Below are 72,089 nucleotides of genomic sequence, written 5' to 3' on the forward strand. Positions count from 1 at the left end.
TCCTCTCTCAAGGAGTGTGGTTCCAGAGCCCAAGCCGTGCGTAGAGGTGATCCCGACTACCTCTAGTCGGAACCTCTCAACCTCACGCACCATCTCAGGCTCCTTCCCCGCCAGCGAGGTGACATTCCACGTCCCTAGAGCTAGTTTCCGTGTCCGGGGATCGGGTTGTCTAGGCCCCCGCCTTCGACTGCCGCCCGATCCTCTCTGCACCGGCCCCTTATGGTCCCTCCTGTGGGTGGTGAGCCCACGGGAGGGCGGCCCCATGTCGCTCGTTCGGGCTTGGCCCGGCCGGGCCCCATGGGGAAAGGCCCGGCCACCAGGCGCTCGCGAACGAGCCCCAACCCCGGGCCTGGCTCCAGGGTGGGGCCCCGGCTGCGCCATGCCGGGCGACGTCACAGGACACACAATTTTCTTCTTCATTAAGGGGTTTTTGAACCGCTCTTAGTCTGACCCATCGCCTAGGACCTGTTTGCCTTGGGAGACCCTACCAGGGGCATATAGCCCCAGACAACATAGCTCCTAGGGTCACTCGGGTACTCAAACCCCTCCACCACGTTAAGGTGGCAGTTCAAGGAGAACCAAACATTCTATTAAATCCATTTTCATGTCACGTTGTAATGCAATAAAACATGAAATGGTCCAAGGGCTGAATCATTTTGAAAGCCACTGTACCATATGACTCGTTAAAATTCGTCAACCCACCCTCAACAGATGCCAACAAAATAAAATGTGAGGGACTAGGCACTGACATTTCCATGGACAAACGTTGGAATGTATCGTACCTGTACAAGCATCTGCAGATGTTGTCTTATACACAGCTTTGCCCTGTGCTCTAACCTGCACTATTACAGTATCTTTGGAATCCTCTCGGACATCCTGGGAACTCTACCCGACCCAGAACATCTTGGCAATCTTGGCAGTTACTCTCAACAAATAACCCAAGCCCCAACAACAACTTATTTCTCATTTTGGCAAAAACATTTATCTAAATGTTTTGAAAAGAGAATGATGTTCACTGAAATTACGGCTAAGTGAAATGGAAATCTCCCTACATTTAGAATAATATTTAATATTCTGAGAATCAATCCAAATTGGATAAGAACTGTCTCTTCTATTCAGACCATTCAGCACAGTAATATGCCACATTGAAAAAGATTCCTTGGTGCTCTCATATTCTGTCAAGCAATCTGAGGCTGTTTGTGGCTTTACTTTTGCCTGAGCAGAGGAAGAGAGGAATTGTGGGGTAATTCTTTTTTGGGGGTGGTGGATGTGAAAAAATATGCGTGCTTGAGGTTGGTGTAGGGCAAATGCGGTTCCTTTTTTTCTTCCTTTTGTTCAAGAATGTTTATTTATTTCTACTCAGGTTGTATTTCACTCTCAAATTAAATGACCTAATGTACCTAATGTATGTGTACAAACTGTATACATGGCAACTTGTACAAATAAGGCACATTGGTGAGGATATACACACAAAGTTCAAATACTTGTTTCCATTGTGCTCCTCATTGAAATAGGCAGAAAGGAAGAAAAATAGGCATCAATCATCAAAACTATATCCCAATATATTATTCACCTCAAATAATACATACCAAGTGCTCTGTGGTTTACTTGATTAGCAAAGTAATGCGGAAATTCTTAAATCTATGATTGGCAGAAACTGTTTTGATAGAGCTTGTTCCACAGCAAAGTGGAACAATTTGACAAAATTAGACAAAAAGTCAGTAGCACTGCTACTTGTCACTTCAGTAAAAAAATTTATCGCTAAGTAACGTTGTGAGCAAATCCTAACTTAAGTTGAATTAAAATGTCAAATGATAACCACTGACATTCTCTGATTTGAGAAGGGCTAAGAGTCAGTACAGCCTTTACCATTTTATTCAGCACCATTTGCAGTTTGCTCTTGATAATCTTTGGGGAGCTACTGTACCAAGTAGTGCAAGCAAAATCATAGTGAGGCTGAACTAATGCCGTTGAAAGTATTAGGTTTTTTTGCCAATAAATGTGACTTTCTGTTTAACCTTTGCAGTAAATTTCTTTCCCATTCTCTCCCTGGTCAAAAACCTGTCCAGATCACAGCTTAAGTACTTAACAGAGGTCTTGGCTATAATTGGTGTCACCATCCATGACCTTGAAGTCTTTTGATCTTCCTAACCATACATTTAACGGTATATGGCAGTGCTGCCCAAACCTGTGTCTGGATCTCTACCATTTGTAGATTTCCTCTCCAACACCAATTCAGCTATCCTGATTCATGTTTTCATTAAGCAATTTTTAAGAATGAAGTGTGCTAATTTAGGGTTCTATAGTGAACCTAAGAGACGGTGACTCTCTTCTGGAACAGGGTTGGGCAGTATTGATTTACAGTAACATACATGCAATAGCCGACTTCAGAATGAACAAGTTTACAGTACTATACTAATGAATCATTATTGTTGTTTCTCACATAATAAAATATATTTGCAAATAAATATTAGGGTTTAACAACATTATATTTAAGTTATATAAATAAATACTTTGTTGTTATGGTAAAAGCCAAGCCCATAAGGTAAAGCAAAAAATTACACAATTGACACCTATTGAGTTTCTCAGCCAATTATAGCACAAGGGGTGAGTCAGACTGGCACCCTTCACAGGCAAGAAAAACCACACTGCACACAAACATTGAAAGACCCAAGGAAGAGGATTTTATATAGATATATATATTGTTCATTTTCCCAGACGAGTCACATTGGGATACAAATATCTTTCGCGGGACCCCTGGCAAAGAAGTAAGTGCTAGTCTGTGTATGGAACAGAATGTTTATGCAGTTCAGAATGTGTTTTTCTGTTATAATAGCTACTAGCTAGCCTGTGTTAGCCTTAATGGCTGTTTGTGTGGTCAATGGAACAGATGCAGCTTCTGCTCTACCAAAATAGATGCAGCTTTTATTATAATTTCTGTAAAGCTTCATGGTCTTTTACATAGACCTGTTCACTGTTCTTAAGAATTTTCTGTAAATGGTTGTAAATGCATCAAAAAGACATCACCGTTTATAGATTTAGCAAATGAAATATCTCTTTCACATGAATGCCTTTGATTCCGGGCAACACTAAAGTGCTGTCATACATGTAATGTGCTATATGTTTTTCTGTAAGGAGGTGGCATTATGTCAGACAGGGATGAGGGTACAGTGTATGACAGCTTCCAACTCCGGAACCAATGGGAGAACAGAGCTAAGCAGTTCAGTGAAAAAGAACAACAAGAGATGGCGAGACAAGGAAAGAGTGCCCTAAATGGGTAAGATTATAAAATTATACGTACAGGGACTTTTTATATGTCAACTGCATGATCCAATTCTTACATAATTTAAAAATAAAGACCTTAATCTTAATATGTTACATAATCTTAAGATACACTTTCTTTTCAGAGTCTCAATTTCCAATTGTAGATGTTCTATAGATATCAATACTATCAACTTGGAAAAACTATCTGTTGATACGCAACTACTTGCTAAGTTTAGGGTTCGGAAAAAGGTTAGGATAAGGGTTAGTGTTAATAGATAGCTAGTTAAAATGTTACTGATGGTAGATAATCTGTAGAGTATCTTCAGAAACACCTTTGGGACTCTTAAAATAAAGTGTTACCTAATCTTATATTGGCTTCATGACATTAGCAATTTATTATTTCCCAAAACATAATTCTGTAATAAGGCAATTTCGTCCTATCAAAATATGGCTACTACCTTAAAAAAGAAGTGCAAGTGTTCAGTTATTAATTTTATTTCTAACCTGCTGTGGTTTTGAGTCTTCCTCAGGCTTTACAAAAAATGGCAGTCTAGCCTGGCAAACAAAAATGGCACTAAAATAGCGGAGAAGAAAGGAAGTTGCAATGACATGTCTGACTTCCGAAAGGTTGTGGTGATTCCTGACACTGATGTTCACAACAATAAGGCAATGTTTAAAGTGATACCTCCTCCAAAGATACCCAAACCCCTTCCACCACCACCAACTAAAAAGATACCACCCAAGAGGGCGAAGCCTCAGGTCATCAAACCATCAGGGGGCTGGAATGAATCATGGAAGTGCCTAAAGCCCCCAGAGCAGGAAGTTCTGTCTCAGGAAAAACGGTGGAGGGATTTTAAGGGGGATAGATACCTACCTCTCAGCGACTGGGCAAGGCCCTTCAGGTGTCGACCACTGTTGTTTAGTAACATGCTTCACCAGCAAACAGAGTACTGGCAGCTGATATGGTCATCGTTCAGCCGGGAACAAAACAAAAAACTCTTGAAAGCTAAGCACTTGGTGGATGAAGTAAACCATCAAGGGTGGGAGAATGCTTGGAAGACATTCAAACCTTCATCAGAAAAGCTGATTGTTCCAGAAACTGTAAAGCTCAAAGTATTTTTGCCAGGGTGGGACGAATCTTGGAAAGTTGCATGTTTCACAGTCCAAAACAGTGTTCAATGTCTGAAGGAATGGCATGCATCCTGGAGATCCTGCCAAGAACACAACTGGGGCACTAGGGACTCCCAGTTGATGTCAAAATGGATGCTGTCCAGTGAGCTTTTGGGCTCTCAGCTAGATGAAGAGATTCCAATTTTATCAAAGTGGATGGTGTCGTGGAAATCTGTGAAACCTCAGCCCCAGTCCCAAGAGTCCCAGATGGACACCAAAGAGACTGAATCAGAGGTTCATTTTTCCAATGTGCCACTGCATCTCCAGTTCCACAAACTTAACACACCCTTCTCAAACTGGCACTTGTCTTGGAAAGTTTCAACTGTCGATAATGATGTAAATGGAGGAGGATGGAAGAGTTCCTGGAAGATATGTAGACATAATCTAAATATAAATGACACAAAATCCCAAAGAGATGTTGTGTGTTTCTCAACTAAGCATGAGATCCAAAGGTTCCTGGGTATTCACTGCATGATCTGGGGTGAATGGTCTGAAGGCTGGAAGACCATCAAGCCTCTCTGTTACACTGAGACAAAGGAGGAGGAAAATGAAAACCTAGAAGATAGCTATAATGATTTCTCTAAACATGTGTCATATCTTATAGAGGTTCCTTCAAATGATTGGGTAGAGTCATGGAGATTTAAGCCAGATAAACTGTGCACCACCTTGCCCAAGAGGGAACAGCCACTAGCCCAAAAACCAAAAGAGAATCTGCGAGTCAACACATCATCACCTCTTCAACTGTACAAAGACATTTTTATACAGGCAAGCTGGGGTGATTCCTGGAAGTGTCTAAAGCCCCCAAAGAAGGAAGTCCAATTTCAGAAGAACAATTTGAGAGGATTTAAGCAAGATAGAGACCTAACTCTCAATGAATGGGCAAAGCCCTTCAAGTGTCGACCACTAATGTTGAGTCACATGCTCCATAAACAAACAACTTTGTGGCATCAGAATTGGTCAACGTTCAACTGGAAACAAAGAAACATATTACTTAATGCAAAGCCATTGGGCAATGACACAAACCTTCCAGAGTGGAAGGATTGTTGGAAGACTAGCAAGCCTTTAATCAAGCAACACTCTAAGAAACAGATAATCACAGAAAAGGGAAAGCAAAACCCATTCATGCCAGGTTGGACAGAATCTTGGAAGATTGCAGGTGAAAATATCCAAATCAGTTCTCCATATCTGAAGGACTGGCATACATCCTGGAGTTTCTATCACAAACAACATTCATTCACAGCCTTTACAAACTCCCAGAATTATCTGCATCTACCAGTATCACCAAATTCCAAGCTTTCCAATGAGCTGTTATGCTTTCAGCTTGATAAAAATATTTCCTCCTTTCCAGAGTGGAGAGAGTCTTGGAAAACTGTGAAATCTCAACCTCATCTCCAGTCTGAGCCTAATAAGATGTCACATGCACCACTGCATCTCCAGTTCAATAAGATTAACAACACAACTTTCTCATCCTGGAGCAAGTCATGGAGAATTTTACCTACAGAAAGTGAAGATGAACAACAGAGAGAATGGAATGATTGCTGGAAGATATATATTCAAAATAGAAATGACACTGAAGACATTGTGTTTCTACCCAGTAAACATAAGACTCACAGGTTTCTGGGTGTTCAACATTTTAAAAACAGTGTGCCTCAGAATGATTGGTCTGAATCCTGGATGACAAAGCAGAAACAACAGCAGATGGAGGACTGGACAGGTTCATGGAGATTATGCGTTGACCCAAAGTCCAAAAACTTTATATCAATAACTCAGTGGAGAAACTCGTGGAAACTCTCAAACCCAAATTACCCACATCAATTTAACCAGGAAGCACACACACACAATGGTCCAAAATACCACAGGCACCTCGAAAAGGTTGAACTGAATAAGGCAGAATGGAGCAGCTCCTGGAAGTACTTCAAGTCAGATTATCTGGAATCCAATACATAGAGGAAATGGGGGAGAATTTACACAGATATAAAAACATCATAATATTTACATGAAATTATCAGATGTGTATATTTGATCCTATACCATAGCTAACCATCAATAACATAACATATTTTTGTTTACTGTCAATATTCATACATATAAAGTCTTATTACCAGACATATTGAAGAGTAAATGACTATTCATGACTGCACATGAAAGTGAGAAGATTGAGTGGAAGGAATGTGTCATGTGTTTTGCATAGCTGTGTGGAAAACTATACCTAGCCTTATCTTAACCTAATTGTCTTTCTCTTCTTAATTATATTTAATTGTTGTTGATTTTTCTACTGTACTGCTGTTTAGATGTTGTCTTGTCTAGTGAATAAACAAATGGTTGTTTGACAAACGTACATTATCCCTCTAAGTCTGTGTTTTCTCAAATTTCCAGAGGGATCTCCAGGCACAGACTGGGATCTGAAATCTGGATGGACATTTCTGAGACAAACAGTCAAATAATCCACATTCTGTAAACTCAAATTAAAACGGGCCTGCTAGCCCATATATGATGCAGCCTATGTGGAAATTACCCAAATGTCCCTATGGCCAGTACGTTTTGGTGTTCCACTTTTTAAATGTTTCTGTTCCAGGTTCATTATCTAACACATCTCTTGTATCAAGAAAACATTTCACGATCCCAGCTGGACGGTACTGCTCCGGTTCGTGTTTTCGGTGTGTTCTTGGTTTGTCATGTCCTTGTTTGGTCTTTCCTGTTCCCACCTCAGTTAATCAGTTTATTCCTTTCACCTGTGTTTAGCCCCCACCTGTTTCTGTTCTCCTTGTTAGTCTGTGTATTTAGTTCAGGCATTTTCTCCCTATCTTGGTCGATCATTTGTCACGTTTATGGTAAGGTGGAGGCAAATGCAGTTTCGAAGAAGGAGCTTTTAATAAGGACAAAAAGAAAACAAAACTGAGTGCCGTGCACTACAGCTACAAAAGGACTATACACCGAAAACACAGGACGGGAGAACGCAACAATACAACAATGATGAGGGCTAAACACAGGTGAAAGGAATAAACTGATTAACTGAAATGGGAACAGAAAAGACCAAAGAAGGACATGACAAACCAAGAACCCCCAGAAAACATGAGCTGGAACAGTCCTGTCCAGCTGGGATCATTCCAGTGTCATACATATACATGGAAACACAGGGAATATTGTCAATATATAAATAGAACACAGAGACATATATTATAATACAGTATATAGAAACATTTATGACCATTGGTTTTCACAGTGGGAAGATTACCCAAATCTTAATTTCAAAGTAAACTAAACCATTAACACAATTACTTACCATCAAGACATGAACTTCCAATATGGTTATTAACCTCACCTTGATGAGCTAGAGTTAAACAACAAAGTGAGGAATTTTATTCGACAAATGTCAAATTTGTATTATGGTTGCTTAATCTGCCTCTGAACACAAAAAGGCTTTTGCAATTGAAATATAATCAACATTTGTAGCGTGGGAAGCTCTAAGCCCATTAGAGGGACATGGAGGTGAGGAAAAACCAGATTGAGGTTGTTCTATAAACAAATAAATTAAATTTCACTCTTAAATAATGAAATGCCCTTGTTCTCAGCAAGTCTGTCAGTGAGTACCATTAAAAACTAAGTAAAACTTGTTTTATTAAGGTGGCTTCATTAGACTAGGTCTCCTTTAACCTGGTTCCCTCTAACCTGTCTTCTGGAAAGTAGAAAATAATATATATATTATACACAACATTTATTTATTTTTATATAATACTTTATTTATTTGTCAGCTTTTAAAACATTACAACAGAAAATTTGCCATAGCAATTCATGAAAGCAAATGAGGGGCTCTGTCTGCATAATTGTTTTTAAAGAAATTTTAAGTGTAACACCTGTCAGCCATATGCACAAAGCTTAGAAATTGAGTTTAGAATTCCACCTCTCAAAGCGCCTTCATCATTTTTTAATAAGCCCAGGTAATATAAAATCGGCAGCAGTATGACTTTGAAAATGAAAAAGATGTGCTCTTGAACTTTAAACTGACTGTAAGACTAAATGGAATCTTCATGTGCAGGAGGATTGTGGGGTGGAAATAGGTTAAGCACGCCTGAGAGAAGAACGGGGCCAACAAGTGAAACCAGATAAAGCATACAATATTTACCTCAGCCGCTATCCCTTTGCATATGTCACTGGAGCTTTCGTATAATGCACTTAGGGATTGTGGAGGCTCACTTGAAGAGAAGCCACATGAGCTTCCATATGCACACACTAATGCACAGAACTGTGTGTAGAGAGCTGGCCATGAAACAGACTGCTGATGGCTTTATAAAGCAATGAAAGACCCATGGAGGTAACGTTTAAGGGAGAAAAGCTGGGACATCATCCTATGAAGGCCAAATCTATAAATGTATACATCATATTTAAATTTATACAATATATTTGTTCCACAACTTCTTCTCTTGTTGCAAAATGCAGATGCTGTAAGTCATGCAGCACAATGTGAAACAAATGAATCTCACTTGAATATGAGGATAAACAAAGTGCCTTCCATAGGACTTGGGATTGTTAAATCAAAATGCCTTATATTGCTGTACACTCAAGGTATATGAACATGTGAAGAAAAGATTAATGAGGTAAGAGTGCAGACTGTCACCTTTTATTTCTGGCAGTTTTAAAGAACTAAGAATAACAACACTTAGTGTTCCAACCCCCCATTTTATGCAAAATAAAATAAGAACACATGAAGTATGACTTTCTGGCTTTATCATCCTTATCGAGAAGAACTACAACAAAACTTTTTGAATTTGCAATTGAAATATAAGAATACTGAATTTTAAATCCTGTTTGCAGTTTTAATTACAGAGTAAAATTGTACTGTACATTTAACAGGAAAGTAACAGCAATTAAGTTACCTGCAAAAGTCCTGTAAAAAGGGGTTTTAATGTAAATTAGATGCACTACTATATCTTACTGTTTACAAAAAAAAAAAAATTTTTTTTTTACTTTTATTGTACACCTTTTTAATCACAGTATATTATTGTAATGGTATTTTACAATCACCATTTGTAATTATTCATTTACAAGATTTACTTGGCAAATCAAATTGCCATTAAAGTACAATCATTTATTATTACTTTTTTTTTACTGTATAACTACAGTTACTTGATGAAAGTGCTTTTACAGCAGAATATAATTTTAAAGCTAAAATATACCAAAGTATTGTAAACTTTTAAATGACCAAAATAAGTAAACACAATACAAACAATATGTTCATAAGACTGCTTTATTCTTAACCAAACAAAAATTGTACATAAACACATTCAAAAAGCTGCCATGGTACAGGTTTACTGTTGCTCGGTAGGAAATTACTAACAGTAGCTTGCTTGTGCAAGCTGCTTTACAAACACCTCAATTACAATCCTTTACATATCTTCAAGCACCAATAAAGTAGTGTCCTTTTTTTGTTAAAAGAAGTGGTTGCATCTGAACGCACAATGGCCTTGTGACCAACTCTAATTTTCTTTTGTCACATACAATGTAGAATACTACAATACTCAGTGCAATAATCTTAAAAATCTATTAACGTCCTGAATAAGGTTTATAATCAACCAACCTTTCCAGCCTAGAATGTGAAATAATTGTAAAAAGGCAATGGTATACTATACATGTATATTAGCTTTTTTTTTTTAAATAGCCTTTGAGGTAACTACATTTCTGGCTGAGCTTATCACAGATGTGTCACAGATTGTATAGTTTTGTGAAGAGTAATTTAACTTTTTAATTAGATCAGGTCAGAAAAATCTCAATGTAAATGTTATAATATTCCCACATTACTGATTATGCCTTTTACAAAACAATATACTTGAGCATTATGTCTGGAGCCATACATATCCAAAATATACAGTTGTGCTCATTTGCATACTCTGGCAGAAATATTTTGAAAATATGAATGATCATGCAAACATTTTTTTATTTTATTTAAGGAAAGTGATCATATGAAACCATTTATTATCACATAGTTGTTTGGCTCCTTTTTAAATCATAATGATAACAGAAATCAGCCAAATGGCCCTGATCAAAAGTTTACATACCCTTGAATGTTTGGCCTTGTTACAGACACACAAGGTGACACACACAGGTGAAAATGGCAATTAACTGTGAATTTCCCACACATGTGGCTTTTTTAAATTGCAATTAGTGTCTGTATAAAAAGTAATTGAGTTTGTTAGCTCTCACGTTGATGCATTGAGAAGGCTAGATACTGAGCCATGCGGAGCAGAAAAGAACTGTCAAAAGACCTGCATAACAAGGTAATGGAACTTCATAAAGATGGAAAATGATATAAAAAGATATCCAAGCCCTGCAAATGCCAGTCAGTACTGTTCAATCACTTAAGAAGTGGAACATTCAGGGATCTCTTGATACCAAACCAAGGTCAGGTAGACCAAGAAAGAAATTTCAGCCGAAACTGCCAGAAACATAGTTGGGGATTCAGGAGAAATATAGGCTGCTCTGGAAAAAGACGGTGTGGTTGTTTCAAGGAGCACCATACAATGACACTTGAACAAAAATTAGCAGCATGGTCGAGTTGCCAAAAAGAAGCCTTTACTGCACTAATGCCACAAAAAAGCCTGGTTACAATATGCCCGACAACACCTTAACACGCCTCACAGCTTTTGGCACAATTTGCATTCTTCTGCATAAAAGGTGCACATAAGATGCTTTGGGACTTTCCAGCTTGACAATGACCCTAAGACCAAGTTGACCCTCCAGTGGTTACCGCAGAAAAAGGTGAAGGTACTGGAGTGGCCATTGACAACACATTGACATGCTGAGACCAAAATAGAGCTTTATGGTTTGGAGAGGGGTCAACAAGGCCTATAGTGAACAGAATACCATTCCCACCGTGAAGCATGGTGGTGGCTCACTGATGTTTTGGGTGGGTGTGAGCGCTAAAGGCACAGGGAATCTTTTGAAAATGTATGGCAAGATGAATGCAGCATGTTATCAGAAAATCCTGGCAGACAATTTGCATTATTTTGCACGAAAGCTGCGGATTGGATGCTCTTGGACTTTCCAGCATGACAATGACCCTAAGGCCAAGTTGACCCTCCAGTGGTTACAGCAGAAAAAGGTGAAGGTACTGGAGTGGCCATCAGTCTCCTGACCTTAACCCCCAGAGTACTATGCTTTACATTTTTGGGTTTCCCTACTTTTATATTTGGGCTTATAAACAATATGTAATGTAAATCGATCATTGTGTATTTGGCCACAAATTATTCCAAAGTACCTCAGCTAATATAAGCATGCATGTTAATATCATCGTGCCAGAACTAAGGGTATGCAGACTTTTGAACAGGTGTTAGTTCATTTCTTTCTTTGTTGCCATGTTTTGTTTTATGATTGTTCCATTCTGTTATGACCCACAGTTGAATGTGAATCCCATAAGAAATATAAGACATGTTTTGCCTGCTCACTCATGTCTTCTTTACAAATGGTACATATATTGCCAATTCTCCAAGGGTATGCAAACTTTTGAGCACAACTATACCTTTTGTTTCTACTATGTATTGTGTTAAGTTATGATCAGCCATATTGACCATAATCAAGTTTTTATTAAAACATATTTTAAATAAGTTTTTTAGCATGAAACCTCTGCTGGGCTTAATTAGTGTAATGAACACATACATGGAAAATGACTAATTAAAAATGTTTGCACAGGGAATCTTGTGAAAATTGATGCAATAAGGGGTTAGTGTGCTGTTGCTAGCCAAAGCCTCCTGGTCCTCTAAAGACATCACCATGCCAACCAGGATGCCTGCAGATCCCAGGTTCCCTTAGTTTTTAACAATGTCTGGTACAGGCAGGGAGGGTACCAATTGTTCTGGCCAGATTCAAGGAATCCTGCCATACCTGTAAACCTGCCATAGAGACAGTTGAAGATCCTCCTCTGTGGGTTCTCTGCACAGAGGGTTATAGTCATCAGCCATGTAAATCTCCACAGACTGCACGTTATTAAAAGTTAATGGCCTTTTCCATTCATAGTCCATGTCTGTTTGTTTCCTTTCTGTGTTCTCATCAACTAGTGACCCTTTCGAAGGGTCGGCAGGATAGATAGTAAAGCAAGGGTTGGACCCCATACCCTTGCTTATTGGTGAGTAAAGCAAGGGTTGGACCCCATACCCATGGGCCCCAAATCCTTGCATACCCTTGGTTATTGGTGATGATGTCTCACTCAGCCCCCTAACCTGCTCCAAATTGAGTCAAAATAGGCTCATTTGTTTTTGCTTCTTTTGTGCTGGTTTGTGCGGTTAAGAGTTTCGTTTGTACTGATGCAGCATTTTATATATTAGACATTTAATCACCAATATTCTAATATATAAAAAACTGAAGCAGCACAAACAAAGATTTTAACAGCACAAACTGGCAAACAAAGCACAAACAAACAATACTATTTTCATTGATTTCAGAGGATGTTGGGGGGCTGAGTGACCTCAGAATGACCTATAAAATATTCTTTAATATCTATAAAATGATAGCTGTACATACAAAAGTTTTAACAGCACAAACGGAGCATAAATGATTGAGCCTATTTTGCCGACGTTTTGCGTTGGGTGGGGGGCCAGCTTCACGCAGGTGGTGAGTTGACATGCCATTCTTTTAATTATAGAATACAATTAATTAATCTAAATGTATCTGATGTAGCATAAATAAGGAAACGTGAGAATACTAAATTGTTTACATAAGAAAGTTAACATTAGTTGACTAGATAAAGCTTGGTATAGTTTACTATGTATTTAACATAGCCTGTTAGTCTCATCAGGCATGGCGCCTTATAGAAATAATAAGCTAACAAGAAATTGCAGAATGCACTAGCTGAATAACATTGTTCTTGCTGGCAAGCTAACGTTAAAGCTGGTAGTAGCAACAAAAAAACTGCGAACAATGCCTACTGGTTAGATGTACAGTAACTATAGCCATAGTCTGCTCAGTCTGTCTGTATAGTTAACCACATTAATAAATAGGACAATTACTAACAACATTACTAATTGCCACATCAGCGTCGCAGTGTAATGCATTTTGTGCCACCCGTTGTGGATAGGCAGCTACACCGATGCAGCTACTCGTGTTTTCGAAAGGTGTCTACTGTATCTGTCTCTAATTTAGCAGATTCGCTTTTTTTTAACTACAACTTATTTTCTAAGGTACCGTTACGTTATGAACTTCTTCCTTTTTTTTTTTTTTTTTATAAAACTGGCTCGCTACTTTATCCACAAATTGAGAGTAGTCCCTTCCTTATTTTTGTCAGCCTCAGCTCTTTGTTTGATATGTCAAACACATCACTTTTTGCGCTGCAGGAAAACTTTTCCTGCCACTGCGCGAGCCAACCACTTTTTCCCTTAGCAGCAATACACGGTATACAGATATTTTTCAGATGAGGGCCTGGGAGAATCTGATATGGTAAGAATTCATCCATGATCCAGATGAATAGAATAGAGATGGTTAATAAAAAAATCTTACTTCAGCTTTATTAAAGCAAATGTAAGAAGTATAAAAGCTAATATATATTCACAAATCCCTTGCATGCAATAATAGCTGTGAGTCTGACCCACTGACATCACCAAACTAGGAAGAGTACTAAAATGCTTTGCCAAGCCTTTACTGTAACCATTTTGAGCTGTTGCTTGTTTTGGGGAGTTTCTGTTTTCAGTCTCCTCTTCAGCACATCAAATGCTTATTCAATCATCTTTAAATGATTGACTTGGCTAGTCAAAAACGTTCGGTTTTTGCCCCTTGATAAACACTGGTTGCGCTGGCAGTGTGTATTGGGTCATTGTGAAGGGCTGCCCAATGAGTCTGTTGGCATTTGGTAGCCATGTTGCCTACCTCCACCATGCTTCAGAGATCAGGTGGTATGGTTTGGATCATCTTCAGTTCAGTTTTTTTCTCCAAACTTTTGTCTTTCATCATTCTGATAAAGTGTGCTTTTGTCTCATCTGTTTGGCTGTGCTGTACTGGCTGATCTCTGTACCGCACACATTTTAATCTGGCTTTTCTATATTTGGTGATGATCAGAGGTTTGCATCTTGCAGTGTAGCCTTTGTAATTCTGCTGCCATAGTCTTCTGCGATCAGTAGATTGTGACACAGCTCTTTTTCTTGTGAATAATCAATGCAAAAGACAACACCCGATTAATTAGCTACCTGTGAGACAAATGTCACGATACATATGCTCACATAAAATGCGGAGATTACACTTGGTGTTGAAATTAACAGAAGTGAAAGGGGACATTCTATTATTTTGCCTCATTCATCTTTTAATTGTGTTTTCATATGCCTTGAGTGTAGAGCAAAAAATAAGTGTTGACCCAAAATAATAAACTTACTGTATGTTTGCCTATGGGCAAAAAGATAAAATCCCTGACAGTAACGCAGATGTTCACTATTACACAAACAACAAATACATTCATAAATCATTAATTCTGCATATAGAACATGATCCAGTGGGAGCTCTAATACCTGTTACAAAGTTTTAAGCTGCAATAATTGTCACTAAGCAGGGTGTGAACCTACAGCAATCGTTCATGTCCCATATTCCACCTGAGGCTAATGGCCTGGTCAGATCAAATGTCTGCCAGCTGGCTGAGAGCGAAAAACGTAGACATACAGAGATGGGTGGTGTGGGGGGGTTCGACTGAGAAGAGGATAAATGACGCCTTACTCAATTCTCTGCTCAACAATCTCTAGAGAGACTTTCCCAAGACACAGCAGTTTGATGAATATACAAGACTGCTGCCTGCCTGCTAACATGCACATTAACCCTATAGGATCTAGTGGCACCTAGATTCAGAGTTTCGTTCCAAATTATTTCCTATTCATTCTGTCATCTGAGTTCTAGACAGTATTGGAGTTGGTGCACTATATAGGAGTGTATATACAGTATATAAACACTGTCATCTGAAATCCTATTTTAATAGTTTTTTGGGGTACCTCCAGAGGCCCTAAAAGATCTTTTGTATCCCCATCTCCAAACATTTACCCATCTAAACCACAATTTAAGCAGACCTGGGCAAGATAAAACTTTAAAAATAATACAAAATAAAAATAATTGAAGAGCTCTGCAGATGACGTTACTTTATTTACTGCTGCTTATTTCTTTTATTTCAAATTAAAAGTCCCGTGGCACTTCAGAGTTAGGGAATAGCGGATTGCAAGTAATTTAAAACATCAGTAACTGTAATCTGTTGCGTTACCAACCAAAATATTCTAATCGGATTACAGATACTTTTGAAAAAAATTATGATTACTTTTGGATTACTTCAATTGAAAAAGATTAGGTGCGAGAAATAATTAGGACATGTTGCATGCTTGATTTTGTTTTTAAATGTTTTGAATGAAAATAACAACTGCGCCTCAGTGGCGCTGCTGGTCTTTCAAAGAGGGGAAGCTCATTTTCGGCCTACATTATAACCATCTGATGGTCTTCGTTTGTAGTGACACTCGGGGTCTTTGGGGTCTTTGGGACCCCAGACAATAACATTTAATTTTGTAACAGAACAATATATATATATATATCTTTTTTTACAAATATAATTTTACTCTGTTTATTAATAGCTTCACTAAAATCAGGTCAACAATATTAGCACTGTCTGCCATCGTGCGAAGTTTCACCCGCCTAGCCTAGCCTACAACTGCATATGAATGAATGAATGTATGAACAATCTAAAAAATATATATTCAACTTTGTAAAACTGAAACAAGGATTGTGGTGTAGCCTATAATTGTGTGAAATGTATGATGCAAATCGGCTAGCAATTTCGCCAAACAAATATCAAGAAATATTGCTGCAGTTTGTCTTTCGAATACACTTGAGAAATCCGCGATGGGACTGAGCGCGAAATAGCTTCAATGACTTCTTATAGTACAGAACGCTGTCAGTCAAAAGGAGATGCAGTTTGACAGGTCGTCAGATCCTCCAATCATCAAGCGGAAGCCCGGTGTCCGGGCCAGCCCACTCCTCATTCACCCCCAGAGACGCTGAGCGTCCTTGGGCGGGACAAAATCGCAGCATTTATCCAATCACCGTCTACTTTCGGAGCACTGAAAAAAACTGTTCTATGCTGCCCCATTGAAGTCAATGGGCATCATCAGGGAAATGCACTGTGACGCTGCGGGATTGTATGAGAAGAAAATCAAGTCAGCCAACCTGTAGCTGATTCTGAACTAACTAGTTTTAGAGATGAACGTGTTTTAATGCATTTCTTGTCAATAAAATGTTTACACAATAGTACATATTTGACCATTTTTTTTTTTTACATTATAGGTGAAGCCAAGCTTCCCTTGCAAATCCCCACTGAGAGTACAGTATATCTACGATAATATTAGTCGACCCATATAAAATGTGATTTAGTTATCTACTATCAACGCATCTTTTTGAGAACAATGATAGGCGACAAGCTTTTTTCAGGTTTATTGGTCAAATGCCCCGAACAGTGCCAGGAAGAGTTGCGAACAACTCAGACAGGAATTGTTTAGAAGATTAGGCAAATATTTTTTAGATAGCTGTAACACGATGCTGCCCTCAAGATGACTCAAGATATTTGAGGAGAAAAGATGTATTGGGATGCACTCTGCCAAAGGATGATTGCATTTGATGTAGCCAACTCGTCCATACAGGTAGGCCATGTGATTCTGCCTGCTTTGCATCCGTTAGCATTAGCTGCTGACGACTTTGAATTTAAGCTAAGAGTGCAGGTGTATAGTCACAATTGATTTCTTTCATTTACGTTTTGAAAATCCATTGCGGTAATATTTGCAAGTTACGCGTTAGAAAAACGTATTTGTTTGCGGGTGTTCACGATTGCAAACGCGTTTTCTATTGCCCCAATATGAAAGTAATCTAAAAGTAATTCAAAGTTTTGAGTAATCAAAAAATTACGTTAGTGATTACAAATGTGGACAGGTAACTTATAACTGTAACGGATTACATTTAAAAAGTAACCTACCCAACCCTGCATATTGTATGTTTTCAACACTTTTAAGTTGAAACAAGCTATTTGCGTTGCTATGATATGTAGATGGACCAGCATCACAATCCACGTGCGTAAATTATAATTTTTTCATACTATGCGCAATTGATGGCTACCAATATCTGAAAATGAGCCTGTCTAAGAAAAGGTGATAACGAAAGCAGGGTATTTAAAAAGAATGAACAGAAACATATTTACTTTCAGATGTCGCAGGTAACCCGCTTGCTTAATATGTAAAGCGAAGGTTGCAGTTTTTAAACAGTACACATTGCAGATGCACTTGTAGAGCAAGCATGCGGCCAAATACCAAAAACTGTCACCTGATGTTAAAATTCAAGTCCAAGCACAGATGCAGCCTCACTGATGAACATCTTGCAGGAGTACTGCACACTGCTTCAACAGAAATGACTCCAGACTTCACCTCACTTGTCAATGCCCATAAGAGGCTCTCCTGTTCATATTGTGTGAGTGGTCCTAAAAGTTGATTTATTGGGTCTGGGCTGCTGGAATAACTGCTGTTAAAAGCATGTAGTACAAAAGAATATACTTTATGAAGTTAGATAATGGCAATTATATCAATATTTGTATTGAGTGAAACTCTTCAAAAGGGATTTAATAGACTTATGGCTGCCCTAATAACTGTTGTTAATAATATACCTCATGTAATATAGCCTACTCAATTAAGTTGAAAGGTAAATTTTAAGGCAAATATGTGTTGCAACTTCTCTGTTGAGTAGGCTAATTAACTTGAAAATGTATTTCTTAGTTATTTGTCTGCCACAATAACAGTTGTTAACAGAGTATAATACAAAAACATTGTTTAAGTAAGTTAGCTATGCTGTGTGTCTTTTAAGCCTGTTGGTTAAAAAAGTAATCTGGCCCACAATGCTCTCTGGCATTTTCAGTGTGGCCCCCCATTGAAAAATATTGCCCATACCTGATTTAAGGAAATATAAGTGCATATACAGCACATTTTGGTGTTAAGTTATTATTCTCACAGTGTTGAGGGACATGTTGATGTGATCTTTACTTTATATACCAGACATGTCTCCTGCACAGTTGATGAACCAGGCAGCATGGTCCCTAAATTATAAACACTAAAATGTTGAAGCACAGTGGCTAGAAAACATTCCCTAGTATACAGGTGCTGGTCATAAAATTAGAATATCATCAAAAAGTTGATTTATTTCAGTAATTCCATTCAAAAAGTGAAACTTGTATAATGTATACATTCATTCCACACAGACTGATATATTTCAAGTGTTTATTTCTTTTAATTTTGATCATTATTACTGACAACTAATGAAAAACCCAGATTCAGTATCTCAGAAAATTTGAATATTGTGAAAAGGTTCAATATTGAAGACACCTGGTGCCACACTCTAATCAGCTAATTAACCCAAAACATCTGCAAAGGCCTTTAAATGGTCTCTCAGTCTATTTCTGTAGGCAACACAATCATGGGGAAGACTGCTGACTTGACAGCTGTCCAAAAGACGACCATTGACACCTTACACAAAAGGTCATAGCTAAAGAGGCCAAGCACATTAATAGAGAGGCGAAGGGAAGGAAAAGATGTGGTAGAAAAAAGTGTACAAGCAATAGGGATAACCGCACCCTGGAGAGGATTGTGAAACAAAACCCATTAAAAAATGTGGGGGAGATTCACAAAGACTGGACTGCAGCTGCAGTCAGTGCTTCAAGAACCACCACGCACAGACATATGCAAGACAGGTTTCAGCTGTCGCATTCCTTGTGCCAAGCCACTCTTGAACAAGACACAGCATCAGAACCATCTTGCCTGGGCTAAAGACAAAAAGGACTGGGCTTTTACAAAGTCAAGTACATTTTGCATTTCCTTTGGAAATCAAGGTCCCAGAGTCTGGAGGAAGAGAGGAGAGGCACAGAATCCACGTTGTTTGAAGTCCTGTGTAAAGTTTCCACAGTCAGTGATGGTTTGGGGTGCCATGTCATCTGCTGGTGTTGGTCCACTGTGTTTTCTGAGATCCAAGGTCAACGTAGCCGTCTACCAGGAAGTTTTAGAGCACTTCATGCTTCCTGCTGCTGACCAACTTTATGGAGACATTTTCCAACAGGACTTGGCACCTGCACACACTGCCAAAGGTACCAGTTCCTGGTTTAAGGACCATGGTATCCCTGTTCTTAATTGGCCAGCAAACTGGCCTGACCTTAACCCTATAGAAAATCTGTGGGGTATTGTGAAGAAGAAGATGCGATACGCCAGACCCAACAATGCAGAAGAGCTGAAGGCCACTATCAGAGCAACCTGGGCTCTCATAAAACCTGAGCAGTGCCACAGACTGATGGACTCAGTGCCACGCCGCATTGCTGCAGTAATTCAGGCGAAAGGAGCCCCAACTAATTATTTAGTGCTCCCAAGTATTTAGTCCCCCAACTAAGTAAGTCATCATGCTCATACTTTTCATGTTCATACTTTTCAGTTGGCCAACATTTAAAAAAATATTTGTTTTGTATTGCTCTTAAGTCATCATCATCTTCCGCTTATCCGGGGCCAGGTCGCGGGGGCAGCAGTCTAAGCAGAGATGCCCAGAGATCCCTCTCCCTAGACACTTCCTCCAGCTCTTCCGGGGGGACACCGAGGCGTTCCCAGGCCAGCCGTCTTGGTCTTAAGTAATATTCTAATTTTCAGAGATACTATATTTGGGATTTTCATTAGTTGTCAGTTATAATCATCACAATTAAAAGAAATAAACATTTGAAATATATCAGTCTGTGTGTAATGAATGAATATAATATACAAGTTTCACTTTTTGAATGGAATTACTGAAATAAATCAACTTTTTGATGATATTCTAATTTTATGACCAGCACCTGTAGACATCAGAAACTCTGATCCTGCAGAGGTATGCAGGATCTTATTAGCTATAACTGACGTGGAATACCACTTGCTGAATAATTCACTCACTATCAATTCTTTTGGCTGTAGTGATGACTACCTGTCCCCCTTTTACATTTTCTGTCTTTGTAGAGATTTGGACCCATTGATATTTGAGCTAAATTCCCACCAGATCTATTGATAAACTTAACCCAATTTAACAAATCAAACAAAAAAAATTACAATTAACCATTTGTGCAATAAAAATTCCTGGAAATGTATATTCGCCATCTCAGAAATGGCTAACATGTTGAATGAGGTGCATCAAAACAGATGCAAATTATTGGAACCATTAGAGGACAAACTTGGGAGGTTTTAAACTGATTAGAGACTTGATCTGCTTTGGTCTTAGTCATATGGGTTGTGAGGCACAGTGGGGCAAAAAATATTTAGTCAGCCACCAATTATGCAAGTTCTCCCAATCAAAAAGATGAGAGAGGCCTGTAATTTTCATCATAGGTACACTTCAACTATGAGAGACAAAATGAGAAAAAAAATCCAGAAAATCACATTGTAGGATTTTTATGAATTTATTGGTAAATTATGGTGGAAAATAAGTATTTGGTCAATAACAAAAGTTCATCTCAATACTTTGTTATATACCCTTTGTTGGCAATGACAGAGGTCAAACCTTTTCTGTAAGTCTTCACAAGGTTTTCACACATTGTTGCTGGTATTTTGGCCCATTCCTCCATGCAGATCTCCTCTAGAGCAATGATGTTTTGGGGCTGTCGCTGTGCAACACAGACTTTCAACTCCCTCCAAAGATTTTCTATGGGGTTGATCTGGTGACTGGCTAGGCCACTCCAGGACCTTGAAATGCTTCTTACGAAGCCACTCCTTCGTTGCCCGGGCAGTGTGTGTGTGGGATCATTGTAATGCTGAAAGACTTTGCCATGTTTCATCTTCAATGCCCTTGCTGATGGAAGGAGGTTTTCACTAATTTTTTCCTTTACACGGATCAGTGGTCCTGGTCCCTTTGCAGAAAAACAGCCCCAAAGCATGTTTCCACCCCCATGCTTCACAGTAGGTATGGTGTTCTTTGGATGCAACTCAGCATTCTTTCTCCTCCAAACACGACGAGTTGAGTTTTTACCAAAAAGTTATATTTTGGTTTCATCTGACCATATGACATTCTCTCAATCCTCTTCTGGACCATCCAAATGCTCTCCAGCAAACCTCAGACGGGCCTGAACATGTACAAGCTTAAGCAGGGGGACACGTCTGGCACTGCAGGATATGAGTCCCTGGCGGCATAGTGTGTTACTGATGGTAGCCTTTGTTACTTTGGTCCCAGCTCTCTGCATTCACTAGGTCCCCCTATGTGGTTCTGGGATTTTTGCTCACCGTTCTTGTGATCATTTTGACCCCATGGGGTGAGATTTTGCGTGGAGCCCCGGATCGAGGGAGATTATCAGTGATCTTGTATGTCTTCCATTTTCTTATAATTGCTCCCACAGTTGATTTCTTCACACCAAGCTGCTTACCTATTGCAGATTCAGTTTTCCCAGCCTGGTGCAGGTCTACAATTTTGACAGCTCTTTGGTCTTGGTCATAGTGGAGTTTGGAGTGTGACTGTTTGAGGTTGTGGACAGGTGTCCTTTATACTGATAACAAGTTCAAACAGGTTCCATTTATACAAGTAACGAGTGGAGGACAGAGGAGCCTCTTCAAGAAGTTACAGGTCTGTGAGAGCCAGAAATCTTGCTTATTTGTAAGTGACCAAATACTTATTTTACCAAGGAATTTACCAATAAATTCATTAAAAATCCTACCATGTGATTGTCTGGATAATTATTTCTCATTTTGTCTCTCACAGCTGAAGTGTACCTATGATGAAAATTACAGGCCTCTCTCATCGTTTTAAGTGGGAGAACATGCACAATTGGTGGCTGACTAAATACCTTTTTGCCCCACTGTAACACATGCAAACATTAAAACCAAGGCCTTCAAATGAAAGACTATTGATACCATTTAGTGTGGTACTCGTTTCAGAGGTACAATTTCACTTCAGCAAATTCTGACTTTTCAGACAATAAAAAGAGTTTTGCAGTAGATGCTGCTATACATTTTCAGATATGAGAATTCTGATCTTGCATAGAATGTTAGTATTGTTTCACTGTCAACGATGAATGTCACAGATTAATGCTCTATCCTCTCGTCTTCATCCTGTTTTTTTAGGGTAGGGTAGCAAGATACTGTTGTGCTCATAAGTTTGAATACCCTGGCAGAAATTGTAAAATTCTGGCATTGATTTAGAATTTTTTTATTTAAGGATAGTGATCATATGAAGCCATTTATTATGACAGTTGTTTGGATCCTTTTTCAATCATAATGATAACAGAAATCCCCCAAATGGCCCTGATCAAAAGTTTACATACCCTTGAATGTTTGGCCTTGTTACAGACACACAAGTTGACACACACAGGAAATGGCATGTAATGTTTTAGTTGTGATGTAGTGTTGGTTAAGGAACCAGGCGCAGGCATTTCTCTCGTTCGTGGAGTTTAATCAAAAACAAACAAAACCGAACACGAACGGACAACGATAACTAATATACTGATGAAAAGAAAGGATCGCGACAACGTGTCTTAACTAGCAAACTTCAACAGTACAAACAAGCAACACTCACCGATAAATGAACAAACATAACAGCAACAATGATCCACCATGTGGGGAGCAGAGGGGAAACATTTAAACACTCAATTGGCTCAATTGGGACCTGGTGTGGAAGATTAGAAACATGTGACAGTCCGGGATGTGTTCGTGTGATATGGGAACTGAAGGTGCACGGAACGGTGGCGATGCTGCTCACCTAACCGTGACATGGCAATTAAAAGTGAATTTCCACCACCTGTGGATTGGTAAATTGAAGTGTCTGTATAGTCAATGAGTTTATCTCTCATGTGAATGCACTGAGCAGGCTAGATACTGAGCCATGGGGAGCAGAAAAGAACTGTCAGAAGACTTGCGTAACAAGGTAATGGAACTTTATAAAGATGGAAAAGGATATAAAAAGATATCCAAAGTCATGCAAATGCCAGTCATTACTGTTCTATCACTTATTAACAAGTGGAAAATTTGGGGAACTCATGATACCAAGGCAAGGTCAGGTAGATCAAGAAAGATTTCAGTTAAAACTGCCAGAAGAATTGTTCGGGATACAAAGAAAAAGCCACAGGTAACCTCAGGAGAAATACAGGCTGCTCTGGAAAAAGATGGTCTGGTTGTTTTAAGGAGCACAATACAAAGATACTTGAACAAAAATGAGCTGCATGGTCGATTTGTCAGAACGATGCCTTTACTGCGCCAATGCTACAAAAAAGCCTGGTTACAATATGCCTGAAAACACATTGACATGCTGAGACCAAAATAGAGCTTTATGGTTTGGAGAGGGGTCAACAAGGCCTATAGTGAACAGAATACCATACCCATTGTGTGGTAGTGGCTCACTTACGTTTTGGGGGGATGTGAGCTCTAAAGGCACAGGGAATCTTATGAAAATGTATGGCAAGATGAATGCAACATGTTATCAGAAAATACTGGCAGACATTTTGCATTCTTCTGCACGAAAGCTGCGGATGGGATGCTCTTGGACTTTCCAGCATGACAATGACCCTAAGCACAAGGCCAAGTTGACCCTCCAGTGGTTACAGCAGAAAAAGGTGAAGGTACTGGAGTGGCCATCAGTCTCCTGACCTTAAACCCCCAGAGTACTATGCTTTACATTTTTGGGTTTCACTACTTTTATATTTGGGCTTATAAACAATATGTAATATAAATCGATCATTGTGTATTTGGCCACAAATTATTCCTCAGCTAATATAAGCATGCATGTTAACGTTTTCACGCGTGAGTTTCAAATATTCTTTAACGACCCCCCAGCGTGATTTTTTTGCGCGAGAGTTCAGTACTCACTCAGAGTTCCAGCATTGGAACAGTCACCTTGCCAGGTAAGGAACACTACATACATTGCATTGCAAGCTTCTCTCGAATTCACTGAGTCCATCAAGAGCTGCAAAAGCTGGTTGATGTGTAGCTAGCTAGCAAACGTCAGCTAACCACTAGCTAACAAAGCGTGACCTGTAATTCAGTGCAGTGAAAATGAATAAACCATATAAAAAGCATAGCAGCGCCCACAAAGGGTTGCGTTACTTCTACAATGGTTTTGATTGGTTGTCAGCTCTTCCAGGAAATGGTAAGATGCTCTATAGTAGTCGCTAATATCATTCATTTTTGTGTATTAGTGTTGGCTGTCTGTTGGTACATAAGTAACACTTCTTGTCCCGATTTGAATGCTTGCTACTTGGTTAATATCATAGTGTGGTCTTGAAACAATTACAATCAGGAAATAAAGTTATATACACTGTTTGAGCTAAATGTGAGTAAATAACAGCGTGGTCTGACCAGCCATTGTTACGTTACTTGTACCTGCTAATGGTGCGTTCTAAACAATACGTTCTAATCACACCAGTGTGATTGTACGCTTCAGGGACCACTCTATCCTGATCACACGGGTGTGATCATATGCGTCAAAGGGTTAATATCATCGAGACACTCTGGGGAGATCTCAAACGTGCAATACACAGTATTCGGAACTAATGGTATGCAGACTTTTGAACAGGGGTTAGTTCATTTCTTTCTTTGTTGCCATGTTTTGTTTTATGATTGTTCCATTCTGTTATGACCCACAGTTGAATGTGAATCCCATAAGAAATAAAAGATGTGTTTTGCCTGCTCACTCATGTTTTCTTTACAAATGGTACATACATTGCCAACTCTCCAAGGGTATGCAAACTTTTGAACACAACTATACCTTTTGTTTCTACTATGTATTGTGTTAAGTTATGATCAGCAATATTGACCATAATCAAGTTTTTATTAAAAATACTTTAAATAAGTTTTTTAGCATGAAACCTCTGCTTGGCTTAATTAGTGTAATGAACACATAATGGACAAATGGAAAATGACTAATTTAAGTTTTTTGCAACCCTCCCCTGCATGTTAACATTACACACATGCTGTTGGAGGTTACTAAGGGTAAATTATCAAATTTAGACCGAAACCGATATGTTTTTATTTCAAATATGAGACAGTGTGATTTCCTAATCCCTCCCAACCACACACACACACATAATTTGTTCCTGGACCCTAACTACATGCCTTCATGCATTGTCTGACACTTGTGACACCCCACATTGAGAGAAGGATGCACCTGTCAAACACCCCAATCGCTGTAGCTGTGTTGAGGAGGATCCAGGAGGGAAATGCGCCTACCCCAACAGTGTCCCAGGTAAGTGTGTGTCTGTCTGTGTGTGTGTGTGAGTCAGGGGATCAGGATGCATACAATGACAAATCTCTATACTGTTTGAACTAATAAAGTCATCATCATCTTCATCTTGTAGATGCTGCTTGGGGAATAAAGGGAAAGAGGTGCCATGTCTGCAAGCCCAAAGGTGACAGCAAGACTACCATCACATGCTTCAATTGCAAAAATTATTATTTGAACAAAACTTGTAGTGGCATCCTGCCATGGATGAGCTTCATAGACAACCCCCTCACACACACACACACAATTTTCTTGCTTCTTTTTCAGTTGTAAATATTGTTTCCTGTTGTAAACATTGTTAAAAATTGAAATGTAGTAAAATAATGCTTAGGACTCATTTTGTGTGATTTGAATTGAAAGGGTCATTTTGACCCGGAACAGAAGAGAGTTTGGTTCATGCCCCCTCTGACAGACAATATGTCAATATTTTTGAAAAAGTGTAAATACATTTAGAATAAATAAAACAAATGTGTTGAATGTCTATTTTTTGCCAATGTACAGAAAAAACTTTTAACTTTATTTTAATAAAAAACGGTTTTACATTTATTTCAATGAAAAACTAACAAATTATCATAAGTAAACCATGATCTGTAATTGGTGAAAAACTTGATTACACTAAATATTGGTTAAAGTGATATAAATTGAGCTAAAGATAATGTATATGGAGAAAAATATTTTCGATGGTTAAACACGTTCATTATTGCTGTTCATTACAGTTGAACATAACAGGAGGGTTAAGAAAAAGCAGTCTGCACACAAGGAGAATTCGGAGAGGCTGTGCTGGTGTAGCTCGAGATTATTTGATTGACAATGCTGGTTGCTTTGTGACGAAAGTTAGTCCCATTTCAGACCTGGCCTTTCTTTACAGAATATGGAAATGCCTATACAGTGGCGGTCCGAAATCATCTCCAGAGAAGGTTTTGTGCTGGCATTTGAAAAGCAGTAGTCTACCCTTACAAATGTACAACTATGCCACAACCAAAGCACTTGCGAGGCAGCACAGTCTGTATGTCTGAAAAAGGTATAGGTGGGGTTAAAAAGCCATTTCTGAGAAATTTGATGAACATCATTCCACTGTCCAACAGAACATCTACAAATTGAGAAAATAAATCTGGAGCTGTCCGAAACATGCTCCTGGAAGTCTCTAAGAACTCTAGGGTAACATTGAGAGATCTATAGGCCTATCTTACAATAATCAACTGTCAAAAGAGACTGCACAAACATGGCCTACTTGGGAGGTCAGGATGGAAAAGCCTCTACTCTCAACAAAGTATATCAACACACAACTGACCTTTGCCCGACAACATTTACCATGGAGAGATGAGTCAAAGATGGAGTTGTTTGGCTGCACCGCCAGACCCCATGTTTTGTAAAAACAAACCACTGCTTTTAAAAAGAAAAACCTCATACCAACCAAAAAGCATGGCATTATGGTTTCGGGCTGCTTTGCTGGCTCAGGGCCTGGTCAACATGCCATCACTGAGTAAACCATAAATTTCATACTGGACCAGAGAATTCTTGAGGGGAATGTGAGGCCATCTGTGAAAAAGCTGACTCAGAAACAAACATGGATCTTCCAACAGGACAATGGTCCAAAAAACAAAAAAAGGAGAACTTACAGGGGTGTACTTGCTTTTCACTGTATTATGTGAGCAGGAAGAAAAAATTAGGAACATTGCATCTTTAGAACAGATAATTCACTGCATGCAACAAGGATGGATGCAATTTATAGAACTTCAAAAATTATTGATGAAAGCATTTTTGTCAAATCAGAACACAAGCAGCCTGCTTTCATTCAACGAGCTCGAAGTCAAGAACGAATTGTTTGGCGTCCTGCTGCAGTTCACAAACAATATAGTTGTTATCCCCAGCAGCAGTCAGGTTAATGGATTCCACTAGGAGTTGTTCGCAATTAAGTCTTGGCCCATAGATCTTGTTTTGAAGGGATCAAGACATTTTATTGTTTGTATGCCTTGCACTCAAATATTGTTTTATAAGTCTTCATCTCCACTGAACTCAGTATGATGAACAAGAGGCTTCTAGAGACATTATTCTTTATAGCTTCAACTACAACTACAGAGTTGTTTTTGGATTAATATAATAAAACTAACTGTATATTTTCACCCGGGAGGAGCTCAGAGTAGAGCCGCTGCTCCTCCACATCGAGAGGGGTCAGCTGAGGTGGCTTGGGCATCTGTTTCAGATGCCTCTGGAACGCCTTCCTGGGAAGGTGTTCCGGTCCCGTCCCACCGGGAGGAGACCCCGGGGAAGACCTAGGACACGCTGGAGGGACTATGTCTCCCGGCTGGCCTGGGAACGCCTCAGTGTCCCCCCGGAAGAGCTGGAGGAAGTGTATAGGGAGAGGGAAGTCTGGGCATCTCTGCTTAGACTGCTGCCCCCACGACCCGGCCCCGGATAAGTGGAAGATGATGGATGGATGGAACTGTATATTTTATTAATATTCATTGTTGACCTAATAACAATGCTTAATAGTTATTACACTCTGTGAGTGCAAATTAAATCATGAAACATCCAGTTGAGCTATTTGGTTTTCTAGTGGTTCAGACAGAAAACACCATGCATAGTTTAACCATTTATTGGAGATCTTATGCACAGCCCTGTACATGCAATCTCTTGGCATTCAATTCTGCTCCTCTAGCCCAGGGGTGTCAAACCGGTTCCACAGAGGGCCGAGTGTCTGCAGGTTTTTGGTTTTTACTATAAATTGGTTCCCAGTTCAGACCTACACAACCAGGTGAGGGTAGAAACTAACCAATTAGTGACCTAATTAATCAATCAAGTACAAGGAGAGAGCAAAAACCTGCAGACACTCGGCCCTCCGTGGAACCGGTTTGACACCTCTGCTCTAGCCCATCACATGATCATTTATATGATACTACCGCAAGTTCGTACTCATTATTATTTATGCAATTCCCAAGGCAATGAGCAAGGGGTGCAGTACTGATCCCTGCCACAAGGAAAACAGAACCAAACAGGTGGAGGCAGGGGTGGTGGGTGGACGTGCACCCGCATGCTAATACAAGCTCAAAAACTGACAGAGTGAGTAAATAGATATGTATACAATCTGACGTGATAGGAGCGATCCTGCATCAGCTGATGCTTTGCTGACCAATTACCACTCTGGCTTCCAGGCTAAACTGGCTATGCTAAAAGAAAACACCACGTGTAGTTCAACCATTTATTGGAGAACTTATGCACAGCCCTGTACATGCATTGTCTTGGAATTAGGTTCTTGTACTCTAGGGTAACTCATTGCCATCACATGATCGTGTATACAATACTACCACAATAACATACTCTTGATATTATTTATGCTATTCCCATGGCAATGAGCAAGGTACACAGTACCGATCCCCCAACACTGCAAAACCAGTGCTATATATCCGACTACGTCATATAGTGGAACGCCATCTGATACCCTGCCAATACTGGATCTGCCCAACAATCAGACATGCATTCTACTGAGTAGTTATTCTCACATAAAAAACTGCCGGGTGTCTCACAGGAGCAAGATGGACGAGCCATCTTCTTTGGTGAGAACAAACATACTTAGCGGCGCATCAACCACACAGAGCTCTCAGACCAAGTATTCATTCTTAGGTAAATACCACAGATTAGATTAGATTAAACTTTATTGTCATTGAACAGTACAAGTACAGTACAACAAAAAGCTGTTAGCATCTAACCAGAAGTGCAAATAGAAGAGGACAGAAAATGTGGCAACTGAAAACATCCTAATCAGACTTTGCGAGGCAGTGTCAGAGTCCAGTAGTACAAAGAGAGCAGTGCTGCAAGATTCCTGGGATGTGGGTATGGTTAGTGTTGGGTCACAGAGTTCAGCAGGGTTACAGTAGCTTGGAAGAAACTGTTGCTGAGCCTGCTGGTGCGGGAACGAAGAGACCTGTACCTGTACTGATGGTAGGAGGGAAAACGGTTTGTGGCATGGATGTGAAGGGCATCAGTGATGTGCTGGGCAGTTTTCACCACCCGTTGCAGGGCCTCCCTGTTGGCCACGGAGAATCTTCCTAACCACACTGTGGCGCACTTAGTTGGCACAATTGATGGAGCAGGAACGAAAACGATTGCTGAGACATCGGTTTGCAGGCGAACAGGGGATCAGCAGGTAGCACCCGGGGTCGGCAGCATGCAGTTTTAAGCCTAGCGACAACTACAGGAATCCCAGTTCCGCGCCTGTCAGTCTTAGAATGTTTCAAGACCAGCATGAACATACTATCACCCATGACTAAATCAGAAAACGGGAGATCATGCAAGCAATTGAACAGAACAGGTAGTGAACTCCCCACTTCTCAAAACTCATATAGAAAGCCATCAAACAGAGTGCTTCTAACAATATGTCATTATACACCCCAAAACAACCACAGCCTTGTACAGAAATAATCCTATGCAACCGAACGAGCGTGATGGCCCACCTCTTGTCCGGGCCTGCAAGCCGCGCTTTATGCAATCCACGTATACCGGGAGGCCGAATACAAATAGTCCTGCAACACAGAATCTAATCCATCACCACGCTCTGGAAGGATGGGCATTCCCGGACGCAACTCCCGAACGCAACTCCCGAAATACCAGAATTTATAAAACAACGAGAAAGCGCATCAGCCGCTAGGTTATGCAAGCCTCGGAAGGTGCGCAGCTTTGACGATGAAATTCCTCAATACACATACCCACGCCAGACGCCTGAGAAATCTGCTAATAAAGGGAACATTCAAACGTAAAGTAAACCATCGAAATCACAGGCTGTTCCAACTCGAGTAAATTTAATCATGGCAACTCATAATGTAACTCAGTAGTGTGTATGGCCGCCAGGTGCCTATATGCACTTCTGTCCAGGATGTCCTGATCCAGGTCTGGGAGATCCCCCAGGACACTAACCGCCATCTCATCAGGACACCTTCCGCCATCTCATCAGAAGCATGCCCAGACGGGTCTGTCCTGTTATAGCCACGATTGCGCCCGCAATCTGTGGATGAGCATCACACCAACATCCCCAACAGAGAATGCTTTAGTTTCTATGCTAAATTTATATCTAGTATGCCTGATGTTTTTTTTTTCCTTTTCTTTTTTGGCCTAATAATGTAAAACACTTTGAATTAGGCCTTTGTATGAAATGGCCTATACCACCAGCACCCATTTCTCCCAAACCATTACCAGGAGGCTGGCCCAGAGATGAATCCGCTTATCATACTCATCCAATATTGTTGTATGAGTTATACTTGTGATTGTAAAACCTGGAAGTGCATTTTAAATTATTGTATCTTTCTGTTGGCTGTAATAACAAAATAAAAACATTGTATTCCTATTATCATTAAAATGTTGCATAAAAGCCTACTGGCAAAAACTGTATTGAGACCCAAAAAAAAGTTAGATAAAATACAAACAGAACATTTGTCAACTTGACATTTGACATTTGTCATTATCAATTCAGCAGCATAGAATCAAACCGCCAGTGCTGCTTATGCCATGCACTATTCAAAGCAACACTATAAATACACTATGACTGAAGTTTGGTGCGCCAGGTGCTTGGATGCAGTATAGAATTAAGAAAGCCACCATGAAGTTAATCATGTGATCAATGACTGAGAGGTAAGAATAGCTCTTTCCCTCAAGGGTTTAGAGACCTGCAACCAGTAGGAAGGCAGAGATGCCACACTGTGGACGTATCCACGGATACCTTGATGACGATTATGGTATGCATACCCTGCGTGTTCTAGCTGTGCTTTACATAATCTTTTAATTGTCCAGTCATTTCAGTAATTTGTTTGTGAGTGTTATTATATTTCAATAAATGAGTCTGAAATCGACACATTAAGGACAATGTAAGTCTGGTGATGATCTAAAGCAATCCTCTCCCCCTTACACTATCTGCTTTCTTTTTTTTTTTTGCCTTTTCAGTCTTCTTTGCACACTCTCCTCTTCTCTCTGCATTATTTTTTCCCTCTCGCCCTTTATGAACTTCAAGCTATAGCTACTGATACGAAGACAGATAATGAGTGTGACTTTTGTCTTTCCGTTTTTTCCCCCTCCTGTCCAAAGCCTGGATTTGAGCTACAGGAGCTGTTTGTTAATGAGGCTAATCACCAGTGAGCTCTCTCCACAGGAATCCTTCAGTTCTATGGTAACGTAATTAGCCAGAAGAATCTGAGCAAGCAGAAGCCGAATGGCAAGGACTTTCAGATTTATTGGTGTGATTGTTCCTTTGTTGTAAAAGTTGTGATTACAATTCATGGCAGTGTGTGTCTATCAACAAACTATTTCCTGCAGTGAATAGCCTTACCAAATCTTGTTTGTTTTTCTGCTCTTTGTTAGAGTAGCAATATTTGAGGATTGGCTCCCCGGCCCATGGAAAAATTGAAAATGTTTACGCTTTTAGACATCCGTGATCCACTGCCTTACATTTCAATATCTTTGATCTATTGCTTTGTTTCTTATTGTCACAGCAGTGGTCTACTTACTCAGCAGCTTACATGACGTAAAAGGTTGGCTAATCCTTACTTTCCAATGTTTTCTTAGTACTGTCTGGCTTTCTAGTTTGAGGTTCTGTAAGTCTCCCACGCCCGGTGGTTCACTGCTCTGAGCACAGAATGGCCATGAAGGCACCGAGAGACGTAAACATGAAGATAAACTACACAAGACAATGTTACTTTGTCCAAAAAAAGTATGCAACTATTCCTTTAAACAGAATGTAACATTTCTCTTGATGGCTGATGTGATAGTACCCGGAAACAGATGAAGCATAGAGGTCAGTCAAATGCAGGACTGAGATGCTGTCATTGTTTCATATTTCCTGTTACCATGGTACCTTAGTTGCGCCCTAAGCACAGAGGTTCTGTATATTTGTGCATATGTAATTATAATTTTGAATACATTTTAATATTTCTGATAACACCACATTTAATTTCATATATCAATTATTTCTGATCCACATATCTGTGGAATATGAAAATGTGCATGTTGGGGCTTCAGTTTCAGCTGACTACCAGCATCTGGACACTATCAGCTTTTTTGTGTTACTTTGTTTGTTGTTCCTGATCTTTTCAGAACATTTTAAGGAGATGACAAAAGCATGAGAGGAATAGGAGATATAGGAATACAGCAGTGCTGAGGAAGAGGACTCACAGTGAGGACATATGGCTACTTCTCGGAAATTGTGTTGAGCTTTCTGATGCCCAGTACTGCTGAGGCATCACCAAAAAGAAGAGAAGTCCTGTGCCTTTAATGTCATGTTTCCAGGACTTGCAATACAATACCATAATACAATCAGCAGACTTCACAATTATCTAATATCCTCTGAATGGATTTCGAGGCTGTTTCCATTCATTGATGTAGAAATAGTGAAATAGCAATTCCTTAGAGTAAGATTACTTTTCCACAAATACGGATACCTGTGGGTAAAAAACAAATTACAGTTTTCAAGTATTCTAAAAAGGACTTCCTGGTTGTACATATACTTTTATACCTGAAGTGACATCAGAATTGGCTTTATGCTGATACCTGTTTGGATCATAAATATACATAAAATATCCAAACTTCATGTAAAAGGTTTTTGATTTCAAATGAACAATTACTTCAGCAACTTTTTCATTAGTTTAAATTTAAATTAGAACCTTGAATATTGGTAACATGATGAGCTCTACTTCTCTAATCTTTCATCAGGGCAGGTTATAGGAGGTAATGAACTTCCATATCACACTAGATTCTGACACAGGGATTCTCAATAAGCGCCGGACATCTGTACCTGGCTCTAGACAGAGAGCTATATTACGTAAGTTACATATTGCTACAATTAGTATACATAATACAGAACATAACATTTAACATATAATCATGTACAATGTACATATATATAATGTACAATGTTTGAAGTACTATGTGGTACAATGTGTGAGCATATAATGAAGGAAAGCAACATTATGTCACGCCCTGTCCGGGCATTCACCCTTTGATAGCACTCACCTGTGTTGTCTTGTCTCACCCCCACCAGGTGTCTCCCATCCCCTCGTTATCCCTGCCAACTTAGCCTGCCTTCTCTGTTTGTTCCAATTGCCAGTTTGTCTTGTGGTTTCCCTCAATCGGCCCTGCGTTCACTTGTTTCTTGTGTCTTGTTCCTAACCTTGGTTTTCCACAGATCTCCTGTGTACTGACCTCTGCCTGCCTCGACCTCCTGCTCACTCCTTCTCTGCTTTGCTGTTTATGCCAATTGTGTACCGAACCCTGCCTGCCTACGACTTGTCTCTGCTCTGTGATTATTTATATTAAACAAAACCTATACCTGCATCTGTCTCCCTGATTCTGCTTTTGGGTCTCACTCTTGAGTCTTGTCATTAGAGTTGTTTATAACTCTTTCATTCTGATTCTTATTCTGCCAATGTGTCCTGTATCACTCTTGGCCGAGGGAAACCAATAAGATGTAAGAACAAGCAAACTATGCAATTGTTTTTGCTGCATGTAACGTTGTTCCTTTTAAGGGTTTTCAAAATGTGACTGCTAAATACTAACTGATATAGGCTCTGTGCACAAGCTTAGGGACGAACTTCCGCTTTTGTCTAGAAGTCGGCATTTCAGTTTCCGGTTTACTTACTAATACTCATACGCATTAGTAAACACCTAAACTCACAACAAGATGAGTGATGCTGTTGTACGAAAAACTCATTTAATTTTCAAGGTACAAGTGGGGCAGGAGAATGTCCTCTTTTTAATAAAATATGGCTTGCGCCATTCAATGACTTCAAATGCTAGACTAGAAATAGTCAGAAAAGGTGATTATTTTATATACTTCCACGTAACGCAGGTTTAAGCGCAATTAATATCATATAGGACCAGATGATTACTTCCTAGGCCAGTTGTTATTTTTCAGTATCGTTGTGAAATGAGGTTACAGTAGTAAAATAAAAGAGGAGACCTGTGTTTTGGTGCTTTTTTGAGGCTATGGAATTTTAAGCTTAATTCAGGTTAGAAGAGGCTAAACGAAGGTTTGTTTCAAATCACTTGCTATGGGGACGTGCTAGCGTTCCAGCTCAGCCAGCGTTCTTTTGCCGTTTCTGAGGCTAGGGTGAATTTTTATGCGTTCTATTGTCCTGCCTAATACTACACTAAAAAGGAACACGTCACTAACTAGCTTAGCCGATAGCCGGCACACCACAGTAAACTACTTACCCTCGTAGTTGTGCAGATAACTCGATACGTAGAGTTTGAATCCCTTGTTCCACTTGCTTGTTGGAGCAGGGGACCAGGCATCAACAATTTGATGGACATCACTAATGCTTCTTTTAGGCAGGTCTTGGAGACATTTGCTAAAAACTTAAATTTTGGGCGACGCGGGTGATCGCCTTAAGTAAACCGGAAACTGATATGCCGACATCTGGCTAAAGAGGAACTTCGTCCATACGCTTGTGCACAGAGCCTATTGAAATAAGCTAGAGATAGTGGAGATAGCCATACTTAGTATTTCGAGAGTGACAAGTTTTGTTGGCTCTGTACTCTAACAAACTGGATTTGAAATGAAACAATGACTAACAGGTCAAAGTGCAGACTGACAGCTTTCATTTGAGATTTAAATCCATAAACCGTGAACTGTATATGAATTCCATCTCTTTTTATACACAGTAATACCCAATTTCTGGGGACAAAAACGAATAGGACAAAGTAACCAAAGTAATGATCCGAAAGTCCTCATATTTAGTAATTATTTGCCAGTCCATACTGATGGACTTTACTCCTAGGTACATTTCACTGTGGGTCAATAACGCACCACTGAAACCTGGTTCAATGGCATTCAATTAACCTGATTACAGCATATACCGTGTACCAATACATACAGTGCATTTGCAAAGTATTCTGATCCCTTCATTGTTCCCACATTTTTTGTTACAGCCTTATTCTAAAATGTATTATATTGTACATTTTCCTCATCAATATAAACCCAATATGACATAAAGACCAAGAAAACATGTTCTTATTCACTTTTTAAATATATTTAAACATTTTAAACAGAAACATCACCTTTACATAAATATTCAGACCCCTTCACTTAGCACATTGTTCAAACACCTTTGGCAGCGATTATAGCCTCAGGTCTCCTTGAGTATGACTATATAAGTTTGGCACTCTGCGTTTGTGGAGTTTCTCATTCATTCTTCTCTGCATATCCTCTCAAGCTCTGTCAGGTTGGATGAGCAACAAATCTCTGTACAGCTATTTTCCAGTCTCTACAGAGATGTCCATGTTCAAATCTGGGCTCTGGCTGGGCCACTCAAGGACATTAACAGGCTTATCCCAAAGCCACTTCTGCTGTTCTGCATTGGGTCATTGTCATTATGGAAGATGAACCTTCAACCTTGTCTGAGGTCCTTAGCGCTTTGGAACAGATTTTCATCAAGGATCTCTCTGTCCTTTACTCTGTTCATCTTTCCCTCAAACCTGTCTAGTCTCCCATTCCCTACCGTTGAAAAACATCCTCACAGCATTATACTGCCACCACCATGCTTCACCATAGAGATGGTATTGGCCAGGTGGTGAGATGTGCCTGGCTTCCCCCAAACATGACACTTCAAACTTTGTTTCATCAGACCAGACCATCTTGTTTGTCATGGTGTGAGAATCCTTCAGGGGCATTTTCAAGCAGGATATCACGCGTCATTTACAGAGTAGTAGCTTCCATCTGGCTAATCTACCATAAAGGCCTGATTGATGGAGTCCTGCAGAGATTATTGTCCTTCTGGAAGATTCTCCCATATCCACACATGACCTCAAGAGCACCGTCTGAGTAAAATGTAGTTCTTGGTCATTTCCCTGGTACTTCTTCCACAACTTCTCAGTTTGGCTTGGCAGCCAGCACTAGGAAGAGTGTTGTTGGCTCCAAACATCTTCCATTTAAGAATGTTGGAGGCCACTTCTTGGAGACATTTAATGCTGCAGAAACAAACATGCTGGGAGCTTTACGTTGTCTTTCCACCTCAGTGGTTGGATTTTGCTCTGACATGCACTGTCAAATGTGGGACGTCATATTGACAGGTCTGTGCCTTTCCAAACCGTGTCCAATCAGTTGAGTATATCACATGGTATGTCACAGATGGACTCCAATATAGTTGTGGAAACATCTCAAGAATGATCAGTGCAAATAAGATGCACCTGAGCTCAATTTAGAGTGTCAAGGCAAAGGGTCTGAATCCTTATGTAAATGTGATATTCCGTTTTTATAATTTTATAAATAACATGTTTCAACTTGGCTATTATTTTTGTAGACTGATGAAAAAAAATATTTAATCCATTTTAGAATAGTAAAATTAAATGTGGAAAAAGTGAATGGGTCTGAATACTTCTCCAATGCACTGTATGACTGCCCTTAATTTATTTTTCTTTACCATTCCAACATTGCCAATTATGAAATTCTAATTAGGTTAGTTTCATGTGGGTTGAAGAATGAGATTGGTGTAAATATGTCTAAGGGAACTGCCTGTTCTAGTTAGCTGGAGGATTCTGAGGTAACATACAGCATATGGTGTTCTGGTTAGAAGAAGAAAAATTAGAAAGAAGTGTATAATGGGGTCTGATGATGGGTAGGTAGACCACCAATTATTAACCAAGTGTAAAGTGCAATCTGCCTAAGGATACTGATTACTACTATCTCATGGGAGTAAAAGTGACAGTTCCTTCAAATGCCCCCAGATAATGACAGAGAGAGAGAAACATAAAAGGGCAAGTGAGAAACTTCTAGTGACAGAGAAATAAAGGTAGGAACCTAGAAAGCCAGAGAGACAAATTAAGTAACCAACAAGAATAATCAATTGCTGTGCCATCTGGCTGGTGACCCCCCGCCACCTCCCTCCAGAAAATTGTGGAAAATTCCCATATGTATTCCTGGTTCTCAACTGCTTCGCTGAAGCATATCTCTCCCAGGATGTACAAGTGATTATGGCTAATTACCTGCAGAGAATTGTCTCCAGGTAATATAACGGTTTACTGCTTGTGTTCGGAATTAGCAAAACAAACAGAAACGAGAATGTCGAGGACAAAATTCACTGCGCTGACAAACAGTTATAAACACAGAGTGCCGAGAAACGTGTGGTATATAATCAACTGTGAGAACGGCGAGTTGGTGACCTTCTCAAACACATTGGTAACTCTAAGTGATGAGCACCAAGTGATAATTTGTAGTAATTGCACATGAGTAGCTCATATACACTGCTGTTGAGTGGTGCATCCTGAGCCTATCATGAGTAGTGAGATTACCATTACACCAGGGGACAGAATCCTTCTCTGCTTTCAGCGAGGGGATGGATGGCTCCTATATATAGACCGTCTGGTATTAGCTGAAACAGTCTACACTCACCTAAAGGATTATTAGGAACACCATACTAATACTGTGTTTGACCCCCTTTCGCCTTCAGAACTGCTTTAATTCTACATGGCATTGATTCAACAAGGTGCTGAAAGCATTCTTTAGAAATGGTCGCCCATATTGATAGGATAGCATCTTGCAGTTGATGGAGATTTGTGGGATGCACATCCAGGGCACGAAGCTCCCGTTCCACCACATCCCAAAGATGCTCTATTGGGTTGAGATCTGGTGAGTGTGGGGGCCATTTCAGTACAGTGAACTCATTGTCATGTTCAAGAAACCAATTTGAAATGATTCAAGCTTTGTGACATATAGCATCATCCTGCTGGAAGTAGCAATTAAAGGATGGGTACATGGTGGTCATAAAGGGATGGACATGGTCAGAAACAATGCTCAGGTAGGCTGTGGCATTTAAACGATGCCCAATTGGCACTAAGGGGCCTAAAGTGTGCCAAGAAAACATCCCCTACACCATTACACCACCACCACAAGCCTGCACAGTGGTAACAAGGCGTGATGGATCCATGTTCTCATTCTGTTTACGCCAAATTCTGACTCTACCATCTGAATGTCTCAACAGAAATCGAGACTCATCAGACCAGGCAACATTCTTCCAGTCTTCAACTGTCCAATTTTGGTGAGCTCGTGCAAATTGTAGCCTCTTTTTCCTATTTGTAGTGGAGATGAGTGGTCCCCGGTGGGGTCTTCTGCTGTTGTAGCCCATCCGCCTCAACGTTGTGCGTGTTGTGGCTTCTCAAATGCTTTGCTGCATACCTCGGTTGTAACGAGTGGTTATTTCAGTCAAAGTTGCTCTTCTATCAGCTTGAATCAGTCGACTCATTCTCCTCTGACCTCTAGCATCAACAACATTTTCGCCTACAGGACTGCCGTATACTGGATGTTTTTCCCTTTTCACACCATTCTTTGTAAACCCTAGAAATGGTTGTGCGTGAAAATCCCAGTAACTGAGCAGATTGTGAAATACTCAGACCGGCCCGTCTGGCACCAACAACCATGCCACGCTCAAAATTGCTTAAATCATCTTTCTTTCCCATTCTGACATTCAGTTTGGAGTTCAGGATATTGTCTTGACCAGGACCACACTTCTAAATGCATTGAAGCAACTGCCATGTGATTGGTTGATTAGATAATTGCATTAATGAAAAATTGATCAGGTGTTCCTAATAATCCTTTAGGTGAGTGTATATATGTTTGTCTTTTGATTGTTCTCAATCTTAAAAACCTGAGTGCTGACATGCAAAACTGTATCAGTACAGTAAGATAATTTTCAGGTATTATTTTCATAATGTTCTTTCTACTGCCCTTTTGTCCCACCCAGGGGCTAGTGGATCAAACCATTGTGGCGCAAAGGGCGGTGGGTCGCAATCTTTTGAAACTTAAAAACGAGCTAATGAGTATCGATAATCAGCACAGGTGCTTTCATTGCGTCATATTAATATTTTTTACATAACATAGTTATGCTTACAGTGATATATTGGGGGGACAAATCATAGTTTTCCCCTAGAAGACCCCCCCACCCACCCCCAACGCAGGATTTCTGCCTATGATCCCACCAATTATTTTTTGATTACCAGATGTTAGGCATTGTGTTAACGAAGACGAGGGCTGCTGCAAACCTCTAGGGGTCATTTTAGAAGTCATGTTCAATATGCATTTCACTCCTTTTAACCGCACTGATGTATCCAGCATCTTAAATGGTAAACTTTGCCCTACAAACAGTACACTACATTGTAATGGTCTCCTGACCTAAAAAGTGTACTATGTAGGGAATTAAGACATTTGTGCCACAGGCGCAGTCGTGAAGAGTTTCTTCTCATTTTGTCCAATTTCGGCACAGCTCGTTTTGTGCTGTCTGGTGAGTGACTCTTGGAATGTCGTGCTCACACCGTAGCAATATTCACTGTTATTCACTTCCCTAATCACTCATGCATGCAAAAAAAGTTAAGAGTCGTATAAAAATGATTGAAGTATTTTCCTCCAGCACCTCTTATCAAACAGTAACTGCTTCTGAAGACTCGAAGACTTCATACAAAATAGGAAAAAAAGTGTTTTTTAATGGATGTCACAGACCGGGGTGCAGAATAGGAGAATTAGAAATAAGCCTAACCCTTTGAAATGGAGTCGCAACGTCGTGGTTAAATAAGGCTAAACAATTGTTTGTGATAAATTATCTGCTGAAACCATTTAAATGTTACTAATTGCAATCTTTCGTCTTGTGTTATCCCTGCTTCGTCAGGCTCATTCCCCAATCTCGGTATAGTTAGCTCAATCAATGCTAAATTCAATTAGTTATTAACCTTTCTTTAAACAAATTCAACTGCTTAATTAATAGCTAACCCCTTCACAATGTAAAGGATGAAGGCGAAATACTCCAATTATATTTCTATTGTTGGAAACAAATAGCACATTTCTTCTTTGGTTAAAAGGGCAAAATGTCCATGAAACGGCAAATGCTGTTTGGATAGATGTAGCCCTCCCTGTTGGCTTGTGTAAAGAAGAGGCCTTGTGGATTGCTTTTACACAACTTCAGACACACGAAGGATAATTCCAAAAAGTGGCACTGTTCTGTTGAGCCCTTGTGAAAAATGAACACATTAAATTACAGTACCACAGCAAATACTGGACAGTTACCCGAACAGCAGCCGTTTGACTCTGGATCGAAACCACCAGTAATTCATAATGTATCAAACATATGCCCAAGATCAGGTTCTATATCTTTAATTAAACTGACTGTGTAAAGACAACCGGGGTTATATACAGTACGGGAATGTAACATGCTTTTGATCATATGCGAGGTTGAAGGACTGCTTTGATTGATGTACCATATGTAAGTTGACATTCCCTCCGTTGGACTTGTCCTTGACCGAAGGCTATGTATAATTCAACTTTGATGGGTTTCCTTTATGAAATGTTTTCTGGCATGTGTTATTGCAGGAGATCCGCTAAATTACACATGGGCAGTTATATTTAATGGCTAAGCAGAAAACGAATATTGAGTTTGCTCTGACAGTGATACTGTCAAATGGCTTTTCATGGCGTGGAGTAGTAATGATTTTATATTTCAAAACCATTATTTAAGCAAAGCAATCACCCAGTGTGCCATATGATGGCCTCAGTTAAAGCTAGCTGATCTAAAATATGTTGACATCATTATACGGCGCAAATCTGCATTCACAACATTTTTTGGTGGTTGGAAAAAGGCATATAATGCTGAATTGCATTCCATGTCACCTAACAGACATAATTAATTCCAGGTCACGGACGTTATCATAATTTAATTTGTGCGACAAAACTGACGACCAAATACAGTATTTGGAGACTCCTACCGAGCCCCAAAATCTTTTTTCGTGACGATATGATTTTAGTCCATTTTAAGCCATTTTGTCAGGTCCAGAATATACTCAAAGCAAAAAGAAAAATACCTTGTTTGCAAGGCACTGATGAACCCAGATCTGTTGACTTTATGGCCTTCACTGCTAATTAATTTGCACACTAATCACTTAATCCACCATCTCTCCGATATGATTTAATGCAATGTTAAAATTAGAAGAAATAATCCAATATTGAGATATAGTAATCAATTCCCAAATCTTTATTTTTCCTTTTCCAATCCAAAAGGGATACAAGTGTCAATGTAGCCTAATCCAAGGTACAGGTGTGAATGTGAAATCAACCTAGCATTTAACTTTTCCTACGGTCTTTACTGTTTCCAGTCACCTGTATGGTCGTTGATAATAGACACAGAAGATACCTTGTGGCACTGAGTGGGTTGGGCACTGAATATCAATCATCTCGATAAATGCTTTGTTTGCAGAAAAAAAATGAATGCTAACAATCTTATTCTCCCTGTGTAACTACCTACAGTATATTTATTCGATTAAGCAATAAGAAATATCTCTACCGACAGGCAAAGTAGCCAGCGCCACAGAGAAGACATGTTTGTCTGTAGTAAAGCCCTTTCTGATCCACAGTGATTTAGCGGAGGAGCTGTTTTTTGCAGCCATGACCCATTCTGAGAAAGAAAGTGATAGATGTCAAATTGAAAGGGAAAGAGGCAGAGGGGAGGGGGTGCTGAGAAAGCGGAGATACGAGTAGAGAGTTGATCTTCCTCACAGCGCCTGCATCTGGTGTTTTGGCTGAACTATGTCTGTTCAGGGCCGGAGACCGTAGGAGCAGCAGTCTCTCCCTTCACCCGTCGCCTCTGAGGGAAAATAACTCCTGCTTGTGCAGCGTCTCCGACGGTCACGGGACGGCGGAAAGAGCGAGAGGGAGAGCCTTAGCGGGGCCTGGAATCAGCTGAACACAAAGGCAGCTAGGATGGACGGAAGGGGACAGGAGGGGAGGAGAGAGAGGGAGGGCAGCAGGAGAGATAAGAAGTGCTGCTGTCACCACACTGCATGGGCTCGCCCCGGTGCTGAAGAAGTGTGGGTAAACAGGCTGTCAATCAGCTCACAGTTCACACAAAAGACCCCCGCCAGTCCGTCTGCAGGAACATATGGGAGGGTAAATACATTTTCACTAACCGATATGAATCCTGTATGTACCTCGGCTTTCAAAGAAAAATGGACCCACTACAGAGGTCTAGTTGAAACAGTGCGGATGTACTTAATGTGTCTACATGAAAGAACAAAACAATGAACAATCGGCAGAACGTGTCCGGGTGCCGCTCGTACATCACGTCGCACCTCCTGACGATACAAAATAGAATGCCACGAGAACGTAGTCGGTGGAATTGAAAAACAACCCCATCCTCTGTAACAGTTCTCATTTTCTAAATGTTCCTGTATAGTACAGTTGTTTGACAGTGATGTGGGCGCACCGTGGGGAGGTGTGAACTGAACTCATCTGATGCCCCAGGAGGCTGCGTTGTCACATCAGAGGAGTCGTCGAGGTTCTCGCTGTGTGCCGCCTTCAAATGTGCGTGCCAGAGTGACAGTGCTGGTTAGTTGTGTGTATCCGCGACGGAGCCGGCGGCAACGCGTAAATAAACACACAGACAAGGAAGAGGCCACGGAGTTGTCCTTTAAGAGCCGCGTGAATGTCAGGTTTGGCTCAGCGCGTGTGGTTCCAGTACATACTTCTATGTGGGAGAAACTGTCAAGGTCCTCTTTATTCTAGCGTACAGAGTGGTACGACACTTATTTACCAGTTAAGCTTATTTACAAATACCCAGAATAGGTGTAACGTTGCTGGCAGTGGTAGACAACATAAGTGACAGAATATACAACATCGACACAAAGCAGAGAGATTTATAAGCTGTGTTGGTGAACTAGGCTATGATAAGAGGATGTGAATGGTGACTGGTTTACAGTTGATGCACATTACCAGGTTAAGCAAAAATGAACCGGCACAACAACGGCACAAAACCAGCCCAAAATGCCTGAAAACCAGACCAACTTTAGTTGGTGCACAATTGACTGTTTTACAAGTGAACCCACCGGAACAAAAATTAATATGCAGTATATACACTTTTTGAGCCGCTGATCCTACCGTAGCTGCGGTCTGACTGTGATAACAGCATGGAAACAACCGATATAGCATATAAAGACAGAAATGGTGCGGCCGCGGTGAAGTTCAGATGTAGCCCAAAAACCGGCCAACCGCAACCAATTAATTTCCACCCGCGACATTGTTTTAAAGGTACCCTAATTTTGCGTGAAAACCCCGAATACGGCAACACAGCACATTACAGACATTTCAGTACTAGTGCGTTGCCTCTACCTTGACCCAGGGCGATGAGCCCAAGTTTTGGGTGCAGTATATCGCAGCTATTTTGTTTATGGTCAACAGTTTAGAGGTAGATTGATGTTATTCTCTGTGAGACATATTAATGCTTATTGAGGGCCACAGCACATGGCAGGATTTTTTTCTCGTGTTTGACCTTTAACTGCTTGCCTGTCTGCTTGCCTGTCTGCCTGAGGAGGAGACATTTCTGAATAGTGGACAGAGGTGGGATGGGTCAGCAGCTCTCTTGTCAGCAAGCTTGCCTGTCCCTCATGTAGGACCCATTCATTTTTTATACATAAGAGTTTCTATGACATAGTGTTAGTGTGTACCAAGGGCATAGGAGCGGGAGGGGACATGTCCCCCCAATATTAGAAACTAGTTAAAGTGTCCCCCCCAATAATGTTGTTTTGCGTAATACTTTTATTTTGACAAAATTACGCTTTAGATCTTGTCACATGTCTGTCGCGACCGAATCCAACATTCTCATTCATTCTTTCATGACAGTGTGTATAGGCTGGTTAAGTTGATTAATGCAGCTATACATTTTGTTTTCACAGTAAGAAAAACCTGTATAAACATCAATACATTTTCACAGAAATAGAACAAACAAATGTAATAAAATATAAGCTTTCTTCTGGCAAAATAAATTGTTAGGATTAGTTAGCTAGCTATCTTTATTTTCAAGTTTAATCCAACAAACGTTACAGTAGCTTGCTTGCTAGATAACACTGAGCAGTTCCTTTGGCTGCGTGAAAAAGTGACAGTGAATGATTTGAAAGGAAGAACGCCTGCGAAAATGATTTGCACAATCTCTGTCTTCGTCTTCACCATAGAGTCTGCAAGTAGCTAGTTAAGTAATGGATAAACCACCACCAGTCAAGAATAGAGTGTAATTAGCTAAGGTTCTTGGTAACAATCTCCACACAACAGTTGGCAATTTTTTTTCTTCAGTTTAGATGTTTAGAATCATCTAGATATAGTTAAAGTGTGTTCAATATTTTAAGAATTTGGTTTATGCTCTATATAATCATGGCAGGAAAGTGATAGACATGAACAACAGGCAAGGAGGGAGAGAAAGAGGACAGAAACCAACAGGTAAATCACTGATAAGAGCCACACCAAGATAGAATGTTGATCTGTGATCATGTAAATCAATCAGTGTCATTGAATAGGATCTCTGATAAAAGGACAGCAGCAGAATGTAGGATTGTACTGTATGTGTGTACTTCATTCAGTAAAGAGGCAGTCATAACAATAACACTGTTCAGAAAGGAAGGCAGAGCGAGAGAGAGGCCACAAATTAACAGGTAAGGTAGTGAGAAGTATTAATTCAAGGAGGTCTATAGGAGCAGATTGGAAAACTTACAGCTGGACTAAAATGCCTGACTCAGATGTTACCAGCATCTTTGTAGTATTAGTCATTTTAAAAGATACACTGTGGTTAAATTATCATCTATCTGAAATGACTATCCAACTGAAAAGTCCCAACATGCAAAAAATTCACACACAGTATAATTTACCAGTGCTAGTTTGAACTATTGCATGATCACAATCACTACTTTCTTAAAGTCAAACCAGAATTTTCGCACTGAACACTTGAGTCCTATCAACTCTTTATTAACCAGAGCATGTCTATATCTAACGTAGTCATGGACAAAGAGAAACGAACTAGAAGTGGAAAAACACATTAAATAGACATTTTGGTGAATGCATTAACATTCACACTATAGTCAAATGCCCCCCCCCCCATATCAGAGTCACTCCTACACCCTTGGTGTGTACATCACAGCGCAAATTAATCCAACATGGTTGGACATTTCAGATACATACTCTTTGACAGTGTCTGTCAGAAACAACGAAAAAAACTCCAAAGTGAAGTTGCAATCAGCCTTCTGGTAGTGTGGACAAAACGTAGTGTGTGGGGTGCTTCTCAACCCGCTTAAAAGCTAAGAGACTATAAGAGATCTGTGATTGCCTTGCAGTGTTAAGTTGAAAAGAGAATCTTGTTCCCTTGATCTACAGATCGGAACAGAGGAGCCTACAACCGCGGCATGGCTCACATCAAATGTTTTTGCTGAGTAGTTACTGGTCTTTAGAATCTCCCCTTTAATATATCATGGCACCCTGATGAAACAAACAGAGCATCATTAGGTTTGCAGCAGCTGCCCTTGAATGTATAAATACTGTGCAGTTTATTCAGGAAACCAGTCCGCTATGTTATTGCCTATCACATGATTGAAAGTTTTTAAAAGAAATGAGAATAACAAGTGTGAGCGAGCTACAGGATGGAATGTAATTCAGTAAAAAAAAAGTTGTATTGTATTTTTTTGTTGTTGCCAAAAAGTTTCATAGGCTAGTATGCTTGTTCATTCTGTTTGGTCATTGCGAACACCCTGGGCTGGTACACACTGTTCCCCAGACTGGAAAATGTGTTTACTGAATGTGAGAAATTGTGCAGGCCTGTGCAAAACAGCCAGGTTTCGGGATGTTCACCCTAAAAATATACCCCAGCATGAAGTAGTCAATGTGCCTGCACCATCATCAGAACAAACCAAACACACAGCCTAAAAATAAATGTCCAAAAAGATCACAGCCAAAGACAAGCCTTTAGTTATTTTGTTGCTGAGATTCAGACAGAGAAATGCTTCCCACAGTACATCAGACCCTACCAGCACTTTTAATAGATATGTTTCAGTCTGAGAGAGTTCAGGGAAAAAGAGAATTCTGGATGTCAAGCTCCACTTTGCATATGTTCAAAAAGCATTTTAATGACATTTCCCTTTAAGTACCCTGTGAAGAGATGAATGCTGTCTTTTTAAGGTGGTTCCCACAGCCCTCTGGCTGTTTCTCTCAGCCGCGTCTGTCTCGAGGACTCCTCGATTGAGTCAGTCTCAGTGTAATCCACTGGTTCGGCCACCTCCTCTCTTCCTGTATGCCTCTGTCCAATGGTTTCATGGTGGATCTCTCTGACACTTCTATACCCGACCATTTCACTCACACCTGTTCAGTTCCCATCGTACTTCTACTCAAAAAAATATTCCCTCCCGTCTCTTATGACTTCTGACATCACATAGAACTTTCCCTGGCTGGCCTGAAACCCATCAGAGAGCTAACTACATCGTAGAGGTTTTCTCTCTGTGTGAGCATGTGCGTCTTTCAACCAAAGCAGAGATGTGGCTGTGTCAAGACACTTTCATTAACCCAAGGATTCTCAGGTGATCGTAGCAACCGCAGAAATTATTCTGTTCAACAAAGACGAGAGGGCGCCATTAAGAAACACACGTTGAATGATGAAGAACAATGGTTGTATGTTCCCTCTCAGGGGCCTTTTTGGGAATCAAACCCGCAAAGCATGCTTCAACAACATGCAAATGTGTGGCGTCCCTCAGGAGGATAAAAAAAGGCATCCAAAACCATTTGGAAACATTTCCCAGTCCACACAAACGCTCAGAGCTAAGCTGTTCTTGGTTTGCATGTTTGACACACTGGCTCCTCCAGCCCTAAGAAATTGTCTGTTAATTGCTCTGCTGCCCCCAATATTTTTATCCCTGACACATTCATTCACACTTAGCCACGGGGTGCCTGTAATTAGACTAGCTTTAATAAATGTTATTACAGTATTCATTTAAAAAAAAAAAAATCCTTAAATGCTATTACTGGAGACGGAAACTGGGAAAAAAATCGAATAATTTCATATCACACGTATAATTTGACCATGTACTGCCCACAGCCCAAAACTGGCTGTTAAATTATTAACGATTAAGCTATTAACAGACTCTGCATTCTATATGCTGCTTTAACCACAGCTGTGTACTGGCAACATCCTACTGTACTCAGTCTGCATGTGTGTTAGATTGGAGCCTGTTCTTATCTCATCCACCAGCTGGCTCTGTACTGTAGTAACGGAGCCCGGGGATGAGGTTAGGTCTATCCCGAAGAGAGTTCTGTCCATCGCACTAAAGTCGCTGTAAAATATCAGGCTCAATCCAAATGAACCTACATACTGCACTGTGAACACTAGTTATTTTTCAGTAAGGACAGCTTATTCCCCATGGGTCAAATGGAGAACACTGAATGTTTTAGAGTTATTTTTAAGTTATTCCTAAAATAATTTAGAAAACAGAGGCAGGGCACTGGTACAAAGGAACTTCAAAAAGAACATCAACTCCTGTTGTTAAGCACCACAGAAGAGGGACTGAATGAAAGGTCAAATGCATGCTGTCCAAAAGGTTGTTTTTTGGTTGTTTTTGATGTTCTGGTTTCAGTTGTCATCAACCTCAGGATGATGACAGAAACTCAATTTTGGTTGAGGATCACATACTTTTCCATGACTATGAACTCATGAATTACTACTGACCCCAACCATGACATGCAGACAGGTGAGATATTGCAGCTTTAGATAAATAATGATATACGTGTCTTTGCAAAATTACTGTTTTGTCATCTGGAAGTATTATTATAATTATTTTGTCTGCTGTTATGGAGTTGTCTGTCTCCATAATCTCGTTAATAATTTGCAATCCCAGAGCAACAATTGCTCATTGCACTTTTCAGATTAGTAAAATTGACTACAACTTTTTTTTTTGCCAGTTAATTTTCTGTTTGACTGGGCACTCCCAATTAGAATTCCTTTTCTGCATTTAAACTGGGAAGAAGTTGATTCAAACATTCTAGTATTTTGGTCTATCTATGAATAAGAAGGCTTTTTGCTCAAAGAACTCAAAACTAATAAATGATAATATACAATAAGCTTAATATGTTAATTTCTCCATTTGTTTCCCTCATCCATTCTCACTATTAATAGGAGACCTGCCATACATTTTAAATTCTTCTTTTTGGAAATGACAGAAATCATTATAGATGTGAATGTGAGAGGAAATTAATGTCCTTCAGACTGACTATTATCAATGTCTTTATAGTGGGGAAAGAAATGCGATAGTCTCGGTCTGTCTTCTTGCAACTCCGATCTGGGAGCTGTAGTTACAGTAAGAACTACCCAAAATGATGAATAGGCACAGACAGTTCATAAAGCACCTCTCCCTGCTTTTTGCTTCATTGGCACTGCAGATAACACCACTGCAGACTTTATGACTAATTCACCTGGCTGACTCAATATATGAACTTTTACATTCTTCACTTCACTTTGCCAGACAACTTAGTACTGACATTTTAATCTCTCTCCCGTCTATCTGGGTAATGCCAATTTCACAATAATGTTTTGATTTATATCATAACTAGGCAGCCATGTGACATAAAAACCATCATCCTTTGGTTATGCTCAGAAAACAGTCAACAACAGGTGCACCTTCCAGAATGAATATCAGTATTCTTTCCGATACACTGTACATTGTCAGGCATTTATGTTAAGTGTTGAAATAAAGGTATCGCATCCTGGTTCAGAAGTGCACCTAGTAACTTAGAAATCCCATCAATCTCTAAGATGTTACTTTGCGGTCGACAGTGAGCTAGCGATTGTACTATGTGAAATACTGTCTGTGTGAAATACCGACTGGAGCGGGGGCGGCACCTCTAAAAGGTATCCAGTTGTATAAGCGATAGTCTTACTCCCCTGAGGAAACAGACTTAAAAGGCCTGCAGAAGCAGAGAATGAGGTGCTCGATGGCACACAGCCAAACCGCTAATAGGTGTGCTGCTTCTAAATAGCACCCTATTACCTGTACAGTGTACTACCATAGACTGCAGCCAGCGCAAATCTGGTCAGAAGTAGTGTGCCAGGCTAGATAGTGTGCTGTTCGGGACGCACACAGAGATTAAACAGCTGCTCTTCCGGCCCCTTCCTCTGCAAGGTTCTTGCATGGGGGAAATAAAAAAGCAGATCTTATCCTTCTCTGGCTCAGATTATGCTTACAGCTGGTGTTCGTGGTGTTCAAATCAAAGGTACCATATCCAGCCCCGGAGCAGTCGATCTACCTCACACGTCAAGTATCTTCCTATTACCAGGTATTTGTTGAACAGCTCTTAATTGAAAAGGCGAGAAGTTGTAGGAGTTGTTAGATAACAAAGAACTGAAAGGTAATGATGGCGTGACACATATGTGCCATATCACATCATGTCAGTGGGCCAGGCTGATTATGCTCTATGTGAAGTGGGCCGCTGGTCGGTTGGACGTTTTCTAAATACTTTTCTGGACATTTAAGAGGGAGAAAGATATGGTACTTGGGAATAATTATAGAGTGAGATGACAAGGAGCTCAACTCAAGAAAGATGAACAATGTTTTATCTCTCATCTGACTTCCCTCAAGAGTGTCTTCTCCACAAACCCTGGGGGATCTAATTGGGCCCCTGTATGGCACTCCTTTTAACCATCGCTCTGCGGACCTGGATAAAGAACACCAAATAGAGAATAGAGTGCCAGGACGGAATGGGTTCTTTTGGTTTCTAAATAAGGGTGAAGAAGGATCACCTCTGCTACCATGTCAAATACAAACCCAGCAGGACAGGAAATGGCTTTTCAATGCGAACAAGAGAGCGTAGTCTAAGTGGTGCAATAACATAATCTCCATACGCTGGTAGGCAATTGTAATAAATGAAGAAAAAATATTGCTTTTTTGCGGATAGTCATACCTGCAGGCGGCATAACCGTGTGTGAGATTATGACCAGTTAATAGTGCATGAGTCTGTGGCAAATATGAATGCTGAAGTGAGCGAGACAGCATTTTAATGAAGCAATGGGTTGGGGTTACGTGCGAAAACCAGAGCTGTGGCAAATTTAGTCATGCAATCAGGAAGATGTCACAACATGGGAATGAATCACAAGCGGGCGGGATGGAGGAAGGATACAGGGTAAAATCAAACCTTTACATGCACGGAATGTAAAATATGTTTGCTGCGTAGAAACAGTGTGCTGTCTTGCCGTGGATGTGAGCCTGCCGGCCTTGGTATACATTTGTTTGTGTTATTTGTAACAGCCAGGAACAGCCTGTTCAGTGCCAGTTGTTATGTTTCTATGTTGAGTGTGTTTAGGTTGTAATCTTATGATTCTATGTTCAGTTTTTAATCCCATGAGTTCATTAATTTCACCTGTGTCTTTAGTGTTCCCACCTGTGTCATGTTATCTCCTTATCACCCCCCTATTAAGTCTCCCTAGTTCCCTGTCTTTCTGTCGGTCATTGTTGTTCCATTTGAATTTCCGGTTTTTAAAGTTCCGGTCCTGTAAAGCTTTGTTGTGATTGAGTTTTTGAATAAAAAGTCTTTATTACTGTTACTCTGCAATTGTGTCCTGCTTCTTTGTAAAATATGACAAAATGACCGACCTTTAAGAGCTTGGCAGGGCATGGTCGTTATGTTTCTATGTTGAGTGTGTTTAGGTTGCAGTTATTATGTTTGTATGTTCAATTTTGAATCCTTTGAGTTTCACCTGTCCCTTTAGTGTTCTCAACTTTACATCGTTTTCCCCTCATCACCTCCTGGTTTAGTCTACTTAGTTCTCCCTAGTTGCCCTAGTGATTGGCAGAACGACGCATTCTGAAACAGAGATGTTTGAAAAATGTATGTCAAGGCTTTAAGAAACGTTTACTCGCCAGTGACATCTGAAATAATAAGAAATAAAAAGAATTCACTGTTCATGCAGATGTATTTACCCCTATTTTTTGGAAAGATTTTGGGGTACAACAGTTTGGTGTTTGCCTATTGATATAGAATATATTGATATATTCTATTTAATTTGCCTTTCCAGCTTGCTTTCCCTGGAACCATTCACCCATTGTAATGTTTTGGATGATACATTTGTGTGGATGAAAAGTGTCTCAAAGGATGTAGTAAATGAAATATTAATTGAACAACAATAAGGTGTATTTTGCATTTAATTCAATTTTGCATACTGTTGCTTCGAAGTCAGAGGCAATACACACCATACCACTGGTGAAAAAGAGATAATTAATGTGTTTGTAGTTCAGTTGCTAAATAAGGTGTTTATTAGAGCTCAATGTTTGAAAGTATAGACACGGGTGCTCAGGCAACGGAGAACTATGGAAACCTTTTTAAAACAAGTTACTACTAACCAAGCTAAATATAAACAGCTGTCACACAGCTAATTCACACACTCTCTAAATGTTACTGTTGCCACAAATGGACACAATTAATTCAAAGTTGTTAGTATTACCACCTGGTTTTCAAAACATTAGACGGTCTGGTGTCTGACACTCAACCGACACAGGTTTTGTTCAATATTACGTGACCAAGTGTTTCAACACCTGCCAAGATGTGTTTTGGAACATTGTTTCAACGCAGTGAGTGTCAAAAAGATACCAACCATATTGAGACCATCACAACTTGAAACATTGTTCGAGTGTCAAAAAGATTGGAACAGCCCTAAATGTTTAAAATGGACCTTTTCTTAAGCTACATGTAGAGGTCCGAATCACTGCTGAAGATTTCAGAATGCCCAATAACTAACAAATAATGCAGAAATTGGAAATTCATTTAAAAATTTTAAACAATTTATTTGGAATATGCTGGAATTGGAAATGACTGTCCCTCTTCACTCATGCATTGTTCTCAGTTCTTGTTCTCAGTTAATGGTGGATGTTGTACAATATTTACATTGTGCTATTTGCATTGTTCTATCTCTCTAAATATACAAGCAGCTCTGCTTCAAAGACCACCACATTAGTAAGGGTCATGTTCTGCATACTAATACAATAAGGAGAGTTGACCATGTGGTTTACATATTGGCAGAGATGGGGACAAGTCACACATGGTCAAGTCCAAGCAAGTCTCAAGTCTTAACCATCAAGTCTCGAGTCAAGTCTCAAGTCACAGTTCAGATAAATCAAGCAAGTCAAGTCAAGTCAAGGGTTCACCCTAAGCAAGTCAAGTCGAGTCCTTATAAGTTTCAAGTCAAGTCAAGTCACAGTACTAAAGAGATGAACACACACACACACACACACTGTCCTGTTTCTGACGTGCGCTCGGTGCGAAGCTCGATTTCAAAATCAAATATTTTTCTCCTCCGCGGTACAATTTTTTGGGGGGACGAAGCGGAGGGATCTTGAATCAGCCTGAAGGGGTTGTATTCGCTATAACAACCACCTCGCTATACCTTATCCCGCTTATTACATGGCTACCTACCAAATAAATCAATAATTTGACACAAAATATTGATTTCAAAAGGAATTTATTGATTTAAAAACGATTGTATTGCTTCCTCTAAAGAAAATAGTCCGTTCCGTCTCTGGTTAGAATCCTGCTGCGTCCATAGCAACGCGCTGTTTTTCATGGCAACGGTCTGTAATCAAGAAATAACACGCTTTCTGCACTGGAATTCAGCCAATCCACGTAATAAGGGTTAATAATAACAACCTTATAAACTAATTATTGTGACTGAAAAACTGTCTAATATGTAATTACGCTGTAATTATTCTTGTCTGTATGAGTAAAAAAAAAACTTCGAAATGTTTAGGTGCTAGTAATCACATCGGCGCCTCCATGTTAGCCTTTCATGCAGTAAAGTTAACTGTTAACTATGGTGTAAGCACAATGCTTTTTAGTTTCCACACGCAGTCCACAAACACTTGAAAATGCGCACATTTAATACAGACATTATACCCTACGTGAAAAAAAAAATACATAATATGCAACCAAGGCCAAATTATGACAAACAAAAGATGAATTCATTACATAAGTAACTTAATCGTTATAGATCTTAGTGAAACTGATTATAAAGAGATTACATTCTTACCTTTCCTTGTGGTTCTTAAAATGACGAATGAAATGTGACGTTGTTGCATATTTTGCATCTGGCAAATCTTTTTTTATTCTCACAGTCCAGTTCAATGTCCTTGTATCCAAACGATACTATTTGTGGAGCTCGACTAAAGTTACTGTCTGCCATGTTTGGCGCGTTTTGAATTGTGCAGCGTTAAAGGCACATACGCTGATTAGTGGTGCTGATGTCACAACATATAAAATAATTTTATTGCTGTTTGTTTATTATAAGTTCAAGTCATTGTCGAGTCTTCCACTTCAAGTCAAGTCAAGTCTCAAGCAACTTGTTCTCAAGTCAAGTCATGTGACTCGAGTCCCCCACCTCTGCATATTGGTGGTGTAAATGTGACTTGAAATGCTAAGGCATTTTGCCATACTTTTCCAACTCCAAGTCCTTTAAAAGAATAACTGTATAAATAATTGTGAATAAGGGTATATTTACAATATTTTGTTTTTAATTACATTTCAACAGGCTAATGCAGAAATTAGGATTAGGCAATCCAAAAGTAATGGAAGCACCTAAACAGCCATGGATATATCAAAAAGAGAGAAACAGAGAATCCGGGAAAGAAAGAGAGAAAATGTGAAAGAGAGTGGGACTGTTTAAAGTCATTAGTATTCCGGTGATTGACTGGGCCCCTTGAAGCTACCTGAAATTTCTCACTATGTCAAAGAGTACACAATTGTAGTGTTTGAGATAAATAATAGCTGATGTAGAATTCATAAGCTTGTTGTGAAATCGGCCAAGCAAAAGTTTGCCACTTCTAACACCCCAATGAATAACAATGAGAAAGTGATGTATTTTTTTGTGTGAATCCACAGGACCAACGACACTTAAGTGGACAGGATAAGTTTTCTGGTTAAGATCTCTGTCGATTGAATTGGTGGGTGATTACAGTTTTCCACAAATGCTAACAAATATTCCCTGAGCGTGTAATGCATTTTCTCAAAACCGTAAACACACCTCTCAAAACTCAAACCCTATTGATAAAAAAACAAGAACCTATACTCAAAACCATATTGTATGCCGTATATGATACCTTGCCCTGGGATGCACTCACAGTTTACTTATTACATTATGTGTAGAGTATGCTGAAGTGTTCAGAAAATAAATATAATACCATAATTGTTCATTTCAGCAGGGGGTTTTACACTAGCATTAATTCAAGCTATTTTAGTATTAGTTAGTTTGAGTTTTTATCAATATAATAAAACTGCACCTGATGGATGATGAAAGTTAGCCTAAATGTATTATTTCATACAAAACAATTGACTGACTTGTGACTAAAAGCCTGTCATTTTGGTCTATCGTTTTAGTCATTACATTGTTTACTATGAAATAATGAAGATTTTGGTTCTCTTACTTCCACCATGTGTACAGTCAGAGTGCCTCCAACCACAGGTGTTGTCCAGCGTTATAGTAGATCGATACAAATGAAATCAACTAATCAACAAAATTAACACTGTTTTACACTGTAATTCACTAATACTTGGAAAAGCTGCCAAAGAAGATAATGGGGAAAAATAAGTATTTTTACACGAGTAGAGGGTTACACAGTAGTAGCTCAGCTTTCCTTGTTTTCATAAAATGTACAACAAAATTGTCAAGTACACTGTCAAAAATCAACTTAGCGATCATCACCTCAACAACTTTGTGTTTGCTGGTCTTGTTTCTGTTTATACAGATTTTTTTATTATTGTCATGCAATTGTATCATAGGAGATGGGAATACATAAGTTTGCTATTCAGAAATTCATTTTGGTTATATTTCCGATTGCAACAACTCCAAAGTCGGTTCAGGAGAGTTGAATATCAAGGCTTGTTTTTCCGGTCCACAACACAACTGGCCATTTTCCTACTTTTCACAAATCATGCTCAACCAGAAAGCATTCATCTGTAAAAGAGAATATTCCCTGCTTAAAAACCACAATATAGCTCTTTGGCGCCTGACCTACTGCGAGCAGTCATTCGAGCAAGATCTAATATCCTCCTTCGGTCCATGATGCTTCCCAGCTGTCTAGCATTGCTTCCTGGCCTCCCCGCACATGTCCCCAGAACGCCTCCACCCTCGCCTCAACTCTTCTTTCCCCCATCTCACCTCCTGCTTGTTTCTTCTCTTACTCCATCGCTGGTTTGGTTTCCTATTCCTGCTGGACGACTAGCCACTGGCTGCAACTAGCTACTGATATACAACATGTGACTAAAGTAGTGATGTGTTGTAAAATCAGATTTTCATGGTACAGACATGTCTTATATGCCCAGAAAGCTTTGAATCTTGTTAATCTAACTGCAGTGTCCAATTTAAAATAACTATTATTATAAAGTAAACTTGTCTAATCTGTTAACTGTAACACGTCAACCTACTAGTCCAGGAACCCCTATTATATCTAGTAAGCTGGCTTTACTTAATATCAGATCTCTCGCCAACAAATCATTCTTGGTAAATTACATTATAATATCCTACAACCTAGTTTTTTTGTTTCTCACTGAAACGTGGCTAACAGAAGATTGTTGTGCTTCTATTCTTAACGAGACAGCACCTGAAAAATGTGGTTATATGAATATGTGTCGAAATGGTAGGAAAGGAGGAGGACTGGCTGCCCTATTCAAAGATACATTCCAGTGCAAAGAAAATACTCATCTCATCCCATGCTACATTAGGTAATTTTATTTCTTTTGAATACCTCTGTTTTACATTAAGGTGTACCCCCAACATTTTGCTATTAACCATTTACAGACCTCCATGATATTCTGCATATTTTATTGATGATTTTGCTGAACTACTCTCTGTTATATCAGTTGATTATAACTTGTTTATTATAACAGGGGATTTTAACATCCACATAGATAATAGTATGGACAATAATGCCAAATAACTTTTTGCACTACTTGACATTTTTGATCTCACTCAACATGTGAAAGAGCGTATACACACTCAAGGCCACATTCTAGATCTAGTTATCTCTAAAGGTCTCGATATTTCCTCTATTATGGTTAAAGACTTGGCCCTGTCTGATGTTCGAATGTCCCGGTAATGTTCCAGTAAACTCGGTTTCTGGTAAGAAAAGATACATTAATGAGAGTACCAATGCTCAGTTTATGGAAGCCATAACTGTCTCTCCAACAATAAGTGCTGAGTCAGTTGATGTACTCCTGGATAATTTTAATGGCAAAATATTGAAAGTCATGGATTGTGTTGCACAGGTGAAGGTAAAACTATGAGCAAACAGAAAACACCATGGAGAACCACCATGATGGTAAGCGCCCTGAAAACAGAATGTAGGAAAGCGGAACGTAAGTGGAGGAAAACTTCAGATCCACTATGACATCTATAAACAAAGCCTTGGTAGCTTCAACAATGAGTTACGCAGGGCCAGACAGCAACATTTATCGGGAACGATCAACAAGAATATCAATAATACCCACACTCTATTTGTCATGGTCGACAAGCTTACAAACCCAATAAATCAGATAGCATCAGAACTCATGCCCACTGTAAAATGTAATGAATTTGCGTGTTTCTTTAGTGAAAGAATTTCTATTAGACGAACCATCAGAACTAAACAGTCTAACAAGGACACTGTACCGTCACCACGACCACAAAGACATAACTTGGTTATTATGTCGCTATTTAATACAATTGATCACAAATCCCTAGAAGAAACAGTTTGACATCTTAAAGCTTCCACATGTTGTCTGGACACACTGCCATCAGACTTATTTATTTTTTTACTCTATAACAATGGACCTATAGCAAATAGTTAATAGCACTCTGCGGGCCAGATTAGAGTTTTAAATGATATACGGCTGAATACTGATTCAGATAAAATCACAGTTCTGGTTCTATTAGATCTTAGTGCAGCATTGACACTGTAAATCATAGAACATGTGAAGATAGGCTGGAAAATTGGGTAGGACTCTCCGGGACAGTCCTTGATTGGTTCAGATCGTATCTAGATGGCTGGAGTTACTTTGATTACCATTGGTAATCATGAATCTGATAGGGTGGCTATGACATGTGGAGTTGCACAGGGATCAGTTCTCGGACCGCTTCTCTTCAATTTCTATATGATACCTCTGGGCCAAATTCTACAGAACAACAACATCAACTACCACAGCTACCACATACAGTGGGGAGAACAAGTATTTGATACACTGCCGATTTTGCAGGTTTTTCCACTTACAAAGCACGTAGAAGTCTGTAATTTTTATTATAGGTACTCTTCAACTGTGAGTGACGGAATCCCCAAAAAAATCCAGAAAATCACATTGTATGATTTTTAAGTAATTAATTTGCATTTTATTGCATGACATAAGTATTTGATATATCAGAAAAGCAGAATTTAATATTTGGTACAGAAACCTTTGTTTGCAATTACAGAGAACATATGTTTCCTGTAGTTCTTGACCAGGTTTGCACACACTGCAGCAGGGATTTTGGCCCACTCCTCCATACAGACCTTCTCCAGATCCTTCAGGTTTCGGGGCTGTCGCTGGGCAATACGTACTTTCAGCTCCCTCCAAAGATTTTCTATTGAGTTCAGGTCTGGAGACTGGCTAGGCCACTTGGCTGTGTGTTTCGGGTCATTGTCATGCTGGAAGACCCAGCCACGACCCATCTTCAATGCTCTTACTGAGGGAAGGTTATTGGCCAAGATCTTGCGATACATGGCCCCATCCATCCTCCCCTCAATACGGTGCAGTCGTCCTGTCCCCTTTGCAGAAAAGCATCCCTAAAGAATTATGTTTCCACCTCCATGCTTCACGGTTGGGATGTTGTTCTTGGGGTTGTACTAATCCTTCTTCTTCCTCCAAACAAGGTGAGTGGAATATAGACCAAAAAGCTCTATTGACCTTCTCCCATTCCTCCTCTGGATCATCCAGATGGTCATTGGCAAACTTCAGATGGACCTGGACATGCGCTGGCTTGAGCAGGGGGACCTTGCGTGCGCTGCAGGATTTTAATCCATGACGGCGTAGTGTGTTACTAAAGGTTTTCTTTGAGACTGTGCTCCCAGCTCTCTTCAGGTCATTGACCAGGTCCTGCTGTGTAGTTCTGGGCTGATCCCTCACCTTCCTCATGATTATTGATACCCCACGAGGTGAGATCTTGCATGGAGCCCCGGATCGAGGGAGATTGACCGTCATCTTGAACTTCTTCCATTTTCTATTAATTGCGCCAAGAGTTGTTGCCTTCTCACCAAGCTGCTTGCCTATTGTCCTGTAGCCCATCCCAGCCTTGTGCAGGTCTACAATTTTATCCCTGATGTCCTTACACAGCTCTCTGGTCTTGGCCATTGTGGAGAGGTTGGAGTCTGTTTGATTGAGTGTGTGGACAGGTGTCTTTTATGCAAGTAACGAGTTCAAACAGGTGCAGTTAATACACGTAATGAGTTGAGAACAGGAGGGCTTCTTAAAGGAAAACTAACAGGTTTTCTTACTCGTTGTTAGGTGATCAAATATTTATGTCATGCAATAAAATGCAAATTAATTATTTGAAAATCATACGATGTTCTGGATTTTTGTTTTAGATTCCGTCTCTCACAGCTGAAGTGTATCTATGATCGAAATTACAGACCTCTACATGCTTTGTAAGTAGGAAAACCTGCAAAATCGGCAGTGTATCAAATACTTGTTCTCCCCACTGTATATTTGGCTCTCAAACCGTATGACAACAGCTCTGTGTTATTGTATCGAGCACATAAATACCTGGATGAACCAAAATTGTCTACAATTAAACCAAGATGAAATGATTGTGTTTGGCAACAAAAATAAAAGAACAAGTATTAGTAAAGAGCTGGATTCTCGGGCCCTTACAACCAGGGATCAAGTGCCTAATCTTGGTGTTCTGATAGACTCAGAACTCACATTTAACAGTCATATCAAAGCGGTCACCAAAACAGCATTCTATCATCATAAAAATATATCCACAGGTTGTGAGGCCGGTTGGATGTACTGTCAAATTCTCTGAAACGCCTTTGGAGATGGCTTATGGTGGAGAAATGAACATTCAATTCACGGGCAACCGCTCTGGTGGACATTCCTGCAGTCAGCATGCCAATTGCACGCTCCCTCAAAACTTGTGACATTTGTGGCATTGTGCTATGTGATGGAACTTCACATTTTAGAGTGGCCTTTTATTGTGCCAGCCTAAGGCACACCTGGACAATAATCATGCAGTCTAATCAGCATCTTGATATGCCACACCTGTGAGGTGAATGGATTATCTCGGCAAAGGAGAAGTGCTCACTAACACAGATTTAGAGATTTGTGAACAATATTTGAGAGAAATAGACCTTTTGTGTACGTAGAGAAAGGCTTGGATCATTGAGTTCAGCTCATGATTTATGGGGGCAAAAACAAAAGTGTTGCGTTTATAATTTTGTTCAGTGTACCTTGTGTTGTCACTCAGACGATGGATGCCTTCTTTATATCAGTGTGATGTGACAACCATTTACTGATGGTTCAACCTAAACGTGCATGCGCACAGCCAGTAACTTTTCTCTGACCTCACTCGCTAGCTTGATACAATTATCAGCACCGCTCTCCGCCTCTGATTACAATAATAGGGATACATTGGGTACAAACATTTACCCGCCATTGTGGCAGATAGCCTTCTGAGATTTACCAGCAAAACATAAAATCGACCAGCATTTGGCGCTTGAATGGATTAATTTTGGACCCTGGATACAACAAAGCATTGTTTTCATTTATAAAATCTGTTTATGACCCAACACGATCCATGTTCTAAATAGCATGGTAAAACGAAATTCCACTCTGTCAACTTGCATCGAAACTATGTATGATACAATGACAATCAGGTGGGTCAACGTTTTCTCCCGGGTGCAAAAGGGAAGCTCAGACGCATGCTTCAGTGAACTGAAGTCTTACAATCCTTACAGTTTCATGTTTAACTAAATGTCTGTAGTCTGTACATGTAGATGATAAATCCAATACATTACACCAACTCATGGAGCACGTACCACACAACTTTTGTAGCCAGGGGTCACCAATAAAGTATCCTAGAGCAAAACTGGCAGCATGTCAGACACACACACACACACACACACACACAACAACTGTCAGGTCCTGGCTGGTCTGCCTCTAGGCATCTCTATGTGCGCCTCTGTTTAATTATCCCCAATCAGAAGCAGCTGCTCCCTATTTCCTCTGATTGGGGATCATGTTTAAGTTGCCCTTGTTTTTCCCCTTAGTTGGGGGTTATGCGCTCCTTTTTGTTCAAGGGTGACAAATAATTAAAGGAATGACTACCTTCACCTACTCTGCGCCTCACATCCTTTCCCTGTCAGCCACATATACAGTGGATATAAAGTTAAAATGCCAGGTTCTTGTGATGTAAAAGAATGAGACAAAGATAAATCATGTAACAACTTTTCCCCTCTTTAATGTGAACTATAACGTGAACAATTCAATAACAAATTCAAAACAAACTGAAATCTTTGAGGGGGAAAAATAAAAAACTCACCAACAGCCCCACCTGTTGTCAAGATATAGAACTGCGACAAATTTCTCAAAGATTACTTCCTTTAGTTTATCTATGAATATAGCATCTTCCTAAATTGCATATCATTTGTGATAGGATTTTATTTCATGTTCATTGGTCCCTGCCTTGCTGCTTCAGATTGCGTTCTGCCAATTCGAGTTCGCAGTATTAGGCCATAGGCTAAGTGTGAATGTGGGGCTAACCCCTCTCTCACAATACAATATACAATGTATGTGTGAAAATATTAATACGCATGCTCAGAATGTTAGTGTGATCAATGTAGATCACACAAATTTGATGCCAAGTGGGGCTGACAGCCGGTAGCCCCACTACAGCGTCATTTCGTATTTCAGGCCTGAATGGCTGTCTGTCTGTCTGGCGCCATCATTAGTCGGCAAGAAGAGCAAGGAGGGTAGATAGATCTTAGAGAGCTTATTAACTCCACAAACCCCAGATAACTTGAGAAAATGAATAAAGTGGATTTCATACTCAAGCACCGGTTTGAAACCCTTAATTTGGAGGAGAAACTTGAAGTAAAGCGACTTGGTGCCCATCAGCCACGGGATATTGTCATCACTCAAACTGCTGGTAAAAGTAACTGCGGGTTTAACGTGGATTTGGTTTTTGAGGAAAAAGTGGCTAATGGTTAGCATACAAAAGAACACTTCTGTTTTCCATGTCTGCTATTTGGTGGAGATGGTACTTGGTCAAGGACGGGTTACAAAGATTTGAAACATCTTTCTGAGAGGATTGCAAAAAATCAGAGCAGCGGGAGTCATCTGGACAATGCGGTGAAACTGGGTTTATTTGGAAGGGTAAATGTCACAGCACAAGTTGACAGTGCATACAGGCGCTCCATTGAGCAGCATAACAAACAAGTGGAGGAAAACAGCTACGGTCTCATAACATAACATGTATTAAACTGTGTGAAAAATGTGAAACTGTACTGCGGGGGAACGACGAGTCGGTGGACTCCCTGAATCCTGGAATATTCAGATGCATTTTTGAGACTATGTGTGAGGGCGATTCGAGAATTCAGAGGCACTATGACGCTCAGCCCATCTTCAAAGGGACATCTAGCGCTGTACGAAACAAACTGTTAGACTGTATGTATGAAGTGTACAGGGAGGAGATAGCCAAGCAAGTGGACGAGACATAATTTGTTGCCATACAGGCAGATGAGACAACTGCTGTCTCCTGTAAATCACAAATTGTGGTTGTTGCGATACATGTTGCCTGACAATACAGTGACAGAGAGGTTTTTGGAGTTTGTGGAAGTCAAAGATACACTGGACTCGGCCTCTCTAATAGCATCAAGGGTGTGCTGGAACCACTGAAGCTGGGAGAAAAGCTGATCGCTCAAACTTATGATGGTGCGGCTGTAATGAGTGGAAACGTCTGAGGGGTACAGACGCTAATGAAAGACACATACCCACATGCCCAGTTTGTTCACTGCTATGCTCACCAGCTGAACCTGACCTGTCAGTAACTTTGTTCAGCAAGGATGAGCATCCTGAAGGTGTTTTTTTTTTTTTTTTAGATTTAACTGCTTTTGCCTCCTTTTTCACTGGCGCTCCAAAACGTGTAGCTGCACTTGCTGAGGCAACACAGAGACGCATTCCAAGCCCACCCACTGTATGATGGAACTTTAAAAGTAGAATTGTCAATGCAGTTTGGGGAAACAGTGCTGCGCTGCTTCTGTGTATGGAGGAAATACGCACACAACCAGGATGGGATGAGACCACCATAAGTGAGGCATACAGCCTGTCAAAAAAGCCTTTCTGCAGCTGCTGGAATTTTTTTTCTTCCTTATGCTAGAAGTTGATGTTTTATACAACACTCAAAACAAAAACGGAGCATCGATGCATCTGGGATTAGTAGTGCGCTCACCCGTTTCAAAGAGAATGTCCAGAATATGCGGAAGCAAACTGATGAATGGGCTGCCACCATTCACGATGGAACGGACGAGCCAGGCCGATGAGTAACTAACACTGTGCCGGTGATGAAGGAGGCATGCGACACAGTCATCTCCCAGGTGGAGCAGAGGGTTTCATAAAATGACCACCTGATCGCTGCCAAGCTGGTTGACAGCTTGCTCTTCCCACAATTTGTCCTGTCATTCCCTACATCTGAGCTTGACTATGCGGTGAAACTATGGCCTCTAGGAAATGAGGAAAAGTTGAAGGCTGAGCTGACCACTCAGTACTGCCACACTGAGCTTCACACTGGTAAGACGGCCCTGTCTCTGTTAAGATCCATCCATGAGAACAACCTAGAGGAGGCTTTTGCTGAGACTGTCACTCTGCTGAAAATGATCATAAGAACACCTATGACGACATCTGAGTCAGAGAGGAACTTTTCCACCTTGAAGAGGGTAAAAACCTTCACTCACAATACCATGGGACAGCTGCGACTCAACGCATTGGCCATGTTGTCCATCGAAAGACAGCTGATTCAGCAGCTACATGACTTCAATCCTAAAGTCATCAAAGTTTGCCCAGAGGAAGAACTGCCGTGCCACCTTTCTCTTCAAGAGAGCCCTCAGCCTTGATGACTGAAAGCATATTTTATCATCCTGCATTTGTGGTGCTGGTCCATGCATTGGTAATATTTTTGTGGTGGATCAATTGATATAGATGGTGACAAGTGTCAGTGTGTCCATGCCTATCTATTAATTTTGTTCTCATAGAATGGATCTGTATCCCTAAAACGTTGTCTTTTCGCTTTGTTGTGGCCTTCAGTGTTGACCTCATTGCTGTTCGCATATGGCCCTGTAGGCACATTGGTTCTGAGCTTGGTTGCATTCCTAATTTAGGTTTGTAAATGTGACAGTGGTAAGTTTACATGTGTGTGAGAGAGAAGGAGAGCAATAACACAAGGTGACGCTCTCTCTCTCCAGTATGTGTACTACAACACCTGGTAGAAACAAGCCGCTCTGTCGTTAAGTGTTTTGTGGAGCCACACTGTTTGATGTGTTAAATAAAAACATCAGTAGCAAGAGGGAGTTTTGTAGATTTACTGGTATGCATTCTATATTTTGAAATGGTTTATGCCCCACCAATTTTTTACATGTAAAAATGCCACTATGCATAAGTGTGCACACCCTTTAACTCATACTTTGTTGAAAACCTTTTGATTTTATTACAGCACTCTTTTTGGGTAGGAGTCTATTAGCATGGCACATCTTGACGTGGCAATATTTGCCCACTCTTCTTTGCAAATGCTCTCCAAATCTGTCAGATTGCGAGGACATCTCCTGTGCACAGCCCTCTTCAGACCACCTCACAGATGTTCAGTTGGATTCAGGTCTGGGCTCTGGCTGGGCCATTCCAAAATGTTAGTCTTCTTCTGGTGAAGCCATGCTTTTGTGGATTTGGATGTGTGCTTTAGGTCATTGTTGTGCTGAAAGGTGAGCTTCTCTCTTCATCTTCCGATTTCTAACGGACGCCTGAAGGTTTTGTGCCAAAATTGCCTGGTATTTGGAACTGTTCATAATTCCCTCCACCCTGACTAAGGCCCCGGTTCCAGCTGAAGAAAAACAGCCCAAAAGCATGATGCTGCCACCACCATGCTTCACTATGGGTATGGTGTTCTTTGGATGATGTGCAGTGTTGTTTTTGCACCAAACATACCTTTTGGAATTATGGCCAAAAAGTTCAACCTTGTTTGCATCAGAATATAACATTTTCCCATAAGCTTTTGGGAGACTTGGGCTGGGTTACACCAACATGGTTTCACTTTTAAACTGGATTAAATCAAGGTTTATCTACTAATCCTTTTGCACCAAACTTAAACCTAGTTTAAATGTAGTTTACAATTCATCCTGGTTAAATCAAAACCTTTGTCAATCACAGTTTAATTTCCACTTAAACCTAGATTAAATTAAAGTCTGTTGGACCAGTAATCTTTTTGGAGTTCACAAGTCCACAGTCTGCAGAATTGTCAGCAGAGTGTCAAAAGCAATTGCAAGTTTAAAGGGTCAGTATATTCGACTCGAATCAAGGAGGGAGATAACTGGATTCCGCTTTTGCGGCCCGGCAAAAAGACACAGGTGTGGGAAATTCACATTTAATTGCCATTTTGACCTGTGTGTGTCACCTTGTGTGTCTGTAACATGGCCAAACATTCAAGGGTATATATACTTTTGATCAGGGCCATTTGGGTGATTTCTGTTATCATTATGATTTTAAAAAGGAGCCAAACAACTGTGATAATAAATGGCTTCATATGATAATTACCCTTAAATAAAATAGCATTTATTTTGCATGGTCAGTCATATTTTTCAAAATCAATGCAAAAATTTCACAATTTCTGCCAGGGTATGCAAACGTATGAGCACAACTGTATGCAATACAGACTTACACAGATTTTTTTAAGTTATATATATTTTTTACCATCATGCTCTGCTTCAGGTTGATATTTTGGAATTGTTTTATCTTTTTCTTGCATCTACACTGACTCATTAATTAATCTTAGCTACACAAATATCAAACACATACATTCCTCTGAAGTCATAATAAATAATGAATAACAATAATGCATTAAAGTTATATTGCGCTTTTCAAGGACCCAAAGACACTTAAAAATCCAACATGGAACAGAAACAAACAAAAAGTACCATAAAAAAATACAATTGAGAGAATGGGATTGGCCATGGCTAGGGGTAGGTGATTTTGAACAAATGAGTCTTGAGGCATTGCTGGAAGATGAGCATTGTCTCAGAGTCAATGATGGTTTTGGGGAGAGTGTTCCAGAACATAGGAGCAACCCTGGAGAGTGCCCTGTCACCAAAGCCTTTGAGCTTGGACTTGGGGATTATGAGGTAGCCCGCATTACCGGAATGGAGTGAGTGTGTATGTTGATATGGAAGAAGGTCGGAGAGGTAGGCAGGGTTGATATTGTTTAGGGCTTTATATGTCAGTAGGAGGATCTTGTTGTCAATGCGTTGGGAGATAGGTGTAACTCACAGAGGATAGGGGTGATATGCTGCCGGGAATTGGTGTGAGTGAGTAGTCAAGACGGTCCAATCATGTTGTAAAAAAAGATTTTGCACCTGCTACTGACATTTTGTATCTAGCAGTCTAGCAGTCAAAACATAAGCTGGATTCCAACAGGAATCATCCATTGCTTTGCAGGCCACAGCGTTGTGGGTAGTGTTGCAAAATTCTGGTAAAGATCTCAGGTTTTCCAGAAATCAGATGACAAGCAGGACAACCTGGTGGGGTGTGGGTAGAGGCACCATGAATCATCAGGCTGCAATTTGATCTGAAACATAACCAGGAGGACTTTGGGAAGGGACAGCTATGAGTCATTCAGGACAGATCGCCTTGCAGCATGGTCCAAGGGTTCACATCCTCCTGTGGTTAAATAGGTCACCAGGAAACGTAAAGAGAGCTAATTTTCCTTGGATTTAAAAGGATACCTCAGCATATGTTTCAGTCTGACCCTTGTCTCCCTTCACATAAAGGAATGCAACGAAAAACAATTGGGACAAGACAGGACAGACCCTAGTCACCCGGGACAATAATATCACAGTGGTGAAAAATTAGGGGCTGAGCAGCGATTACAGCCTTGAGTCTTGTTGGGTGAATCTATACAAGATTAGCAGGCATGTATTTGGTATGTTTCTCCCACTCTTCTGGGAAGATCCTCTTAAGCTGTCAGGTTGGATGGGAAATGTCACTTCACAGCCACTGCCAGATCACACTCTTGTTCCAAAGCCACTCCTGTGTTGTCTTGGCTGTGTCCTCTTGGAAGGTATACCTTCACTTGAGTCTGAGGTCCTGAGCTCTCTAAAACAGGTTTTCATTAAGGATTTGTCTGTACCTGGTTCAGTTCATCTTCCCCTTGATCCTTACTCCTCTCCCAGTCCCTCCCAATGAAAAACATCTCGACAGCATTACCATCACTTATCATCAGTGAAAATGTTATACTTTTTATTCTCAGGCAGCAATTGGCTGTGCAAGTTTTCTTACTCTAAAAGCAACTTAACCAGACTGGGGTAATTATTGTAACCTATTAAGAAAAATATATTTGAAAATGAATTCAGTGACCTTTCTCCAGATGCGTACAGTCACCTCCATATTATAATGATATTTACAGTCTCTGAATGTTTTATTGTGGCCCCACATTAGGTTGCACCCCCAACTTTGAATACCTCTGTCAGAGAGAGTAACGAGTTTAAATGCTGCTTCAGCATTATGGCTCCATTCATGCTAAGCCAGATGCAGACCATTACTAAAATCTTCGCCAGATCAGTTGCCTGTAAACAAATCCATTAGCCTTATGCTGACATGACTTTGGATACCTTTCAGATAGAAAAATAATTGGGCAAATAATTCACTTGTTGGAAGAAAAAGTAATGGTTTACCGACCCCATCAGGTCTGCAAGTCACATTATGCTGAGTTGCGAAGTTAAATGCAATATCTATTGGAATCCAGCCAGAGTAGGGATATTAAACAATTTACATTTTTATTCACCGGCAACAAGCCAGGATTAGATAGATTTAGGATTAGATGGATTTAGACATGAGAATACCTAAACCATTTACATTGGAATATTGGTAACACGTCCAACAGGCAGATTGGATTCCATTACAATTTTAATTTTTTATTTTTGTGCAAAATAATTTTAATGAACCGGTCAATGTACATACAAGAACATATATTATTAAAAACATATACCTGCAAAGACCATGCTCGTCTCATAATCATGAGCATGTTTGTTCAGACCTCAGCTATTAACAACCGCATTGCGGTTCTTTTATCATTATATGCTCTACAATAGGATTCACCATTATTTTTCATGTGCTATGTTCTGTACTCTCAGAATTAGGCCAGATTAGGCCTCATAAATGTTGCATTAATTTGCATTAAGAAACAAATGTTATGAAGAATATTTGTCAAAACCAATCAAGGAGAGAAGAACAATGTTGTACGTTGGATGCAAAGGAGGAGGTCCTCAAGGGTATAAAGTTATTTTCAGAGTGGTTGTCATAATGAAATTATTATTCTTCCCTAGGCATATGGCATACCATTCCCATGGGGCTCAGATCAAATGGCATACCATTTCCATGGGGCTCAGGTAAAATGGCATACCATTTCCATGGGGCTCAGGTAAAATGGCATACCATTTCCATGGGGCTCAGGTAAAATGGCGTACCATTTCCATGGGGCTCAGGTCAAAAGTAGTTTATTGGAAATAATTTGCCATTTAGGTTACAGACAGTGTTTAGAGAGAACAGCTCGATCTTCTCTTACCCATACCAAATATTAGTATTAATATTAGTCGTTATATTTTGCATGAATCCAGAAAATATACTATTAAAATGTATAAGCGGGAAGACAGGATGGTGATATGTTTTCATCTTCCTTGAATTCGGTTATTTCTTTCATTCTGCATCCAGGTATCATTCTGCTTTAATGTTAAACGAATTTGTTAAAAATAATGGCAAGGTCCCATTGTTGCCTTTAGTGCTGTGCCAATACAACGATTTAATGTAAAATCGCAATAATGTATCGATATTCGAATGTCTAGAATCGATGTTCATTCATTTATTATGCTGTCGACAGTCGTCTTTTGAATTACTGTAGCGGTTGCTGAACGGGCGTTTCTTTAACAATAATAGTTCTGTAAATATCACAAAATCTACCTTATAAAAGCCCGTTATTGTATTCCCATGGATGTCGTCATTAATAAGAAACCAGATGCTGTAATGTGAATTATTTTTCTTCAATTAATAGCCATACTCAATATGCTAGCGCCAAAGCGGCCACAACTTTTTACGTTAGAAGAGATTGTTTCTGTGTTGTTTGGTGATACGAGGTTAGTAACCTCCTTGCTCTGAAAGCGATAATGATGTAAGACATAAACTGTGGCTATATGTTTTGTGTTGTCCATATTTAATGCTGTGAATTATTGGTAATATATTTTAGATTACAACAGCAACTCTGTCTGGATAACGAATGGTTGCTTGCTCAGTCTTGTTATGGAAAGCGTTGAAGTAGGTGTGTAGCCCGCTGACTAGTTTGTTGTTTTCTCGCGTTTCTTCCGATTTCATTCAAATATGGAAAATGCCATTGCTAACTACACAGCTAATTGTCCGGTTTGTTTCGTCTGTCAGACTAAAATAAAGTTGTCTGCTTGTTTCGCTTGTGCAGCAACCTGGTCACTTTCACTAGCTAGCTAAGCAGTAATGGTGTGCTTCGCTGACGACGTTGTCGCCTGATCGCGATGATGTCCTGCATCTGCCGAAAGATGTACGCCACATACTTCCCCTTATCATTTATAAAAAAAAATGTCTTGAAATTTGCATTGTGCTTATTTTATTATGATCACACATTATGATAAGCTGTACGGACCTAATTTGACTGCTGGCTCAATATCGTTGCAATATATTTTATGCAAACTTAGACGTTCGTTTCTTTCTTCTGATTGTTAATGGGAGAAAACAAATTATATTATTCCACGTTACATTAATGTGTTGTCAAATTAAAGAAAAGTACGTGCTCTTTAACACAAAGTAAACTTGTAATTGTAATTTGGTTTTGGAAGAGCGAATGTCACGGACAGACTGACTTACTGCGTACCGTTTGTTATATAGCGTAGTGGTTAGATAATCTAACCTGCAAACTATAGGGCACGAGTTCGAATCACCTCGCAGGTAAAGCGCAGTGCGCATTATGATTTATACCGTATAGACGAAAACTTAGCTGGCTAAAACCTCCAGTAACTACATTATAGTAAGCCAAAAATAAAACACTTAACTGAAACTGTATACGGTTATATTGTGACTATTAATGAAGAAGTTCATCTTCAGTCTCGCTAGCAAATGCTCAATTCTTATGATTATTCCTAGGAAGTTAGTACATACTAGTAAGCCTATTACTGGCTAATAAGCTGTTAAAACGGCCAGTGGCAAAAGCCACACAGTTCATAGATGCTATGGTGGAGGTAAACTTAATAAGAAACTTTAGTCATTTTAATACAATCCTCAATGGAGTCTAGCAACTGTTGGAACGTGTAATGCCGTGACGTAGTGGTTAAAGACAGTGCCTCCCATGTGGAAGACCAAAGTTCGAAACTATTGAGAGCAACATTTACATTTATTATTTATGGTAGATTACACAATTGTCTCGTCTTTTCACTTGATGAAAAAAGTAGTTATCATCGCCTTTATTAATAGTTATTGTGTAAATGTCATTCATGAAAGAAAGAAAAAATACATTCTTATGCCATGAAATGAAATAATTTTGGCAGACTCGCTAGCAATTGCTCAAATCTTATGACTATTCCAATAAGTTAGTAGATACCGGTAAAGCTTATTACTGGCTAATACGCTGATAAAGCAGCCAGTGGCAAACACCATACATAGACGCAATTTGAAACGTTAGTCAGTTCAACTATATCAATGTCATTCACGAATGGCCAATTAACAGTTAAAACAGCCAGTGGTGAAAGAGTATTTTTTCAGGATAGACACAAGAGGCTATAGTGACACCCAGCAAAAATACAGCTCCATGGTTTAATGGTTAACGACATAGACTTTCACATGGGCGATTCGGGTTCGAATCTGGAGAGGGCAACACTTTCTATTGCGGGCTGGCTGAACTAGGCTTGCCTGGTTTCTTGTTGTGCTGTCTATTTGAAATGTGTGAGAACATATAATTAATTTTGAGAATTTTCAGTAATCAACAGCAGCATTCTAGAATTCTATTGGGTTCTAAAGAGGGTCTAAATTTAGAAGTTAGGGGTTCATCAGGAGTTACTAATGGGGATTAGCTAAAGATTGTCCTTTCAAGTATATAGCCAAATATTATTTGAGGTTAACTTTAGCACTTCAATAGATATTGTGATTCAGTTGTGATATCGTGATGAATCGTGATGTATTGACATGTGTATCGCGATATATATCGTATCGCAAGGTATTTGCCAATACCCACCCCTAGTTGTCTATACATATGGGATTTAGCCTGGCTACATTCTGAATGCTGGTCTACTGAGATGATGATGTGGTAATGAGAGGAAAGATATAGTGCTGTAGACCAAGGCTACATCCCAACACATCCTGATTGGCCCCTTTAATATCCACCTAATAAGACCATAACTAGTTCCTTTTCTCTACTGCTTTACCAGATCTGTGTGTGGAACAAATGATTGAGAGAAGTGCGATATGAACTATACATTTGCATGATGAGGGAATACATAAAATCAGGGATTTGCAACGTCAAGTGCTTTGTGTAAAAGGCAAGTTTAGTCATAAATTTTTTTTGCTGCTGTAGAAAACTATTGTTAGGATATGTATTGAGAACAGCCATTGGCGAAATACTGAAAAAGATGGGGTGGTGAAAGTGGAATTGGTAGGCAATGTCAAGCTGCCAATCAGTAGTTCTGTTTTGGTTCTGTGCAGGTCATTGTTCACCTTGTCTCTGCATGAATACATAATAACACATGTAAGACGTTAACTATGAACTGGTAACATTTATCACAAGCATCAACACATTATGGCCAAATGTTCCATGCTTGACTGAAGACAATTCGTCTTCAGCATTGTCTTTGAATTGTTGTAGTGCCCTTCAGGGAACTAAGGACATACCATCAGGACAAAAAGACACTCTCAAAATCAGTGTTGGTAGTCAGTTGCATGTTAACATTAAAAAGCTAGCCTCTGATTTGACATTTGTCTTGACATTTGCATTCACAACAGTTTTGCTTTGGAGCCTGTTCGGTTTTCCTGTGACTTCTTATTACTAAATAAAGCCCTTAAGTGTCTTTAGACAAATACATCTCAGCAGGATGTTGACTGATTAGTTGATTATACATCCCATGAGAATGAGAAGATAAACATCCACCTGTGTGTGTGTGTGTGTCTGTGTGTGTTTGAAAGGGGTTTGACTCTTAAGAGCACCGCTTGCTATTTTTTATTTTTTTTATCTCTATGACGAGAAGGGAAATGAGGCTTCTAAGAGTGATGTCCTACATGACAGGCCCTGATAGGGAGGTAATAGTTTACCACTACCGATCTTTCCATGAAAGACATTGGCAACATTATCAATCAGATGATG

At 39.9% G+C, this 72,089-nt stretch overlaps 1 protein-coding gene and 1 long non-coding RNA gene across 8 annotated transcripts; both read left to right on the forward strand.

Moving 5' to 3' along the window:
• The first annotated feature begins 2,456 nt into the window (after positions 1 to 2,456).
• On the forward strand, positions 2,457 to 6,913 carry LOC109616551. 3 transcript variants are annotated; one of them, XR_004576824.1, is made up of 3 exons: positions 2,457 to 2,768; positions 3,136 to 3,277; positions 6,811 to 6,913. XR_004576824.1 is itself a non-coding variant. In XM_020053012.2 (3 exons), exons 2-3 carry the CDS (start codon positions 3,147 to 3,149, stop codon positions 6,379 to 6,381), a joined length of 2,718 nt encoding a protein of 905 aa, XP_019908571.2. In that variant the 5' UTR covers positions 2,457 to 2,768; positions 3,136 to 3,146; the 3' UTR covers positions 6,382 to 6,760. The 3 variants fall into 3 exon arrangements, 2 of the variants coding, with proteins under 2 accessions (XP_019908571.2, XP_034153059.1); XM_020053012.2 differs by lacking the exon at positions 6,811 to 6,913 and adding an exon at positions 3,795 to 6,760; XM_034297168.1 differs by lacking the exons at positions 2,457 to 2,768; positions 6,811 to 6,913 and adding an exon at positions 3,795 to 6,760 and having other exon boundaries at positions 2,779 to 3,277.
• A 24,370-nt stretch (positions 6,914 to 31,283) lies between these two features.
• LOC117595568 lies at positions 31,284 to 33,972 on the forward strand. Of its 5 annotated transcripts, none has more exons than XR_004576807.1 (5): positions 31,284 to 31,397; positions 31,744 to 32,449; positions 32,749 to 32,827; positions 33,364 to 33,472; positions 33,836 to 33,972. It is a non-coding gene; the product is annotated as an uncharacterized LOC117595568 (long non-coding RNA). The 5 variants fall into 5 exon arrangements; XR_004576810.1 differs by having other exon boundaries at positions 31,744 to 32,365; XR_004576809.1 differs by having other exon boundaries at positions 31,744 to 31,825; positions 32,151 to 32,449; positions 32,749 to 33,472.
• The last annotated feature ends 38,117 nt before the right edge of the window (positions 33,973 to 72,089 follow it).

This window comes from Esox lucius, chromosome 14 (assembly GCF_011004845.1).
Source record: "Esox lucius isolate fEsoLuc1 chromosome 14, fEsoLuc1.pri, whole genome shotgun sequence".
NCBI lineage: Eukaryota > Metazoa > Chordata > Actinopteri > Esociformes > Esocidae > Esox > Esox lucius.

What these genes read in the sequence shown, in the direction of transcription:
- LOC109616551 (XM_020053012.2), top strand. Translation starts at nt 3,147, where the DNA reads ATGTCAGACAGGGATGAGGGTACAGTGTATGACAGCTTCCAACTCCGG. An exon ending in GGAAAGAGTGCCCTAAATGG is followed by an intron (nt 3,278 to 3,794) that starts GTAAGATTATAA and finishes AGTCTTCCTCAG; the next exon opens with GCTTTACAAAAAATGGCAGT.